This window comes from Coregonus lavaretus (assembly GCF_964263955.1).
Source record: "Coregonus lavaretus genome assembly, chromosome: 9".
NCBI classification, from domain to species: Eukaryota; Metazoa; Chordata; class Actinopteri; order Salmoniformes; family Salmonidae; genus Coregonus; species Coregonus lavaretus.
This window is the reverse complement of record NC_139996.1, coordinates 32,921,426-32,986,965: the sequence shown is the minus strand read 5'-3', so window position 1 is coordinate 32,986,965 and position 65,540 is coordinate 32,921,426. Positions and strand designations below refer to the sequence as shown.

Sequence of the window (65,540 nt, the reverse complement as noted above, 5' to 3'; positions counted from 1 at the left end):
CTGTTCTCCACTCATTACCTGTATTAACTGCACCTGTTTGAACTCGTTACCTGTATAAAAGACACCTGTCCACACACTCAATCAAACAGACTCCAACCTCTCCACAATGGCCAAGACCAGAGAGCTGTGTAAGGACATCAGGGATAAAATTGTAGACCTGCACAAGGCTGGGATGGGCTACAGGACAATAGGCAAGCAGCTTGGTGAGAAAGCAACAACTGTTGGCGCAATTATTGGAAAATGGAAGAAGTTCAAGATGACGGTCAATTACCCTCGGTCTGGGGCTCCATGCAAGATCTCACCTCGTGGGGCATCAATGATCGTGAGGAAGGTGAGGGATCAACCCAGAACTACACGGCAGGACCTGGTCAATGACCTGAAGAGAGCTGGGACCACAGTCTCAAAGAAAACCATTAGTAACACACTATGCCGTCATGGATTAAAATCCTGCAGCGCACGCAAGGTCCCCCTGCTCAAGCCAGCGCATGTCCAGGCCCATCTGAAGTTTGCCAATGACCATCTGGATGATGCAGAGGAGGAATGGGAGAAGGTCATGTGGTCTGATGAGACAAAAATAGAGCTTTTTGGTCTAAACTCCACTCGCCGTGTTTGGAGGAAGAAGAAGGATGAGTACAACCCCAAGAACACCATCCCAACCGTGAAGCATGGAGGTGGAAACATCATTCTTTGGGGATGCTTTTCTGCAAAGGGGACAGGACGACTGCACCGTATTGAGGGGAGGATGGATGGGGCCATGTACCGCGAGATCTTGGCCAACAACCTCCTTCCCTCAGTAAGAGCATTGAAGATGGGTCGTGGCTGGGTCTTCCAGCATGACAACGACCCGAAACACACAGCCAGGGCAACTAAGGAGTGGCTCCATAAGAAGCATCTCAAGGTCCTGGAGTGGCCTAGCCAGTCTCCAGACCTGAACCCAATATGAAATCTTTGGAGGGAGCTGAAAGTCCGTGTTGCCCAGCGACAGCCCCGAAACCTGAAGGATCTGGAGAAGGTCTGTATGGAGGAGTGGGCCAAAATCCCTGCTGCAGTGTGTGCAAACCTGGTCAAGACCTACAGGAAACGAATGATCTCTGTAATTGCAAACAGAGGTTTCTGTACCAAATATTAAGTTCTGCTTTTCTGATGTATCAAATACTTATGTCATGCAATAAAATGCAAATTAATTACTTAAAAATCATACAATGTGATTTTCTGGATTTTTAGATTCCGTCTCTCATAGTTGAAGTGTAGCTATGATAAAAATCACAGACCTCTTCATGCTTTGTAAGTAGGAAAACCTGCTTGTTCTCCCCACTGTATAATGATAAATAGATGTGAAATTTGTATCTCATTATGGTATATGGTGAAATCAGTATAGCCAGTTATAATTGTAATGGCTTAGCAGATAATAACAAAAGAATAACAATATTTACATGGCTCAAAGAGAAGGAATATAATATCTATTGTTTACAGGAAACTCATTCAACAATTCTAGATGAAGTTGCGTAGAAAAAGGAATGGGGGGCGAAATATACTTCTCCCATGGGCAAAGAAACTCAAAAGGGGTGATGATATTAATTAACAGTAATTTCGAATATGCAAATTGTCCGAACAGATACGCAAGGTAGATGGATTATTTTAAATATGTTATTGGACCATAAACAGATATGGCTCATTAACCTTTACAGACCAAATAATGATGATCCACACTTCTTTGACAATATATATAATAAATTATCAACCCTGCAAGCAATTCAAGACTCTGTTATTATGATGGGAGATTATAATACCGTTTTAAATAGCTCAATGGACCGTAAAGGAAATCACACTACAAACAATCACCCTCATGCTCTTAAGGAAATCGTGAATGTCATGGATACATTAGAACTAGTAGATATATGGAGGCTTAAATATCCTGATCTAGTGAGATATACATGGCGGAGACAATCAAGCTAGTCGTCTTGACTTCTTTCTTATGTCATTCTCGTTGGCACCAAAAGTTTAAAAAGTGTTGATAGGGGACAGAATGCGGTCGGACCATCATATAATTGGCATATACATTACTCTTACTGAATTTCCACGTGGGCGAGGATATTGGAAATTTAATCAAAGCCTATTGGATGATAACTTGTTTTTAACTAGGGCAGAGGAATTTATAACTGATTTTTTCTGAAATAACATAGGTACAGTAAATCCCCTTATTGTATGGGACACCTTTAAATGTGCTGTGCCTTTAGAGGCCATGCAATTCAGTACTCATCTCGAAAACAAAAGCAATTTAGGTCAAAAGAGTCCATACTAACAAAGGAAATAGAAGGTCTAACAGAACAGATAGACAGCAATAAAAACTGTAACATAGAGGCTCAGAATAAAGGAAAAACAAAAAGAAATGGAGAAACTTATTCAAGAAAGATAAAGTGTAATATATTATAAAGCAAACTGGATGGAATATGGGGAAAAATGCACCAAATGCATTTTTTATCTTCAACATAGGAATGCTACCAAAAATAATTTACTGAAACTGGTTACAAATGATGGAGTCACCCATGATTCACCAAATTATATTTTGAAGGAGGAAACAAAGTACTTTAACCATCTCCTCTAACTGAAGCTAATTGTAGAGATTTTTTTCTATTGATAATGTAAAATTAACAGCCATACAGAAAGACTCATGTGAAGGTTCTGGATGCAATTAAAGACTTTAAGTCTGGGAAAACTCCAGGGTTGGATGGCATACCAGTCGAGGTATACCAAACCTTTTTTGATATACTCAGAGGACCGTTATTAGCATGTTTTAACCACTCCTTTGTAAATGGTAGATTATCAGACACTCAAGAAGAAGGTCTGATTTCATTATTACTGAAACAGGATACAAGTGGAAAATATAAAGATCCAGTCCATTTTAAAAATTGGAGGCCCCTTACACTTCAGAATTAAAAAGGTATTGTTGGACATTATTCATTCTAATCAGACAGCTTTTTTACATGGAAGATACATTGGAGATAATATAAGGCAAGTACTGGAAACAATAGAACACTATGAAAAATCTGGGAAACCAGGCCTGCTCTTCATAGCAGACTTCGAAAAGGCATTTGATAAAGTACGACTGGGGTTTATATATAAATGCCTGGAGCATTTCAATTTTGGAGAATCTCTTATAAAATGGGTTAAAATCATGTAAAGTCACCAACCCTAGGTGTAAAATAGTAAATAGTGTTTTTTTCTCAGGAAGTTTTAAACTGTCAAGAGGAGTGAAACAAGGTTGTCCACTATCGGCATATCTATTTATTATGGCCATCGAGATGTTAGCTATTAAAATCAGATCCAACAATAATATCAAGGGATTATAAATCCAGGGCTTAAAAACAAAGGTGTCATTGTACGCTGATGATTCATGTTTTCTTTTAAATCCACAACTTCAATCCCTCCACAGCCTCATAGAGGATCTAGATACATTTTCTAACCTCTCTGGATTACAACAAATTATGATAAATGTACTATATTACGTATTGGATCACTAAAAAATACAATTTTTACATTACCATGTAGTTTACCAATAAAATGGTCTGATGGTGATGTGGATATACTCGGAATACATATCCCAAATGAAATAAATGATCTCACTCCAAAACATTTTAATAGAAGATTTGCTACCATGGAAAGGTAAATACCTGTCAATTTGTGGAAAAATCACCCTGATTAACTCTTTAGTATTATCCCAGTTTACCTATTTGCTTATGGTCTTGCCTACGCCTAGCGAACAGTTTTTTAAATTATATGAGAAAAAAATATTCCATTTTATTTGGAACGGCAAGCCAGACAAAATTAAAAGGGCCTATTTATATAATGAATATGAACACGTCTCGCACTGCAGGATTTGAGTCCCTGGCGGCGTAGTGTGTTACTGATGGTAGGCTTTGTTACTTTGGTCCCAGCTCTCTGCAGGTCATTCACTAGGTCCCCCTGTGTGGTTCTGGGATTTTTGCTCACCGTTCTTGTGATCATTTTGACCCCACGGGGTGAGATCTTGCGTGGAGCCCCAGATCGAGGGAGATTATCAGTGGTCTTGTATGTCTTCCATTTCTTAATAATTGCTCCCACAGTTGATTTCTTCAAACCAAGCTGCTTACCTATTGCAGATTCAGTCTTCCCAGCCTGGTGCAGGTCTACAATTTTGTTTCTGGTGTCCTTTGACAGCTCTTTGGTCTTGGCCATAGTGGAGTTTGGAGTGTGACTGTTTGAGGTTGTGGACAGGTGTCTTTTATACTGATAACAAGTTCAAACAGGTGCCATTAATACAGGTAACGAGTGGAGGACAGAGGAGCCTCTTAAAGAAGAAGTTACAGGTCTGTGAGAGCCAGAAATCTTGCTTGTTTGTAGGTGACCAAATACTTATTTTCCACCATAATTTGCAAATAAATTCATTAAAAATCCTACAATGTGATTTTCTGGATTTTTTATTCTCAATTTGTCTGTCATAGTTGACGTGTACCTATGATGAAAATTACAGGCCTCTCTCATCTTTTGAAGTGGGAGAACTTGCACAATTGGTGGCTGACTAAATACTTTTTTCCCCCACTGTATATATTTGCGAGAAGAAAAAAACATATGGGGGATTGGAAGTGATGCAGACAATTACATTGATGGAAGTTACAATCTATCTGCAGTATTAAAGCTGATCTACCACCCCCCCCCCCCCCAAAAAAAATTTAATAAAATAAAATAAAATAATAATAAAATGAAGAATACCTGTAAGTTCTGTGACAGAATGAAAGGGACTCAGACTCTCCACCAGTGAAGCATAAAGTGGGGAATCCCGGGAGAAGATTATGTCAATTAATCTTGAATCCTCACACATGCATGATGAATCACACTGAAAAGTTATGGAAAAGTTATGGATTTATGGATGAGTAAAAAAAAAAAAATGAAGCAATCAGATAAGCGAACTACTTTTTTATCTTCAAGGGACACAAACAGCTAAACAAGCTTATATATGATGTGGCATGCTTGGCATTTCAACCAGACAAAAAAACATTAAAAGAAGGAATGTGTACAAGCCTGTATTTCTTTGGGCAATAAATGCACCTGACTGATTGTAGGCCATCCATAAGTAGTTCTCTCTCACTACTGTCTCTATGCCCTAGTTTGCCTCCTACAAAGTATATTAGAGTCGCCCATCACAGTGAAACATTACTCACAGAGTTAAGTCTCTTTTAATTTTGATGCTTGACTCAGAAACGTCTGAATCCTCCAGTAAGACATGTGGGACCTCTACAGCAACTTGCCTTGCGCTAGATACAGTAACATATCATGCAGAAATCCTTTGAGTAAAGCCCAGAGGAATGCTAGGTAGCTAGCCAGGCTGCTCTGAGTCAGCGAGTCGGGCCTGGTTACCTGCTGAGAGGTGTGGGAGTCAGAGAGCTGAGGGAATGCAGGGCCCAGAGCGGACAGGCTGGTCTGACAACATCACTCCCCTACCCTTCTAGAGCACATATGTCAAACTCATTCCACGGAGGGCCAAGTGTCTATGGGTTTTTGCTCCCGCCTTGTACTTGATTGATGAATTAAGGTCAATAATTAGTAAGGAACTCCCCTCACCTGAAAGTAAAAATCAAAAACCCTCAAACACAAGTTAATAATCTAATTTATATATATTATCTTCGAGGAGGATGTGAAAATGTGAATAACCAGAGAGGTGGCAGTGAACAGGTAGAAATCACAACAGTGGGTGAGTGGCAGCTACTGAATACAGCAACAGGAATCACAACGATGAGACTGAGAACCGCCCTCCATTGTCTGTTTGGTAGCAGGAAATGAATAGAGGCATCTCAAAGAAACATATCTTGAATGTCATCACCTGTCCCATCCACCTGTCTATCAGCTATCACAGGGCTCTTGGTTTTTGTTAGTGCTAGTGCTTCTGATAGATAGGCTTCTCAAAACTCTCTGGAGCATTTGCCCCGTAGTTCACTGTAGTTTCCTCAAATTAGAGATGTCAGACATCACACGTAAGCTGATATCATATTACTTTGTTTTGGAAGAATATTGCATTTCAGGACACCAGTTCATTTCAGTCACTAAAGAGTGAATAACATCCTGTTAGATGATAATGTTTTTCCATGGCAGTCACAAGAAGGACAGGGGTGGGAGTATTATATCTCTTATCAACATTACTGCTCAGCAGCCTGACATGGCTGACTCACATTGCTCACATACTTAGGCAACAACCAGAGGAAATTCTGCTAAATTAATACAGATCCAGTGACTCTCTCAAGTGTGTGTCTATGAAGGTAAAACTGCAAACGTATAGAGTTTCTCTGACATGCACCCTTTCCTCTTGGGTGATGGAGGCTTTTCATGAGCAGAATCTGTTTCTCTGCAGCCTGTACCATATTAAATATAATATTTATGTTCAGGTGGGTATGTAGGCTAGCATGCATTTACAGGAAGCTTCCTCTGAGAAGAGCTCAGGAAATTGCTTGGCCCCCCTTGGCGGGCAATGAGCAGCATCCACTGAGGTTGCAAGATTATCGTCTCTCTTCATTCCTGCCTTCCTGCTCTCTCTATCATCTGAGACACTGTGGGGCCAGTGGAGGGGGTGAAGGAGGGCAGAGCTCCACACTAAATGAGTGTGCTTCTACAGATTGCGTCAGGTGAATCAAATTGATGGTTACCCTGTCAGCTTTTAGTCAGGATGTTGTCATTGTCCCAGTTTGAGCAGGTTGAACTGTGAATGAAGAGACAGATGGTACAAAATATAGAGAAGGTTTGATCACAAACATCTCCTTAATTAATTATTGCGTTAGCAATGCACAAAATGAACGAGCTAATCCTTAGTATCCTAATCTGGAAAGCTTTGAGGGATTTACATAATTTAGTAGAGGCCATGCCATACCAAACCCATGTTCCTTCATCAGAGACACACACAGTGTGGTACTGATTACACTAGGTCACAGTACTAAATCTTATTGAGTGGAGGATGGAGCTGGAGTGTTAGTGCTCAGACTGGGGAGAGAGAGAGAACGAGAGAGAGAGAGAATGAGAGAGCGAGAGAGCGAGAGAGAGAGCGAGACAAAGAAAATAACCCATGCACAGTTCAAATAGTTATTGTGTGCCATTTTTAGTAAATTAGTTCAAAGGTTCTAATACCACTAATTAAAAGTTTGAAAAGTTAATTATACAATGTTATACACCTTAGGTTTTACAGTGTTATACTGTATATGCAAATGTTTACACTATAAAAATAAGAAAACTAGCTTTCCATTTAGAATATTATTAATGTTTATCTCATTTTAAAAACTGTAAATCCTGAAATAGGTATATCTATGGATTTTAAATATTTAATCTTGTGCTGGAACATTCAATGTCTGAAGTATCTCTGCTCTTGGTCTTAAGAGCAGGATCCCAGATTTTATTAGAGAAATAGGAAATTCAGATATTATTGTTTTGCAGGAGACATGGAGTAGAGGAGATGGGTTTACTGGTTGTCCACTAGGGTACAGGGAGATGATGGTCCCATCCACCAAATTGAGAGGAGACACCCAGGGGAGACACCCAGGGGGAATGCTAATTAGGTTCAAAACACAGCTAACACACTCAATAGAACTAATCAAAACAAGATAATTCTTAATTTGTCTGAAAATCAAAAAGGAGGCTATCTCCACTGACCAAAATGTATTTGTGTGTGCTATATATATCCCCCCATCAGAATCCCCTTACTACAAGTAAGAGAGCTTCTCCATTCTAGAAGATAGAAATATCAATAATTTCCAGTCCCAAGGAAATGTTCTGATCTGTGGGGATCTTAATGCTAGGACTGGAGAATAACCAGATGCCATTAGCACACTGGGAGACAAACACATACCTACCAACATCAGCATTCCTCTGCCCTCATATCCCCCCAGGAAGAACTTTGATAAAAACAACAGAAATGGGAACCAACTACCACAGCTCTGTCGAACGCTAGGTCTGTTCATAATCAAGGGATGGCTACAAGGGGACACTTTTTAGAGATATACATACAGCTCACCTCTTGGCAGTAGTACTGTAGATTATGTAATTACAGACTTAGATCCAGTGTCTTTCAGAGCATTCACAGTCAGCCCACTAACGCCACTATCAGACCATCTATCCAACCAAAAACATAGACAACCAGACAACCAGGATCTGCGCCTTCAGTATTGGGAAACCCTAAAAGAATACAAACAGACTCAGAACAAAAAAAGAACAACACATTAGACAACAGCCTAATGAAATTGAGGAATCCATTGATTCAAAAAACGTTTGGGAACATTGGAACTGCCTAACAGTGGCGTGTATTCATGGATGCCAAGGGAAGCCAGGCTTCCCCCCAATTTTTTTTTTTTTTTTTACATACACAATTTAATTTGTCTCTCTCTCTCTGTGTTTCATAAATGTCCTTCAATTCGCAAGGGCTGAATGTATCACACCGGAGAAAGCATACGAACAAACGAAACAGCGCCCCCTCTGTCTCAGTATGTGTAGCCCATCTATCTGATGCAGTCTGGTCAAAAAGAGTATGACACTGTTGTCGCCCATAGCATTGAATGCAAAGGAAGACAGCGAGCATTTGGCCTCCCTTGATTAAAAAGTATAATATAATAGCCAATCAACGTTGAGCTAAACTGAGTGAGATCAGCTGTGAATGGTCCTGGCGGCTTCACACCAATCACATCACATCTGAAGCCAAACGTCATTGACAGAAGAAAAATGTGAATTGTTGCATCTCGTTGTGTTGTTGTCCTGTGGCTAGCTACCTAGCTAAAATTGGCCCTTTCCTAAATCAGCCGTGGATGAAGATAGGGATTTAGACTTTTTTAAACTTAATTCGCCGTACTGGCAAATCAAATCAAATCACATTTTATTTGCCACATGCGCCTAATACAACAGGTGTAGACCTTACCGTGAAATGCTTACTTACAAGCCCTTAACCAACAATGCCGTTTTAAGACACAAATTGTTAAGTAAAAAATAGATACGTAAAAAAATGACTAATAACAAATAATTAAAGAGCAGCAGTAAATTAAAATAACAATAGGGAGGCTATATACAGGAGGTACCGGTACAGAGTCAATGTGTGGGGACACCGGTTAGTCGAGGTAATTGAGGTAATATGTACATGTGGGTAGAGTTAAAGTGACTATGCATAGATAATAAACAGAGTAGCAGCACCGTAAAAGAGGGATTTCTGGGATAATGTGAGCCATGACCAGCCTTTCAAAGCACTTCATGGCTACAGACGTGAGTGTTACGGGTTGGTAGTCATTTAGGCAGGTTATCTTAGTGTTCTTGGGCACAGGAACTATGGTGGTCTGCTTGAAACATGTTGGTATTACAGACTCAGTCATGGACATGTTGAAAATGTCAGTGAAGACACTTGCCAGTTGGTCAGCGAATGCTCGGAGTACACGTCCTGGTAATCCGTCTGGACCTGCGGCCTTGTGGTAATCTGTCTGGACCTGCTTAAAAGTCTTACTCACATCGGCTACGGAGAGCGTGATAGCTGATGCTCTCATGCATGCTTCAGTGTTGCTTGCCTCGAAGCGAGCATAGAAGTGATTTAGCTCGTCTGGTAGGCTCGTGTCACTGGGCAGCTCGCGGCTGTGCTTGCCTTTGTAGTCTGTAATAGTTTGCAAGGCCTGCCACATCCGACGAATGTCGGAGCCGGTGTAGTACAATTAAATCTTAGTCCTGTATTGACTCTTTGCCTGTTTGATGGTTCGTCGGAGGGCATAGCGGGATTTCTTATAAGAGTCCGGCTCCTTGAAGCGGCAGCTCTATCCTTTAGCTCAGTGCGGATGTTGCCTGTAATCCATGGCTTCTGGTTGGGGTATGTATGTACGGTCACTGTGGGGACGACGTCATCGATGCACTTATTGATGAAGACAGTCACTGATGTGGTGTACTCCTCAATGCCATCGGAAGAATCCCGGAACATATTCCAGTCTGTGCTAGCAAAACAGTCCTGTAGCTTAGCATCTGCGTCATCTGACCACTTCCTTATTAACCGAGTCACGGGTGCCTCCTGCTTTAGCTTTTGCTTTTGCTTATAAGCAGGAATCAGGAGGATAGAATTATGGTCAGATTTGCCAAATGGAGAGCGAGGGAGAGCTTTGTACGCATCTCTGTGTGTGGAGTAAAGGTGGTCTAGAGTTTTTTTTCATCTGGTTGCAAATGTAACATGCTGGTAGAAATTAGGTAGAACGGATGTAAGTTTCCCTGCATTAAAGTCCCCGGCCACTAGGAGCGCTGCCTCTGGATGAGTCTCCGTGGCAATGATTATAACAGCAATTCTAATGCAACCATAAATTGATACATTGTGCCCCTGGCCTGAGCGTATGGAAGTTCAACATGTAGCTAGATGTAGGAGGCTAATGGTCTGGCGCATCGCTGCCCATGAAAGGAAGTTAGGCTAGCAAGCAAGCATTCTAGCCAGGTAGCCTAGGACAACAAAAACTAAAAGTGTATACTGTGTAACAGAGTCATAGAACATTTAGGCAACATGAAAGAGTAGGGTGGCATTCGCATTTCTCTACAAGTAGGGTGAGTTAACATGTTTTTTCTACTTGCACACACACACAAATACAAAAAACAGTAGCTAACATGGACAGCCACATCGTAATTAGCTTACGTTGATTGGACTAAATCGTTTTTTTGGTATCTTTTACAGTGGCTTGCGAAAGTATTCACCCCCCTTGTCATTTTTCCTATTTTGTTGCCTTACAACCTGGAATTAAAATGGATTTTGGGGGGGGGTTGTATCATTTGATTTACACAACATGCCTACCACTTTGAAGATGCAAAATATTTTTTCTTGTGAAACAAACAAGAAATAAGACAAAAAAACAGAAAACTTGAGCGTGCATAACTATTCACCCCCACAAAGTCAATACTATGTACAGTGGGGAGAACAAGTATTTGATACACTGCCGATTTTGCAGGTTTTCCTACTTACAAAGCATGTAGAGGTCTGTAATTTTTATCATAGGTACACTTCAACTGTGAGAGACGGAATCAAAAAAAAAAATCCAGAAAATGACATTGTATGATTTTTAAGTAATTAATTTGCATTTTATTGCATGACATAAGTATTTGATCACCTACCAACCAGTAAGAATTCCGGCTCTCACAGACCTGTTAGTTTTTCTTTAAGAAGCCCTCCTGTTCTCCACTCATTACCTGTATTAACTGCACCTGTTTGAACTCGTTACCTGTATAAAAGACACCTGTCCACACACTCAATCAAACAGACTCCAACCTCTCCACAATGGCCAAGACCAGAGAGCTGTGTAAGGACATCAGGGATACATTTGTAGACCTGCACAAGGCTGGGATGGGCTACAGGACAATAGGCAAGCAGCTTGGTGAGAAGGCAACAACTGTTGGTGCAATTATTAGAAAATGGAAGAAGTTCAAGATGACGGTCAATCACCCTCGGTCTTGCGCTCCATGCAAGATCTCACCTCGTGGGGCATCAATGATCATGAGGAAGGTGAGGGATCAGCCCAGAACTACACGGCAGGACCTGGTCAATGACCTGAAGAGAGCTGGGACCACAGTCTCAAAGAAAACCATTAGTAACACACTACGCCGTCATGGATAAAAATCCTGCAGCACACGCAAGGTCCCCCTGCTCAAGCCAGCGCATGTCCAGGCCCGTCTGAAGTTTGCCAATGACCATCTGGATGATCCAGAGGAGGAATGGGAGAAGGTCATGTGGTCTGATGAGACAAAAATAGAGCTTTTTGGTCTAAACTCCACTCGCCGTGTTTGGAGGAAGAAGAAGGATGAGTACAACCCCAAGAACACCATCCCAACCGTGAAGCATGGAGGTGGAAACATCATTCTTTAGGGATGCTTTTCTGCAAAGGGGACAGGACGACTGCACCGTATTGAGGGGAAGATGGATGGGGCCATGTATCGCGAGATCTTGGCCAACAACCTCCTTCCCTCAGTAAGAGCATTGAAGATGGGTCGTGGCTGGGTCTTCCAGCATGACAACGACCTGAAACGCATAGCCAGGGCAACTAAGGAGTGGCTCCGTAAGAAGCATCTCAAGGTCCTGGAGTGGCCTAGCCAGTCTCCAGACCTGAACCCAATAGAACATCTTTGGAGGGAGCTGAAAGTCCGTATTGCCCAGCGACAGCCCCGAAACCTGAAGGATCTGGAGAAGGTCTGTATGGAGGAGTGGGCCAAAATCCCTGCTGCAGTGTGTGCAAACCTGGTCAAGACCTACAGGAAACATATGATCTCTGTAATTGCAAACAAAGGTTTCTGTTCCAAATATTAAGTTCTGCTTTTCTGATGTATCAAATACTTATGTCATGCAATAAAATGCAAATTAATTACTTAAAAATCATACAATGTGATTTTCTGGATTTTTGTTTTAGATTCCGTCTCTCACAGTTGAAGTGTACCTATGATAAAAATTACAGACCTCTACATGCTTTGTAAGTAGGAAAACCTGCAAAATCGGCAGTGTATCAAATACTTGTTCTCCCCACTGTATAGACACCTTTTGCATCAATTACAGCTGCAAGTCTCTTGGGGTATGTCTCTATAAGCTTGGCACATCTAGCCACTGGGATGTTTGCCCATTCTTCAAGGCAAAACTGCTCCAGCTCCTTCAAGTTGGATGGGTTCCGCTGGTGTACAGCAATCTTTAAGTCATACCACATATTCTCAGTTGGATTGAGGTCTGGGCTCTGACTAGGCCATTCCAAGACATTTAAATGTTTCCCCTTAAACCACTCAAGTGTTGCTTTAGCAGTATGCTTAGGGTCATTGTCCTGCTGGAAGGTGAACCTCCGTCCCAGTCTCAAATCTCTGGAAGACTGAAACAGGTTTCCCTCAAGAATTTCCCTGTATTTAGCGCCATCCATCATTCCTTCAATTCTGACCAGTTTCCCAGTCCCTGCCGATGAAAAACATCCCCACAGCATGATGCTGCCACCACCATGCTTCACTGTGGAGATGGTGTTCTCGGGGTGATGAGAGGTGTTGGGTTTGCACCAGACATTGCGTTTTCCTTTATGGCCAAAAAGCTCAATTTTAGTCTTATCTGACCAGAGTACCTTCTTACATATGTTTGGGGAGTCTCCCACATGCCTTTTGGCGAACACCAAACGTGTTTGCTTATTTTTTTCTTAAAGCAATGCCTATATTCGGCCCACTCTTCCGTAAAGCCCAGCTCTGTGGAATGTACGGCTTAAAGTGGTTGTGACATCTCCTCCCGTTGCTCCCCTACGGCGCTCTGATTTGCCGGTCTACTGAGGCACCGGTCTGAGCGCCCCACCTCGGCAACACCAGAATGGAAACCCAACGCACCCTAATCACCTCCAGCGCACCTGCACCTCATCATCTCATCACCACCCCTATTTAGCCCTGGACTGTTCTGGATGATGTTGTGTGTGATTGTTAAGCTTCTTGTCGTTTTCTCTGTCTTTGTTTTTTCTCTTGCTCATTGTTAAGTAAACCTTGACCTTGTTAATTCCTGCGTCTGTGTCCTGCCTCTTCGTATACTCAGTAAGCGTCACAGAATCACACACCAAACAAAAATGGATGCAGCCGGAGTTTCCCAGTGCCTCGACCAGCACCAGCAGCAGCTTGCCCAGTTGAACGCCGCCATGCAGGAAGTGCTCCAAACTCTGCATAATTTGCCCAGCGCTCCGGTTCCACCTCAGGGAGCGGCGAGTGCCCCCAATCCACCAGTTCCTGTGCTATCACCCACTCCTGCGGGAACCCACGCCCCACCGGAGCGCTATGACGGTAAAACTACTAAACGTAGCGGCTTCCTACTACAGGTTTCCCTTTATCTGGTGCGTCAACCTGGGGCATATCCATGTGACCAAGCCAGGATAGCGCTGGTAATTTCGCTTTTAAAGGAAAGGCGCTGGATTGGGCCATGGCAGTCTAGGAAGGAGAGGAGGCAGTGGCACCTCCCTACCCCACCTTCCTTGCTAGGTTCAGGGTGGTGTTTGATCATCCCACGGAGGGAAAGGACAGGGGTGAGCATCTCCTCCATCTACAACAGAGAGAGGGGCCCGCGTCCGAGTACGCTCTGAGCTTCCGCACAGTGGCAGCATCTTCAGGCTGGAATGAGCGTGCTCTGCGCATGGCCTTCAGGAGAGGCTTACGGGAGGACATCAAGATGGAACTCGCATGTTGGGACGACGAGATAGACCTTGATACCCTCATCACCATGTCCATCCGTCTTGACGACATGTTGAGAGAGAGACGGCGTTCCCAACACCTCCCGGAGCCTCAACGCTCACCCCATCTGAGCTATGGAAGCCGCCCTGCTTCCGAGTCCTCACCCGTGGAGGTGGGCAGCACCCCCCACACCACCACGGACCACAGATCTCCTGGCAGCTCCCTATCTAGGCGGTATGACTCCCGTCACCGCTCCGTGAGTGTTACGTCAGATCCTATCACAAAACCATTGTTTTTAGTTCCCATGACGGTGACTGGTTATTCCTTCTCTTCCATTTCCACCGCAATGATAGATTCCGGATCAGCAGGGAACCTTATAGATAGGGAGCTGGTCTCTGAATGGGGGTTGCCCACCGTGCCACTGCCATCTCCGCTACACGTCACCTCACTGGACAATAAACCCCTTGGATCAGGCACCATTACGCACATCACTCTCCCCATCACCATCACCATTCCCACACTACCGGAGCACCACAAGGAGCTGTCATTCCACATCGTCACGTCACCCCTTCACCGGATCGTCTTGGGATTGCCCTGGCTCAGACTACACAACCCCACCATCAATTGGAGCACCAAGAGGATCACAGCCTGGTCCACCTCATGCCGGAAGACCTGCCTGCCGGTGGTTTGTTGTTCCATGTCAGTGGAGAGTCCGGAGTCTGCACTCCAGCCCATAATTCCATGTGAGTATGCAGATCTCTCTGATGTCTTCTCTTCATTAAAGGCTACTTGTCTCCCTCCTCACAGGCCCTGGGACTGCGCCATTGACCTGCTGGAGGGACAACACCCCCCGAAGAGTCGCATTTACCCCCTTTCCATGGCGGAGACTGAGGCCATGAAGAAGTATGTGGCGGAGACCCTGAAACAGGGGTTCATCAGACGCTCTACCTCTCCTGCCTCCGCCAGCTTCTTCTTCGTGGCCAAAAAAGACGTAGGACTAAGACCATGCATTGACTACAGGGGGCTGAACGCAGTCACCACCAAGTACCGGTACCCCCTCCCTCTGGTTCCGTCGGCCATCGAGCAGCTACGAGGGGCCCGGTACTTTACCAAGTTGGACCTGAGGAGTGCCTACAACCTGATCCGAATCCGGGAAGGAGACGAGTGGAAGACGGCATTCAGCACTACCTCAGGCCACTATGAATACTGCGTCATGCCCTACGGCCTCGCCAACGCACCATCAGTGTTCCAGTCCTTTGTCAATGACGTGTTCCAGGACATGCTGAGTAGACAGGTGGTGGTGTACATCGACGATATCCTGATCTACTCGGCTACGTTCGAGGAGCACGTCAGGGACGTCCGAGCTGTCCTACTCTGCCTCCGGGAACACAGCCTGTTGGTGAAGGGGGAGAAATGCGAATTCCACCAACAGGCCATCTCCTTCCTGGGATACCGGATCAGTCCTCAGGGGGTGTTCATGGAAGGTGTGAAGACGGACGCCGTCAGGTCATGGCCAGTTCCCACCACCATCAAGGGCCTACAGAGCTTCCTGGGCTTCGCTAATTTCTACCGGCGTTTCATCAGGTCCTTCAGCTCCGTAGCCGCCCCGCTCACCTCTCTCCTTAAGAAGCTGGCCTGGAACCCTGAGGCTGACGCTGCCTTCAAGAGGCTGAAGGAGAGGTTCACCACAGCGCCCATCCTAAAACACAGAGCTCTATCTCGTCCTTTCATCCTGGAGGTGGATGCATCGGAGGAGGGCGTGGGTGCGGTCCTCTCCCAGCGGCACGGTAAGCCAGAGAAAATGTATCCCTGTGCCTTTTTCTCTAAAGAGAGGAACTATGGAGTTGGAGACAGGGAGCTGTTGGCGGTGGTCCTCGCTCTGGAGGAATGGAGACACTGGCTGGAGGGCGCAGTCCATCCATTCCAGATTCTTACTGACCACCGGAATTTGGAGCACATACGGGCAGCGAAACGGATGAACTCTTGTCAAGCCAGGTGGGCCCAATTTCTCACTCGCTTTCAATTCATTCTGCCCAAAAATACTGGTGGCCCACCTTGGCTTCTGATGTCTCCTGCTACGTCAACTCCTGTTCCTTATGTGCCCATACGAAGACACCTCGGAACGCCCCGGCAGGCAAACTAGTTCCTCTCCCAGTGCCTCAGCGACCTTGGTCACACCTGTCCATAGACTTTGTTACCGACCTTCTACGTTCTGACGGCATCACCACAGTCATGGTGGTAGTAGATCGGTTCCCCAAATCATGCAGTTTTTTGCCACTAACTGTTCTTCCTTCTGCTCTCCAGGTCGCTGAGGTCCTGTTCCAACAGGTCTTCCAGCATTATGGACTTCCGGAGGACATCGTCTCGGACCGTGGCCCCCAATTCACCTCCCAGCGTTTTTATTTTATTTCACCTTTATTTAACCAGGTAAGCCAGTTGAGAACAAGTTCTCATTTACAACTGCGACCTGGCCAAGATAAAGCAAAGCAGTGCGATAAAAACAACAACACAGAGTTACATATGGGGTAAAACAAAACATAAAGTCAAAAATACCACAGAAAATATATATACAGTGTGTGCAAATGTAGCAAGTTATGGAGGTAAGGCAATAAATAGGCCATAGTGCAAAATAATTACAATTAGTATTAACACTGGAATGATAGATGTGCAAGAGATGATGTGCAAATAGAGATACTGGGGTGCAAATTAGCAAAATAAATAACAATATGGGGATGAGGTAGTTGAGTGGGCTAATTTCAGAAGGGCTGTGTACAGGTGCAGTGATCGGTAAGGTGCTCTGACAACTGATGCTTAAAGTTAGTGAGGGAGATAAGAGTCTCCAGCTTCAGAGATTTTTGCAGTTCGTTCCAGTCATTGGCAGAAGAGAACTGGAAGGAATGGCGGCCAAAGGAGGTGTTGGCTTTGGGGATGACCAGTGAGATATACCTGCTGGAGCGCATAACCATGGGTGGGTGTTGCTATGGTGACCAATGAGCTAAGATAAGGCGGAGATTTGCCTAGCAGTGATTTATAGATGGCCTGGAGTCAGTGGGTTTGGCGATGAATATGTAGTGAGGACCAGCCAACAAGAGCGTACAGGTCACAGTGGTGGGTCGTATATGGGGCTTTGGTGACAAAATGGATGGCACTGTGATAGACTACATCCAATTTGCTGAGTAGAGTGTTGGAGGCTATTTTGTAAATGACATCGCCGAAGTCAAGGATCGGTAGGATAGTCGGTTTTACGAGGGCATGTTTGGGTAGCACGAGTGAAGGAGGCCGATTCTAGATTTCACTTTGGATTGGAGATGCTTAATGTGAGTCTGGAGGGAGAGTTTACAGTCTAACCAGACACCTAGGTATTTGTAGTTGTCCACATACCCTAGGTCAGACCCGTCGAGAGTAGTGATTCTAGTCGGGTGGGCGGGTGCCAGCAGCGTTCGATTGAAGAGCATGCATTTAGTTTTACTAGTGTTTAAGAGCAGTTGGAGGCTATGGAAGGAGTGTTTTATGGCATTGAAGCTTGTTTGAAAGAAATGGTCCAGATTGTCTAGCCCAGATGATTTGTAGGGGTCCAGATTTTGCAGCTCTTTCAGAACATCAGCTGTCTGAATTTGTGTGAAGGAGAAGTGTGTGTGGGGGGTGGGGGGGGCATGGGCAAGTTGCAGTGGAGGGTGCAGAGCTGGTGGCCGGGGTAGTGGTAGCCAGGTGGAAAGCATGGCCAGCCATAGCAAAATTCTCGATTATTGTAGATTTATCGGTGGTGATAGTGTTTCCTAGCCTCAGTGCAGTGGGCAGCTGGGAGGAGGTGCTCTTATTCTCCATGGACTTTACAGTGTCCCAAAACTTTTTGGAGTTAGTGCTACAGGATGCAAATTTCTGTTTGAAAAAGCTAGCCTTCGCTTTCCTAACTGCTTGTGTATATTGGTTCCTAACTTCCCTGAAAAGTTGCATATCACAGGGGCTATTCGATGCTAATGCAGTACGCCACAGGATGTTTTTGTGCTGGTCAACGGTAGTCAAGTCTGAGGAGAACCATGGGCTATATATGTTCTTAGTTCTGACATTTTTGAATGGGGCATGCTTATTTAAGATTGAGAGGAAAGCACTTTTAAAGAACAACCAGGCATCCTCTACTGACGGAATGAGATCGATATCCATCCAGGATACCTGGGCCAGGTCAATTAGGAAGGACTGCTCGCTAAAGTGTTTTAGGGAGCGTTTGACAGTGATGAGGGGTGGTCGTTTGACCGCGGACCCGTTACGGACGCAGGCAATAAGGCAGTGATCGCTGAGATCCTGGTTGAAGACAGCGGAGGTGTATTTAGAGGGTAAGTTAGTCAGGATATCTATGAGGGTGCCCATGTTTACGGATTTAGGGTTGTACCTGGTAGGTTCTTTGATAATTTGTGTGAGATTGAGGGCATCTAGTTTAGATTGTAGGATGGCCGGGGTGTTAAGCATATCCCAGTTTAGGTCACCAAGCAGTACAAACTCTGAGGATAGATGGGGGGCAATCAATTCACATATGGTGTCCAGGGCACAGCTGGGGGCTGAGGGGGGTCTGTAGCAAGCGACAACAGTGAGAGATTTATTTCTGGAAAGGTGGATTTTTAGAAGTAGAAGCTCAAACTGTTTGGGCACAGACCTGGATAGTATGATAGAGCTCTGCAGGCTATCTGTACAGTAGATTGCAACTCCACCCCCTTTGGCAGTTCTATCTAGACTGAAAATGTTGTAGTTGGGGATGGACATTTCTGAATTTTTGGTGGCCTTCCTAAGCCAGGATTCAGACACTGCTAGAACATCAGGGTTGGCTGAATGTGCTAATGCAGTGAATAACTCAAACTTAGGAAGGAGGCTTCTGATGTTAATGTGCAGAAAACCAAGGCTTTTACGGTTACAGAAGTCAACAAATGATAACTCCTGGGGAGTAGGAGTGATACTGGGGGCTGCAGGGCCTGAGTTAGCCTCTACATCACCAGAGGAACAGAGGAGGACTAGAATAAGGATACGGCTAAAGGCTTTAAGAACTGGTCTTCTAGTGCGTTGGGTACAGAGAATAAAGGGGGCAGATTTCCGGGCGTTGTAGAATAGATTCAGGGCATTATGTACAGACAAGGATATGGAAGGATATGAGTACAGTGGAGGTAAACCTAAGCGTTGGGTAACAATGAAAGAGATAGCATCACTGGAGGCACCGATTGAGCCGGTTTCGGCGTGTATGGGGGGTGGAACTTAGGAGCTATTTGAGGCAGTTTGAGAATGACTTGGGGTTCTATATTGAAATTGTATAATAAGAACTAACTGGAACAGCAATAGGCAAGGCATATTGACATGGGAGAGAGGCATAAAGCAATCACAGGTGTTATTAGAGAGAGCTAAGACAACAACTGGTAATGGCGATGAAAGTTTGGGCTGAGGCTAAACAGATAAACAGGACAGGGTACCGTGTAAAGGAATAGTCCAGCAGGCATCAGCTGTGCAGCTGAGTGATCATAAGGTCCAGTGAACAGCAATATGTGAGTCCGAGAGCAGTTCGAATTGGTGCTAAAGCACAGCGAGCAGTTCAGATCCTAACTGACCTAAGACAGGGAATTTTTACTAGGATTAAATGTCAGGAATTGTGAAAAACTGAGTTTAAATGTATTTGGCTAAGGTGTATGTAAACTTCCGGCATGAACTGTATCTACAACACAAAATGTACGATACAAAGCCCTCAACTGCCAAGAGGTGACCATAGAGAAGAGTCCCCTCAGCCAGCTGGTCCTGAGGCTCAATTCACTAACCACTACCAACCCAACAAAGCCTCAGGACACTACTCAGAAAATCTGGCCCAACCAAATTATCACAAATAAAAAATAAAAGTATATCACCTATTGGAAAGAAACCACAAAAAATCTAAGTAAACTTCAATGCTATTTGGCTCTAAACAGACAGTACATAGTGGCAGACTTTCTGACCACTGTAACTGAAATAAAACTGAGGAAAACACTATGTACAGACTCAGTGAGCACAGCCTGGCCATAGAGACCGGTTGTCACAGGCAAACCTGGCTGCCCAGAGAGGACAGGCTGTGCTTATTCTGCCTCCAGGAAGAGATAGAGACAGAGCTGCATTTACTGTCAAACTGTGACAGATATTCTGACATAAGAAATACATTCTTCCCCAAAATTTTAAACAATATGAAGAATTTGAAAACCTAAATGATGAAGACAAACTTAAATACATACTTGGTGAAAAACCAACATGCTGTGTTATATCAGCCACATTTGTGGCCACCTGCCACAACCTGAGGGACAGCCAGTGAGAAGTATAGTGTGATTATTCATATTTGCCTATTCTTTATTATTTGTTGTGATTGCTGTTAATATGAGTATCGTTAGTATTGCTGAATTACAAACAGTCTAGTATATTCCTGTCTTTGACCATTGTAGCTATATGTTTACTTTGACAATGTAAGTGTTTACTTTCCATGTCAATGAAGTATACTTAATTCAATTGAGAGAGAGAGAGAGAGAGAGAGAGAGACTGTGAAACTGGATGTCATAAATCCATATGTAGAACCATATGTAGGCTCTATGCCTCCTGGTCAACACAAGTGGGCAACACCGACTGAAACATTTCAGCTGACCCCACGCACGACCCCATCCCCGCCTTCAAGCCGTGTGTCTAGCTGACGTCATTGTTATTGAGGCAGTGTAGCTCTGCCCATCGCGAGGACAACATTTCCCCATACAGATCTGATTCCTACTACAGAACCAGGACTGTTCAAGGACTGTACCTGTGCGTCTATCAGCCCCCATGGTGCTGCGAGCAAATGCGTTTACGACGTAGTGACAGACTGCCTGCTTAAACCTGTTTCGAGGAAAACCTGTGGATGGTCCTATCCGCTGGCGTTCAACGCGCTAACATGTCAAGGTACCAGAGGACCCCTTTGAAAAACACCGACAATGTGGTCGAGGTCAAGAGCAAAGTAAGTGCCTGGCTAATTAATTTCACATTCATAATGCGGTTACCGTGGAACCCAGTTTATTTGCTGATAGGCTACCGTATACACCTACGGTACTCAGGGCTAAAACAAATCAAGCCGTATAAATTGGATCTGTCCGTATTGCGCTATCCGCTCTTGAATCCCCCACGTAACTAATCATAATCCGAGCGGGAAACACTGATGTTGGTGCCCTTGTCGCCACGACTTTCTGAGCGCGAGCAGCTTGGCAAGTGTCTGACTCTTTCAATATGTAGTAGCCTTGGAGTCAATGACCGTTCGCAATGTCGCTCTCGGCTCTGAAAGCGCACTATCCGTTGCTGTTGTAATTTCTTTGATGCATTGTAGCGCGCTGCTATGGTGCAGAATAGAGCATAGCTGTATGCGGTTAATTAGAACGTCGGGCCTGGCTGATCAATTATGCATGAAACATAGTATTAGTAGCGATAAGCCATATGGCTTCTTAAGCCCACTGTCAATGAATTCACCGATTCACCATAAGTGAATAGACAACATAGGCCATAGCCTACCTTTAAAAAATATTTGACAATTGACAGTAAATTATATATGTATTATCATTATCAGCCTACACAGGGTGATTATTCGTTTATCATCATCATCATCATCATCATCATCATCATCATCAGTGTAGCATATTAAAACCAACTGAACGTCTGTCAATTATACTCTGTCAAGGTGTCTTTCTTTATTATTAAAATAATAGCGAGGACAATACTTCGAACAAACATTGTCTGTCTTGGCAACACAGATGTTTTTACAAATGTACAACTTGCAATTCCCTTTTTAGGACTGCATGTTTTCATTTAAAGACAATAATTAGCTAGTGTAAAAAGTTAAACCCATGTGTCTCCATGCACTTCTCTCGCACATAGAGCAAACATGGTAACTGTGTTTATGGAAAATGTTTAAATAGTGTTAATGACTCTGATTATTACTTTTTCAATGTTTTACTATTGTTGTTCACTACAGGTCAGAATCTTTAACAATCTAGTATGCTCAGAATGCACCATACTAGCGCGTTTGTCAAATTCTGACAATATGCTACTGATTGTGGTGTTAACTCTTAATGGGGATATCTATACAGGCATTCTCTGTGCAGTGTAATGTGCAGTGCAACTGCCTCACTGTCTGTCTCTCCTCAAAAGTGATTTTTAACAACTTGTTGACAGTGGATTCTATTCTAATACAGTTTGTATCTCAAGTATGTGCCTCAGCAGCAGCACAGCATCTTATAATGTCTTGAAGGCAATGTCTCGAAGGCAGACAGGTTCTCTCGCCTGTTCTCTCTTAATTGTCAGTCTCTTCTTCTCTCTAATAGCTATGTGTTTGGTGGGTGAGAATATATTAATTAATAATGAATAGAAAACACTCCAGCCTTTTACGGTTCTACAGGGGGCTTGCTTCTGCAAACTAGTACAGCCACTCTTGACTCAGCAAAGTTGTTCTGCACATTGGAGCCCTGGGATGGTGGGGAATAGAGTAGGATCCGCCACACTAACCTGTCCATCACTCACTCACTTGTTTTCTCACACATTTACCATAACTTTCTATATTCATACACACATACACTTATTCTCACTTGATTGCTTGCACACTTGCGATATAGGTGATATTTAGGCAGAGTGGATTTAATCATAATCAGGGGTTGGACCCAAAATAATTTTCCAATTGTTTCGTTCTGAACAGAACCATTTTATTTTTTGTTCTGTTACACTGTTTCGACCAGCAAAATACATTTCTGAACCGGTTAGAACAAAAAAAAGTAACAGTTTATATAGTTCCTTTCTGTTCCTTTTTAAACCTTAGATAATTTTTTTTACATTTAGCTCGACATTAAATGACTTCACCAATCAGTGCGGATAGAGCAGCTTGCTATGGAGTGGGGAAGCGATAGTTGTTTACACATGCATTGGACAGACTTCAGACAAGTGTAGGGTGCGAAATGTGACAGAAATGTTGCAGGTGTGGAGAGAGCGAGAGAGGGTGGAGGAGGAGGCTTGGCTTGAAGCGCTGGGCATCTTGTTATGACATGCATTATCTGAATTAGGCCTACGGAATTATACCTACGGTGGAGCGGCTTCTATGAAGGAACTTTGAATGTCTTTGAACTTCAGAGAGTTGGCTTAACGTTGGACCAAGCTAGCTAACAAGCTTGTTTGTACAGAGCGGCACCAGAATTAAAATAAAAACACGTCTTACCTTTTTGTAGTTAATAAATCCAATGTAAAACGTGATAACTATAGTATCCTTAACTAGCATTGAAAAAGTTAATCCATTCTTCTCCAATAAAAAATCTCTCTCCTTAATTTCTGAATCACGCTTGTAACGTCAGTAGGCTATGGTAGCCTATGGGAGGGGCAGGTAGCCTGGCTACACACACACGCACACACACTGGCAAAGATTTTCTGAGTGACAGAGTGAGGGCTTTGCATAGGCGCTTTGTTGTGTTTTTTGGGGGACTTGGAAAAATGCCCGGAATGTACAATAACACTCAAAATAACACTCAATTATTAACCGGTTCCCATGTTTTTAAAATAATGGTTATGTTCTGGAATAGTATAGATCACTTTTGTTCCCGGGTCTGATTCTGTTCCCCAAAAAAGTTCGTTATTTTCCGGTTTTAATTTCTGTTCCCTGAACCGGTTCCAACCCCTGATCATAATTGATGGAAGCCCTCTTGCACATACAGTAGTTTACTGTAGCCACCCAAATGGCTTATTAAGGTATGAAGAGAGCTAAGGAATTAAAGCTGCACTGCTTCACTTCGTACATTACTTGATATCATTATAAAATTCAATCTCAGAGGTGGGGAGATAAAAGCAAACAGAGAGGATGTGTAGGGACTTGTGTAAAGAAGACAGATGACCCACTGGGCACAGATGTAATTTCAATGTTTAATTTTGATTTACATTTGGTTGAGTTGTCAACTAATGTGAATTCAAAGTGAAATTAAAATAAAATGTCACCATGTCATTGGATTTAGGTTAAGAGTTGGGTGAAAAAAATACATTTCCTTACGTTGATTACTTTTTTTCAAATCCAATGAGTTTTCCACGTTGATTCAACGTCATCACATTGCATTTTTGGGTTGAAATGAAGTGGAAACAACGTTGATTCAACCAGTTTTTGCCCAGTATGGAGTGTGTGCTTTGTATCTCTGATTATCATAATGAAGATGGTGATTTCCTCTGCAGCTCTGCTCTGATATTTGTGAAGGAGACTGAAGCTCAGAGGCTGTGTTATATGAATGGGTTGAAATTGTATAATCAGTCACCCCTCCTGCCCAGTAAAGCATGCAATGTATTCTTCTTCAATGGTAGAGGAAAAGAAGAGTCGAGTAGACCCACTCATTTTCTGTGAGAGCCCACAATCACTGAGTGCATATCCCACTATTTGTTTCAGACTGTAAATACAGTTGGACACACAAACCAGTCAATCATGTTATCATAAAAACAGCCAATGGACTTAAAACCAGTGGTGCACCATACATTACTCTCCACTCCACTCCATACTGTCTAGCACTGTTTGCCCATCCTCTCTCGTCCTGCCTGCCTATTTTTCCTTTACTCTGTAATCTATCTCCTTCGTCTGCCAATCTGTCATATATTTGTCTCCCTGTCTTTGTGATTGAGGAAGTGTGTGGCACCAGACATTGATGGGATTGCACATCGTGTTAGAGGAGTGACAAAACCTGCTGTGTGTGTTTCCATGTGATAAGCACCTCAGAGATAAATTCACTGGCTGTGCAGGGCAGCAGCTCCACACAGACAAGCACAGCTCACATCTTGTGTTGTCCCCACAGCGCTCTTTATGTATCTGTGCTACACGGCTACCCCACAATGATCAACAATCCACTGTGTTATCATTGGGCTGTGCCCTGGTCCCTGCTGCATCTAATAGGATGTCTCAGAACATGACTCCAGTTGTTACATACTGGACTATGTCTACATGTCAAGTTCTGTGATGTAAAAGTAATACCTAGGTTATGTTTTGAAGACCAGAATGCATCCAAGACAATGAAAAGCGATGGTGGAATAGAGTTGAATTGTGAATGGTTGGGTTAGCAGTGAATGGCAGTGTCATGGCTGAGGCTTATTTTGGAGTCTGGATCAATTGTCTGTGGTTTGTTGTAAAATGTATGTCATGATGCACCATTCTTCATGAGTTTGATTTATTGCTTTCGTGACACGATATTCTCTGACCTTTGTTCTCCAGTTTGAGGCGGAGTACAGACGTTTCGCTTTGAAGAAGAGCGGCACCGGTGGCTTTCAGGAGTTTTACCGGCTGCTGCAGACCGTTCACCACATCCCCGGTGTGGAAGTGCTGCTGGGATACGCTGACATCCAGGGTGACCTGCTGCCAATCAACAATGATGACAACTTCTACAAAGCCCTCTCCTCAGCCAATCCACTGCTCAGGATCATCATCCAGAAGAGAGGTGAGGCTGCAGCATGGAGAGAGGGATGGGATGGGGGAGAGGAGATAATACTTATTTATAAAAGAAACCTAATTGTTAGCTTACATTGTTGGTTAAAGCTCTGCTATTGATGTTGACCTTATTGCAGTTGGAGTCCCTGTATTCTTGCTCCAAAGCCTGTTGACTGTTGTGTTGAAGTGGGCTTGTCACTGTTGATGCTTCTTTGTTATTGACACTGTTCTTGGTGTGTTTTTAAGTTTCAGTTGTAGATCATGAAAATGAACTTCGAGGTGAGCTAGCAGAAAATTATAGTGTACTGTAGTGTTTGTTCATGACTAAATACTGTGTTATGTCTTATGTTATTGTGTAATCATTAGTGATAGTGGCTCTATTGTAATGCTGTTGACAGCTGTGTTTCTTACTTTGACTGATAGTGGAGGTATGATAGTCAGTCAGTGTGGCGATGGTGATGACGTTGTTTGTATTGTGAGGGGATGAGTATCTGGGGCTCTGCTCATTGTTGCCATTCTGGCCTGCCTCTGTGGGTAGGACTGTCTGGCGCTGTGCCAGTCCTCAGGAATGCAAAGGCAGAGCGCTGAGAGGAGATGGAGCTGGGGTTGACGCTAAGGCTAAGGCTAAGGACTGGAGTTGGGGCTGGGTATAGGGGCTGGACCTGGGGTCGGAGCTGAGGCTGGGGCTGGCTCCTCTCCCTTATCTCACTCCCAGCCTTACTTACACACACACACACACACACACACACACACACACACACACACACACACACACACACACACATTATACCTCGGACGCTCCCCTCTCTTCCCCACCACAAGCTCTCTGTCCCTCTTAATCACCTCTCTCCCCTCTCTGTCTGTCTGTCTGTCTGTCTCTCTCGCGCTCTCTCTCTCTCTCTCTCTATCTCTTTATCTCCCTCTCAATTCCTCCATCCCTAATGCCCCATCACGGTCAGAGAGTTTGATCAAAACCAATTCTGTAGTGCAGTATTCCGGAAATGTACCACTAATGCTCTTAAAAGTTGCTCCCCTATTGTTTATAGTCAAGTCTTTCTATGTTCTGTTGTTTTATTGTTTTGTTTGTTTGCTTAATTCAATTGGAAATGTTAATCTGGACAGAGGAGAATGGCTGCTATTGTTCCCAGTTTTAGAATCCCATCCTGTTTGTAACCAAAAAATTTGCTTAAATTAAATTCCCATTATTATACTTCTTTGTTAGCCAAGTCCAGCTGAATTGTTTGATTGCTACAGGAAGGGGATCCATGACTCAATTAGCACTTTACATAATTATCCGTCAGGCTCACAATGTTATCCAGGTCAGTGGGGATAGATGGGTATTGGGGATTTTAGTTAACCATCTCTATTTTGTGACTAAACTTAACAAAAAGAAGAATAAATTATATTACCAAACCGAGATAAATGACAAAACACAATGGAAAAGAGCTTTGGAGTACCTTAAATGATATCATGGACAGAAACCCCAATTCATCTACATCATTCATTGAAGTTGATGGGTCATTTATAACAAAACCTTTCGATATTGCCAGTAATTTCAATGACTATTTCACTAGTAAAGTGGAAAAACTCAAAAGTTAAATGACAACATTTCTATAAAATATCTAATTATGAAAAAGAAGGATTGCTGTTTTGAATTCGTTCAAGTTAGTGTGGGAGAGGTGGAAAAACGATTGTATCCATCAATATTGATAAGCCACCAGGTATAGTCAACCTTAATGGGAAACTAATGAGAATGGTAGCAGACTGTATTGCCACCTCTATTTGCTAAATCTTTAAACAAAGCCTAAACGAGTGTGTGTCCACAGGCGTGAAAGGAAGCTAAAGTAATTCCACTGCCTAAAAATAGTAAAGCACCCTTTGCTGGCTCTAACAGCCGCCCAATCAGTTTGCTGCCTGTTCTTAGTAAACTGATGGAGAGAATTGTGTTTGACTACATACAATGCTATTTTTCAGAGAACAAGTTAACTAGTGACTTTCAGCATATACAGTGGGGGAAAAAAGTATTTAGTCAGCCACCAATTGTGCAAGTTCTCCCACTTAAAAAGATGAGAGGCCTGTAATTTTCATCATAGGTACACGTCAACTATGACAGACAAATTGTGAATTTTTTTCTCCAGAATATCACATTGTAGGATTTTTAATGAATTTATTTGCAAATTATGGTGGAAAATAAGTATTTGGTCACCTACAAACAAGCAAGATTTCTGGCTCTCACAGACCTGTAACTTCTTCTTTAAGAGGCTCCTCTGTCCTCCACTCGTTACCTGTATTAATGGCACCTGTTTGAACTTGTTATCAGTATAAAAGACACCTGTCCACAACCTCAAACAGTCACACTCCATACTCCACTATGGCCAAGACCAAAGAGCTGTCAAAGGACACCAGAAACAAAATTGTAGACCTGCACCAGGCTGGGAAGACTGAATCTGCAATAGGTAAGCAGCTTGGTTTGAAGAAATCAACTGTGGGAGCAATTATTAGGAAATGGAAGACATACAAGACCACTGAAAATCTCCCTCGATCTGGGGCTCCACGCAAGATCTCACCCCGTGGGGTCAAAATGATCACAAGAACGGTGAGCAAAAATCCCAGAACCACACGGGGGGACCTAGTGAATGACCTGCAGAGAGCTGGGACCAAAGTAACAAAGCCTACCATCAGTAACACACTACGCCGCCAGGGACTCAAATCCTGCAGTGCCAGACGTGTCCCCCTGCTTAAGCCAGTACATGTCCAGGCCCGTCTGAAGTTTGCTAGAGTGCATTTGGATGATCCAGAAGAGGATTGGGAGAATGTCATATGGTCAGATGAAACCAAAATAGAACTTTTTGGTAAAAACTCAACTCGTCGTGTTTGGAGGACAAAGAATGCTGAGTTGAATCCAAAGAACACCATACCTACTGTAAAGCATGGGGGAGGAAACATCATGCTTTGGGGCTGTTTTTCTGCAAAGGGACCAGGACGACTGATCCGTGTAAAGGAAAAAATGAATGGGGCCATGTACCGTGAGATTTTGAGTGAAAACCTCCTTCCATCAGCAAGGGCATTGAAGATGAAACGTGGCTGGGTCTTTCAGCATGACAATGATCCCAAACACACCGCCCGGGGAACGAAGGAGTGGCTTCGTAAGAAGCATTTCAAGGTCCTGGAGTGGCCTAGCCAGTCTCCAGATCTCAACCCCATAGAAAGTCTTTGGAGGGAGTTGAAAGTCTGTGTTGCCCAGCGACAGCCCCAAAACATCACTACTCTAGAGGAGATCTGCATGGAGGAATGGGCCAAAATACCAGCAACAGTGTGTGAATACCTTGTGAAGACTTACAGAAAACGTTTGACCTGTGTCATTGCCAACAAAGGGTATATAACAAAGTATTGAGAAACTTTTGTTATTGACCAAATACTTATTTTCCACCATAATTTGCAAATAAATTCATAAAAAATCCTACAATGTGATTTTGTCTGTCATAGTTGACGTGTACCTATGATGAAAATTACAGGCCTCTCTCATATTTTTAAGTGGGAGAACTTGCACAATTGGTGGCTGACTAAATACTTTTTTCCCCCACTGTATATAGAAAAGGGCACTCACCTTGTACTGCACTGACTCAGATGACTGATGATTGGTTAAAATAAATTGATAATAATATGATAGTTGGAGCTGTATTGTTAGATTTCAGTGCAGCCTTTGATATTATTGATCATAAATTGTCATTGAAGAAACTTGCTTGCTATGACTTTATGTCACCTGCCATCACATGGTTGAAGAGTTGTATTTATCCAATAGAACCCAGAGAGTGTTCTTCAATGGATGCTTCTCTAATATCAGATATGTACAGTGCGGTGTCCCTCAGGGCAGTTGCCTTGGGCCTTTACCTTTCTCAATTTTTACAAATTATTTGCCACTGATCTTACACGAAGCTGGAATGACTTGCATGCAGATCATTCCACACTCTACATGTCAGCAACCAAAGCCAGTGAGCTCACTGAAATTCTAAATAAGGAGTTGCAGTATCAGAATGGGTGATTAATAATAAACTGATCTTATATATGTTTTTTTTGACACAAAAATCAACTATACTAGTTGTTCAGGCTCTGGTATTGTCCCATCTTGATTACTGTCCGGTAATATGGTCAAGTGCAGCAAAGAAAGACCTATCAAAGCTGCAGCTGGCTCAACTGCACATACAGAACTAACATCAACAACATGCATGCCAGTCTTTCCTGGATGAGGGTTGATGAAAGATTAATTGCTTCTCTTCTAGCTTTTATGATAAATATTATTGTGATAAATTCCAGATTGTCTACATGTGTGATAGAAGGAGTCAGGCGCAGGAGAGTAATACGCATCAAAAGAGTTTATTCCGTCGATAAACAGTTGCGCAAGCATGCGACAACAACACTCAGGCACAGGGGAAAATACTACCCTGGCATCAACAAGGTAAGGGTAGCTCAACCGAGCTACACACAGCTCACAACAAACAATCACCCACACAGACAAGGAAGCAGAGGGAACACTTATACAATGACTAATTGGGGATAAGGACCAGGTGTGTGTGATTAATTAGACAAGACAAGTGGAGTGATGATAAATGGATCGGCAGCAGCTAGTTAGCCGGTGACGACGAACGCCGAAACCTGCCTGAACAAGGAGGGGAGGCAGCCTCGGCGGAAGTTGTGACAGCATAATCAAATAACATTCAGCTCAGACACCCATACATACCCCAAAAGACATGTCACCAGGGGTCTTTTCACAGTCCCTGTCCAAAACAAATTCACAGCAACACACAGTATTATTCAGAGCAATGATTGCAATCTCCAATTACTCACGCAAACAGCAAAATTACCTTTAAAAAATGGATTAAACAACATCTCTTGGAACGGCGGGGACTGTGAGAGGACACACACACAACCACATGCACACACAGACACACTCTAACATGCTGACTAGACTGGGCATGTGCGTGCGCCATTGCGCGCATGTTGATTTTGTCCATCCACACCAGACGCGACCCGGACCCGCATGTTGAAATATCAAAACAAACTCTGAACCAACTATATTAATTTGGGGACAGGTTGAAATGCATGAAACACTCATGGCCAGTTAGCTAGCTTGCTGTTGCTAGCTAATTTGTCCTGGGATATAAACAGTGGGTTGTTATTTTACCTGAAATGCACAAGGTCCTCTACTCCGACAATTAATCCACAGATAAAATGGGAAACCTAGTTAGTTTCTAGTAATCTCTCCTCCTTCAGTCTTCTTCTTCTGACTTTATATGACAGTTGGCAACCAACTTATGCTCCTAAAAACCAATGAGGAGATGGGAGAAGCGGGACTTGCAGTGTGTCAAGCTTCAAATTTAGCGCCTGGCTACGCAGACGCTCAAGCAGTTTGGATGAAATGATTGAATAACATGTATGTGTACATTTATTTTGCAACGTTCGCGCATGTAACGTGAGCGGTGTGGTCAGTATGTTACATACACATTTTTTTTGATGTATTGTTTGTATATTGTTGTATTTAAAATTTGTGTGACTGTTCTTGTGTATCAGTGTTTTGTTACTTGTCATTTTTTGTGTTTTCTGTGGACCCCAGGAAGAATAGCTGCTGCTTCTGCAAAAGCTGATAGGGATCCAAATATGTGCTCAGCTGTGTATATAGAGTTGAGAGGAGATGTGCCCTGTAGTTCAACCTCCCTCTGTGTGGTTGCTGAAGCTCTAATGGTTTACATTTACATTTTACATTTTAGTCATTTAGCAGACGCTCTTATCCAGAGCGACTTACAGGAGCAATTAGATAGTGTGCTATATGTCAGTCAGAATAGAGATAGACAGTGCAGCTTAATGCCTCTCTATCCATGGCTCTCTGAGGGAGTGACTCCTGCTGTATCAGCACCAGGCCCTGCTCTGCCTGTCATGGCTGGGGAGCACAGTGCCCTGCTGGGGCCTGAGATTAGGTCAACACGGGTGGCGATGGAACTGGGCTCAATAACACTGGATGGAGAGAGACTAGGGTGGATGTATAGAGTGACAGAGGCTGCAATAGTAGATTTAAGGGAAGCGCAATAGTAAATCCATTTGTGAGGTACAGTGAGAGGTAGGGGGTTTGGGGGGTTGGCGGCTGGGAGAGTGAAGCTCAGAGGGCGCCTTGCATTCAACACAGACCAGGAGAGCAAAGAATGCAGTTAATGAGATCTAGTCTCCCTTGTGGTCCTGGAAGAAGGCTTCAAGAGAGAAACCCAGACGTGAAGAGATGGAGATTAAAAGTGAGAAATTGAAACAGAAATAGAAAGTGAAGGACAGAAAGAGACTGCTAGAGGAAGTTCATAGTAATGTGATCTTTTTCCAATCCATCTCACTGTTTTCTACCTGTGCTCATCTACAGCATATGCAGTATACAGTGGGGAGAACAAGTATTTGATACACTGCCAATTTTGCAGGTTTTCCTACTTACAGAGCATGTAGAGGTCTGTATATTTGTATCATAGGTACACTTCAACTGTGAGAGACGGAATCTAAAACAAAAATCCAGAAAATCACATTGTATGATTTTTAAGTAATTAATTTGCATTTTATTGCATGACATAAGTATTTGATACATCAGAAAAGCAGAACTTAATATTTGGTAAAGAAACCTTTGTTTGCAATTACAGAGATCATACGTTTCCTGTAGGTCTTGACCAGGTTTGCACACACTGCAGCAGGGATTTTGGCCCACTCCTTCATACAGACCTTCTCCAGATCCTTCAGGTTTTGGGGCTGTCTCTGGGCAATACAGACTTTCAGCTCCCTCCAAAGATTTTCTATTGGGTTCAGGTCTGGAGACTGGCTAGGCCACTCCAGGACCTTGAGATGCTTCTTACGGAGCCACTCCTTAGTTGCCCTGGCTGTGTGTTTCAGGTCGTTGTCATGCTGGAAGACCCAGCCACGACCCATCTTCACTGCTCTTACTGAGGGAAGAAGGTTGTTGGCCAAGATCTCGCGATACATGGCCCCATCCATCCTCCCCTCAATACGGTGCAGTCGTCCTGTCCCCTTTGCAGAAAAGCATCCCCAAAGAATGATGTTTCCACCTCCATGCTTCACGGTTGGGATGGTGTTCTTGGGGTTGTACTCATCCTTCTTCTTCCTCCAAACACGGCGAGTGGAGTTTAGAACAAAAAGCTCTATTTTTGTCTCATCAGACCACATGACCTTCTCCCATTCATCCTCTGGATCATCCAGATGGTCATTGGCAAACTTCAGACGGGCCTGGACATGCGCTGGCTTGAGCAGGGGGACCTTGCATGCGCTGCAGGATTTTAATCCATGACGGCGTAGTGTGTTACTAATGGTTTTCTTTGAGACTGTGGTCCCAGCTCTCTTCAGGTCATTGACCAGGTCCTGCCGTGTAGTTCTGGGCTGATCCCTCACCTTCCTCATGATCATTGATACCCCACGAGGTGAGATCTTGCATGGAGCCCCAGACCGAGGGTGATTGACCGTCATCTTGAACTTCTTCCATTTTCTAATAATTGCGCCAACAGTTGTTGCCTTCTCACAAAGCTGCTTGCCTATTGTCCTGTAGCCCATCCCAGCCTTGTGCAGGTCTACAATTTTATCCCTGATGTCCTTACACAGCTCTCTGGTCTTGGCCATTGTGGAGAGGTTGGAGTCTGTTTGATTGAGTGTGTGGACAGGTGTCTTTTATACAGGTAACGAGTTCAAACAGGTGCAGTTAATACAGGTAATGAGTGGAGAACAGGAGGGCTTCTTAAAGAAAAACTAACAGGTCTGTGAGAGCCGGAATTCTTACTGGTTGGTAGGTGATCAAATACTTATGTCATGCAATAAAATGCAAATTAATTACTTAAAAATCATACAATGTGATTTTCTGGATTTTTGTTTTAGATTCCGTCTCTCACAGCTGAAGTGTACCTACAGTGGGGGAAAAAAGTATTTAGTCAGCCACCAATTGTGCAAGTTCTCCCACTTAAAAAGATGAGAGGCCTGTAATTTTCATCATAGGTACACGTCAACTATGACAGACAAAATGAGAAAAAAAATCCAGAAAATCACATTGTAGGATTTTTAATGAATTTATTTGCAAATTATGGTGGAAAAATAAGTATTTGGTCAATAACAAAAGTTTCTCAATACTTTGTTATATACCCTTTGTTGGCAATGACACAGGTCAAACGTTTTCTGTAAGTCTTCACAAGGTATTCACACACTGTTGCTGGTATTTTGGCCCATTCCTCCATGCAGATCTCCTCTAGAGCAGTGATGTTTTGGGGCTGTCGCTGGGCAACACGGACTTTCAACTCCCTCCAAAGACTTTCTATGGGGTTGAGATCTGGAGACTGGCTAGGCCACTCCAGGACCTTGAAATGCTTCTTACGAAGCCACTCCTTCGTTGCCCGGGCGGTGTGTTTGGGATCATTGTCATGCTGAAAGACCCAGCCACGTTTCATCTTCAATGCCCTTGCTGATGGAAGGAGGTTTTCACTCAAAATCTCACGATACATGGCCCCATTCATTTTTTCCTTTACACGGATCAGTCGTCCTGGTCCCTTTGCAGAAAAACAGCCCCAAAGCATGATGACTTTCTCCCAATCCTCTTCTGGATCATCCAAATGCACTCTAGCAAACTTCAGACGGGCCTGGACATGTACTGGCTTAAGCAGGGGGACACGTCTGGCACTGCAGGATTTGAGTCCCTGGCGGCGTAGTGTGTTACTGATGGTAGGCTTTGTTACTTTGGTCCCAGCTCTCTGCAGGTCATTCACTAGGTCCCCCTGTGTGGTTCTGGGATTTTTGGTCACCGTTCTTGTGATCATTTTGACCCCACGGGGTTAGATCTTGCGTGGAGCCCCAGATCGAGGGAGATTATCAGTGGTCTTGAATGTCTCCATTTCCTAATAATTGCTCACACAGTTGATTTCTTCAAACCAAGCTGCTTACCTATTGTAGATTCAGTCTTCCCAGCCTGGTGCAGGTCTACAATTTTGTTTCTGGTGTCCTTTGACAGCTCTTTGGTCTTGGCCATAGTGGAGTTTGGAGTGTGACTGTTTGAGGTTGTGGACAGGTGTCTTTTATACTGATAACAAGTTCAAACAGGTGCCATTAATACAGGTAACGAGTGGAGGACAGAGGAGCCTCTTAAAGAAGAAGTTACAGGTCTGTGAGAGCCAGAAACTAGTTCATAGCATCCGCCATGGAGCCCAGTTTCATAATATTACCATATTTCCCAGCTGCTTGCCGTAGTTTTGAAGTAATCACAAAAAAACAGGCCTTGTTTTAGGGAATTTTTCACCCTGCTAGCTCCTATTAGTTCTATTGAGCACCGTGGCACCAACTCGCCTTCCGAACGTTCTATTCCCAGCCTATTGTTCTACGTCACAATGCCTGCTTCGCTAGTGTTGGCAATGAGACCTGCCCACGTTGAAGCAATTGCTGGTAGTTAAAACGTTAACAACAACAAAAAATTACTCATGGAACTCTGAGGTCGTCCCATTGTTTCCTATAGAGGAAATATAGGTATGTCTGTCTATTTTGCCAAATATCTCGCAATGTGTATATTTTGATTTTTTCAAGTCGGACAGCATTTTAATCATGAGAATGTCCTCTTTCTAATTATGTACGTCTGGGCAGCGAGCTCGGTTGTCATCAAATGCTATCCCCAAAATACTTTTTGCCCTTGGAACGCTGAGCTCCCCCCATTGTTTTCCTATGGAGAGGCATGCCGGTCTATTTCGCCAAATATCTCGCAATGTGTATATTTTGATTTTTTTCAAGTCGGACACCATTTTAATCAGGAGAATGTCCTCTTTGTAATTATGTAAGTCTGGGCAGCGAGCTCGGTTGTCATCCATCACTAGACCAGAAATAGTCTGAAGTTTTCGTTTTTTTCCCTACTTTCTCATTACGCAGACATAAGCACAGTTGACACCATCGAGGTGCGGATGTTTACTTTCTACACAAGTAGTTTTTTTCCAGTTTCGTCCTAAGAACAGATTGCAGTGGTAAAATAAAAAGGGATACATTTTCTTGTGCCATTTAGGCGAAATGGAATTCTAAGCATTACTCCAGTGCGAAATGGAATTCTAAGCATTACTCCAGCCAGAAGAGGCTCTGCGAACGTTCGATTCAATTAATTTGCAATGGGCTCGCACTAGTGTTCCAGCTTAGCCAACGTTCTATTGCCATTTTTCTGCCTTGGGTGAATTTTGACTATTCTATTGTCCAGGCTAATATGTGTGGAAGAAAGGCCTAGTTGAATAACAAAGCCGTAGCTTGCACAGTGAATGTTTTTCTGTATTTCTGTATACAGTGCTTTGAAAAAGTATTTGCCCCCTTACACTCAAGAACTGGTTGTGCCACCTTTTAGCTGCAATGACTCCAACCAAACGCTTCCTGTAGTTGTTGATCAGATTCTCACGTACACTACCGTTCAAAAGTTTGGGGTCACTTAGAAATGTCCTTGTTTTTGAAAGAAAAGCCATTTTTTGTCCATTTCAAATAACATCAAATTGATCAGAAGTACAGTGTAGACATTGTTAATGTTGTAAATGGCTATTGTAGTGGAAATGGCTGATTTTTAATGGAATGTCTACATAGGCGTACAGAGGCCCATTATCAGCAACCATCAGTCCTGTGTTCCAGTGGCACATTGTGTTTGCTAATCCAAGTTTATAATTTTAAAAGGCTAATTGATCATTATAAAACTCTTTTGCAATTATGTTAGCACAGCTGAAAACTGTTGTGCTGATTAAAGAAGCAATAAAACTGGCCTTCTTGAGACTAGTTGAGTATCTGGAGCATCAGCAATTGTGGGTTCGATTACTGGCTCAAAATAGCCAGAAACAAATAACTTTCTTCTGAAACTCGTCAGTAAATTCTTGTTCTGAGAAATGAAGGCTATTCCATGTGTAAGGAGGCAATTCTTTTTCACACAGGGGAATTGGGTGTTGCATAACTATAGTTAAATAAATAAAATGAGTATCTTATTTATTTTTACTCAGGGTCCCTTTATCTAATATTAGGTTTTGGTTGAAGATCTGATAACATTCAGTATTAAAAATATGCAAAAATTGAGAAAATCAGAAAGGGGCAAATACTTTTTCATGGCACTGTATAAACAGGAAGCCAGCATCCGTGTATGCTCCAGGAGATCCAGCACACATGCTAATTACTAATTAGCTGAAAAAGCCTCCTTGCTTTACAGACAACGCTCTGATCATTAATTTGAATGGCTCTGGATTCAAACGCAATCAGAATCTTTGAGCTCTATTTGTTCACTCAGCGGGAGTTGTTCTGTTTTGCTGCCACCGACTGACAACAGAGCTACTTCCAGTTCTCATGGGGGGTGCTCTTTAGAGCCCTGAACAGCTGAACACCTGTCAGGCTTTAAATGGGCTAAGTATGTGGCTATAGTTCCACTTACTAACCGTATGGTAACAGGAAATATGTTTGTGCTAGTGTTTTTTTCCCTCCCTTTGAAGAGTGTAATACGTGGGTAGTGAAATCTTCATGAGTTACACCTGGAAGCAGTGGTGGAAAAAGTACCCAATTGTCATACTTGAGTAAAAGTAAAGATACTTTAATAGAAAATGACTCAAGTAAAAGTGAAAGTCACCCAGTAAAATCCTACTTGAGTAAAAGTCTAAAAGTATTTGGTTTTAAATATACTTAAGTATCAAAAGTAAAAGTATAAATAATTTAAAATTCCTTATATTAAGCAAACCAGACGGCACCATTTTCTTGTTTTTTTAATTTACGGATAGACAGGGGGACGCTCCAACACTCACAGGGAAAATGTATGGAGTAAAAAGTACATAATTTTCTTTAGGAATGTAGTGAAGTAAAAGTTGTCAAAAATATAAATAATAAAGTACAGATACCCAAAAAAACTACTTAAGTAGTATTTTCAAATATTTTTACTTAAGTACTTTACACCACTGCCTGGAAGTATACTCATTTTCTATTTAAAGGAGAATAAGAAAGCAGATTAGCCCCTGGTCTTCAATCTCAGATCTTTTTCTCTCTTTTTCTCTATTTTTCTCTTCTTTTTTTTCTCTCTCTCTCTCTCTCTCTCCTCTCTCTTTCCCTGCTCTCTCTAGCATTGGCCAATATCTGTTAGCTTTGGCTTTCTCAGAGGATATATTTTAAAAAAACATGAGGGGAACAGAAATGCACATTTCCAGAGAGGGCTTATCGATGTCAGTGACAGACGTACCCAAGCAGGGCCTGGCGCTACGTGATTACAGCTTCATATTTTCATATTTGTCATTTGTTTTCAAGTGAGAGCAAATAAGTAGCAAATCAGTAGAGCATTGCTCTTCATTCACTTTAACTGCTCTTGACTGCCATTATTCAGTCAACCACATTTCCCTCAACTCTTACTCTCTCTTCCTTCATCTCTAGAGACCATTGATCCTTGCCATACAGTACAGTACACATGGCATATTTGAATAATAATCTGAGGACTATGGACAATCAAATCAGATGGTGAGAGTCAACATGGGGTGGAGTCTCTGTCAGTGGTCATCTTAATATAAAGGTTGTAGTGATACTAACAGACCGTAAGTAGTCGTGATACTGGTCTAGGACCACGCCTCGGAAACTGGTCAATCGCTCTGACTAGCACAACTGGCCAGTCTGGCTATGGAAAGCCCAATAAGGTGCTTTCCAGTGATTTACTCTTATATAACCTGCCCCCCAGAGGCTGCTACATGACAGAGCATTGGTCTATTGACACATTACTGGCATGATGGACATATTGTGCTGGTGGAGCCATTTAACGTGTCTGACCAGATCCTCCCTCCTCCACTCTCCCTCTGTGGGACATTTATGTCACAGAGTGCTGGTCCACTGAAACATTGATGAGATTGATGGGGCTTTTAGCATGAGCTCATCTCACAGTGTGGCCATTGAGAGGCTGGCTAATGTGATTCTATAGCAGATGAGATGCAGCGCTCGCCTCCATTCTCACCCAGAATCCTAGCACAAAACACCTATGGTGTCTGTCAGCCTAGTGAGCCCACTAGCCCATCCTTGCCATTGCCATTCTCAACTAGCTAGCTACCATGTCCCTCCTCAATCTCCCGGTACAGTCATAAGAGGCCAGTAGCAAAGGTCTATGGAATTAGCTGGGCAATAGCTGGCAGTCCGAAAAGCATGGATTAGTGAAAGTAATATATTTTTTGTGGTTGCTAAATCTACTTCATTGAAGATTTATTTAAGCAGACTGCTTTACAAGCTGGGGCTTATTTGGCTAATTCACATCGGAAGAAAGACTGAGAGTACGCAGGAAAAAGGGAGATAGAGATACAAAGAGGGAAGAAAGGGTTTTATTTTCTCTGCGCACTCTCTCCAGAGAGGGCCCTGAAGACACCTCCAGGAAGATCTCCTCTAGCTAACATTGAAAGTCAACCCCCCATCTCCCATACCCGCACATGCACAAACACAACCACACACTGCTACTAAATTCAAAACAATTTGCACATTCAAACCGTTCTCCAATGTAGTCATGCAGGAGTGCTTTAGGTAGTGTATCAGAGGTGTTACTGTGGGTCGGCGTGCTGATGCAAAGCCCAATGGCTGTGCTGCTGTTTTTAGCAGAGTAGGAGAGATTCCCTTATGTTCACCCAGCACACGCTCAACTGAGGCTGCATCAGCTGCTCAATACCCCAAGGAGGCACTCTGTGTGTGTGTATGTGTTTGTTTTTGTGTGTGAGTGTACTTTGAGTATATCGTTGTGTATGTGTGTGTGTGTGTGTGTGTGTTTGTATGGGCCTAGGAATGCATTTGAGTTATGTATAGGACTGGGAGGAAGACCGAGAGCGAACGTATTTATGATGTGGCTGTAGGAGACATTCCCCCAATCCTGCTGTGTCTTTACACACTAAATTGGATGATAGCATCTCCACTGTCGTTACAGACAGAGTGAAATCAAATATTCATAGGTTTGGAGATTGGATGATAGCAGAAGTGAAAGGAATGAGAGAAAGGAATGAGGAAAGTAGGCAGAGTCTGAGTACTGCTAGGAACATGTACCTGGGCAGGGTTCTCTGTTATGTACCTGGGCAGGGTTCTCTGTTATGTGCCTGGGCAGGGTTCTCTGTTATGTGCCTGGGCAGGGTTCTCTGTTATGTGCCTGGGCAGGGTTCTCTGTTATGTGCCTGAGCTGGGTTTTGCATGTCATATCAGATCAGAAGACAAAACACCTGCACAGATCACCCACTGTTACTTAGGGCAGCCTCTGAATGTCTTCTCTAGCCAAGTCTTTCTCCATGTCTTTCAGCCTCTTAGAGTTCTGAGAGCTGCTGTGATTTCTTGTTTCTGTGAAACAGCCAGCCTGGTGCGTTGCTTGTTTGTTACATTTTTGTGTCTCTAGAGGCTGGGGAAGGAGTGGAGGCAGTGGCAGGAATGTACTGGCATGCAGCGGGTCCACTGGAGGCGTGGGAACAGGATGTTACCAACCACAGGTTGGCATGGTGGGTGGGTAGATGCCCAATGCCACTGAGGGTCAATAGGTTGTCAGCGGTGTGAATACAGGGCAGTATGACCCAGGGCTATTGACCGGTTGCCTGAGCAGTATTGACTAGTTGATATAGAGGTGCAGTTACCAAGTTCATCATAACATTAACAATGGAGCAACTGTAAACCACTTTGTAGTGTAAAAGAGTAAAATAGAGTTTTCAATTTCAAGTTTCCCACTCAGATTTACAAGATGAAATTCCTTCCTTCCACATACAGCATTACTGTTTTTGGTGTCTTATTTCAGTGGTTTGTGATCCGACCTTCAATCTAAGCGCCAGTGGTTCACTGAGCATCACATATACAGTACCAGTCAAAAGTTTGGACACACCTACTCATTCCAGGGTTTTTCTTTATTTCGACTATGTTCTACATTGACAGCTTTGCACACTCTTGGCATTCTCTCAACCAGCTTCACCTGGAATGCTTTTCCAACAGTCTTATAATAATAATAATAATAATATGTCATTTAGCAGACGCTTTTATCCAAAGCGACTTACAGTCATGTGTGCATACATTTTTACGTATGGGTGGTCCCGGGGATCGAACCCACTACCCTGGCGTTACAAGCGCCATGCTCTACCAATTGCGCTACAGAGGACCACAAGGATGAAGGAGTTCCCACATATGCTGAGCAGTTGTTGAGAGAATGCCAAGAGTGTGCAAAGCTGTCATCAAGGCAAAGGGTGGCTATTTGAAGAATCTGAAATATAAAATATATTTTAATTTGTTTAACACTTTTTTGGTTACTACATGATTCCATATGTGTTATTTCATAGTTTTGATGTCTTCACTATTATTCTACAATGTAGAAAATAGTCCAAATAAAGAAAAACCCTGGAATGAGTAGGTGTGTCCAAACTTTTGACTGGTACTGTATAGCGGGACAGTCCTTTTCAGATGTGTTTGTCTTTCCAGAGACTAGCAGTATGGATGGATAAAAACAGAGCACCCACAAATAGAAACAGAGGCTAGAGGAGGAGAGGGCCTTTGAAGGGACAGTCGTGAGTGAGCGTGCTGCCTGCTGAGTTCAGAGAGAAGGTGTGGACATTGTTTTAGGGTTTTAAGAATGCTTGCTGGTATTGGCAGCTGTCTACAGTCCATTTTTGGATTATGAATGGAATGTGTACGTATTTACACTACAGTACGCCTACCATGAGGATGACTCAGCACATACTGATGGTAACATACTGTTTTATGATCCAGCTCAGTGTTTACACAGTCACATACACATGAACAGCAGACTATAAGGGAATAGGCAGCAGGTGGTACAGAAGAGAATAATAGAATGCTGACAAAATGACAAAGGAACATGGAACTAATGAGAAGTTTCAACTGTAAACTTCTGTTTACCTGTTCCCAAACAGAGGGGGGAGAGGAAGTTCAGGTCTATTAATGATGCCGTGTTTGAGCCTGTATTGTGAAAGCTATAGCTCTCCATCCTCCAGCTTTCAGAGGTTTATAGTGTGATCAGGGTTAGTCCCGTGGGGGTGGGGAGGATATAGAGTAGAGGGGTTTATATAGAGAGCGGTGTTTGTGGTGTAGGGAGAGGGTCCCCCTCACGTGTCTGTGCCTCAGTAATAATCCGGAGATGGGATTAGAGCTGCACTCAACCTTAAAAGGGTAATCCAAGACAAGCCCCATTAGTTACGTCCCACGGATCCGTACACACATACATACACACACAGGTACGTGGCCTATTGCTGACCCGGCCTCCCGTGCAGCACGTGGTTGCTGATCTGATCTGCTGCTCCACTAACACACTATGTTGTCATCCAGTGTCTTTCGATCAGAATATAAGTGTGTTTTTGTGTGTTGATACTGTGTTGTCTGTATTAGTTTACTTAGGCTATGCTGAGGCTCCTTTGTAGATGGCAGAGGGAAGTTTAACCGAATCCCCATTCTTGTTGTTTACATGTGATGGAAACAGTGGGGTGTTGTATTGGTGACCATATGGCAGTGGGGTGTTGTATTGGTGACCATATGGACTCTATATCCACTAACCTGGCTGGGGAGGTCAGTCACACTATATGGGTAGGGCAAGTTTTTCTTTACCTTATGACCAGGGCTGTATCCACAAAGCATCTCAGAGTAGAAAATGGGTTGTAAGTGCTGAGAATAGAGACATTTTACTCCCACTCGTATGGGTCAAAATAAAAGCTGTGCATGAAGCCTCTTTAGTCATAAGAGTCCCACCTAGTCGACCGATATTTAGGAGACTTCATGAGTTTAACTAGTTAAGAGTTACCAGCAGGTGTCTTGATATAGAAAAAGGCAGCAAGACAGTGGTTTCTGCACCATAGACAGGCAATTGCTTTGGAGTTGTTGAAATAATTTTTTGATATTTCTATATTATCAACCCATAAATAATCTAGACCTAAATGCAACAGTATTTATTTCGCTTGTGACAATGATTTCACGTGAGGCCTAATTGACATGATATGCCTAGCTACTAACCACTAGGTTAATAAATAATCACGTATTATTATTTTGATTATTTCATTAACCTACATCATGTTATTTCAAGTTATCCATTTGGAGTGCAATATCCCATTGTTAAAAAAGATGCCTAAATTGGGCAATTGAACGCATCTTGGGCCTACGTTAACTTTGATTGTGTTTGGTAAAGATGATAGACCTTTCAAACGTTTTATGCAATATTATCGGCAAGTGACTTGATGCCTAGCCTACTGTGCCAAAGCAATTTAGAGTTGTTAAACGGGAGTGACGGGAGTGTGTGGATATTTTCAAAATTCCTCTTTTAACAACCATTATGTTGTATTATTCATATGCCTATCACATTATTCAAAATATCAGAATTGGTTTAAAAAAAAAGGTTATGCATGTCTGAAGCGTGCTATACATTTCATAGCTGGCGATGCCTCATCGCGATTGGTTATTCCCAATCATTTGCAACAATGTCAATGAGTGTCATCACTATCTTTCCTTTGCGGTACCTCAAACTGTCGTGATTACCAGCCGAGATAAACTTTTATGAGTTGATTTTACTCCTGGCTCAGAGTTAGTCTGAGCAGTGTCTTAACATCATCCTAAAACCTTCTCTAAGCTGGGAGGTTTCTTTTGTTTTAAAGGGGCAATCTGGAGTTGCTACATCCATTTTTAGAATGTACTCATTGATTCTTGAAAAATATAACTTATAAATGCCTCGTGAAATGTCATACCCCATCAGAACCCAAAATATAAGCTTGTTTTACTCAAATGTTTGTAAACCAAGTAAACGTAAACACTATATAGCCTCAAAACATGGTTGAAACTATAATGTTGATATCATAGATGGTCAGTCCTTGCATCCATAGCTCTGTCTATATATTTGAGTGGTTGCACATCTCCAGCGCCATCCCTCAGCTTTTTACCGAAACGGGGGCGGGGAGTTCACTTTATACGTTTTTCAACTGCTGATTGCCGCTTTAAAACAGGTTTTAACAGGATTCCTAGGAGCTTTTCTGAGATGCTTTGTGGATATGGGCACTGACCAGAAAAAAACTCTAAATAACATACTAGAGTTTTTCCTGGTTAGATCACAGGATCAAAATAACTCCTGGGTCCTATACATGATCTTTATTTGGAGAACATTTTTAAAGACAGGATCCTATCTGAACATTGATGAACAACAGAGCTCAGCTGTTGGAATGTTGCTACAGGAATAGTTTATTCTTGGAGCAGCGCTACAATGCAGCCAGTGGCCAGCCATTGTAAGGGGATCCAGGAGCTGTGGTGCCAAGGAGATGCCTCCACAGTACTGTGATCAGCTTCCTGCTGGCAGCATCAAGTGTCCATCACTCAAACCGCCTACCCTGGAGGACAGGGGCTCGCTGGTGCTGGTGCCGCCAGGCCAGGCTTCCCATTCCACTGCCTGGCCTGCTCACTCTGGAATAATTCATGTGAAAGCATGCCTGGGCCAGCATGACAGCCAGGGTAGGACAATGAGCTCAGAGTGGGACCCGTGTTCATGGTGATGATCGTTTTCATAATCTAGAATGAAGGAGACAAGAACAATGAGGGTGAGGAAGAACAACCTACTCCTCAATGACCCACCAGCACGGCTGCTGTCAGGGTAAGAGGGAGTAGTAGTGCCTATGTGTGCCCCTAAGGCAGGACTCTCCCAGTCAGATTTATGTGATGTGACTGAGCAGTTAGTAAGTCATTGGACCATTGCTCTCTGTCTGATTAGAGTGTGAAATTAGCTAACTGTTTCCTCAAAGGAACCCAGACAACTAAAATAGTGCTAAACTCAACACTACTTGTGCCAGCTGTGGTGGGTTCTCACTCAATACAGAATAGTGACAACTGGTCGTAAACAATAGAAAAAAGGCTCACGGTGCTGCAGAAAAATTAATCACATTTGTATATATGGTCAGAAATAAGTAACTAGATATCAGCAGCTTTACAACACCAGCCGCCAGCCAGTCAGTCACAGAGATCTGTTATTCTGTAATAACCTGTCATTGTGATGTATAGCTAGTCAATAAGCTGTTCCACTCTGCAATAACACAGCATTATGAAGTGCAAACTCACAGCCAATAAGCTGTTACACTGCAATAACACAGTACGGAGGTGTAACTCCACTGTCAATAAGCTATCATATTCTGCAATAGCATGTCTGTCTGAACTATAGACAAGAAGGCATTGTATCAAGATGGAGTAAAACTAAACCAGTTCAAATGCCCTTTTCACCCTATTTTATTTGAAAGAGGCAGCATAAATCTGCTTATGACTGAGCAGAGAGACCGATGTTGACTCCATACCCATAGATACTTAATACACACACACCTCTCTGTGTAGCTTTCCCTTGGAGACCAACCCCCTTCCCCAGGTCCTAAGGACAGGGACACAGTGAGTTCTCTGGGGACACCCTCCAAGGTTAGCATGGATGGCAGCACAGAGGGATCTGTCACTATAGGCTAGACAAGGGCAGGAGGCAAATTGATGGGTCTCTCTGTCTCTCTGTGTCTCTGTCTCTCTGTATCTCCCTCTCTCTCAGTCTCTCACACTCCCACTCTCTCAACCCCTCTGCTCCTTGTCCTCTGTGTGTGAGAGTCAGAGAGGGGCTTGGGGAAGTGTGGTAAAGCAGCATTTCTATAGGATCCAGTGGGAGAGGTTTGAGATGTCTAAAAGGTCTGAGAGGATCAGCAGTGTCTATGCCTGTAGGCTGCAGACGACTAGCTGTATTATAGTTATTTACAATTCAGGTAGAGTCATGAATACTATAAGCCCATCTCTCCACTGCTGGCTTCAATGTCCTCCCCTAAGGCCCAGTGCTGCTGACCCCTGCCCACCTCAGCCCTTCTTCTCAGTGTTTCAATCAAGTGACTACCTTTTCTTGATTTTCACATGCAGCAATCTCACCTTATAATACCAGCTTTGTTGCAAATAATAATTGTATTAAACTCAACATGCTCAAGAATATGTAAGATGTCAGCAGTTATTCAGAACTGAATTACCGGGGCCTCCCAAGTCTAAGGCACTGCATCACAGTGTTGCGGACGTGACCGGGAGTCCCATAGGGCGGCACACAATTGGTCCAGTGTCGTCCGGGTTAGGGGAGGGTTTGGCCGGGGGGGGCTTTACTTGGCTCATCGTGCTCTAGCGACTCCTTGTGGCGGGTCTGGCGCCTGCAAGCTGACTTCGGTCGTCAGTTGAACAGTGTTTCCTCCGACACATTGGTGCAGCTGGCTTCCGGGTTAAGCGAGCGGGTGTTAAGAAGTGCGGCTTGGCAGGTCAGGTTTCGTAGGACGCATGACTCGACCTTCGCCTCTCCCAAGCCCGTTGGGGAGTTGCAGTGATGAGACAAGATCGCAATTGGATATCACGAAGAAAAAATTGAACTGAATTGACCTCCTGTCGCTGGTTATTAACAGGTATTTACTCTCTCCTGAGCTGCAGTAACGTAATGCAGTGTATAACATGAGTCAGGTGATTAATGCAGTAGCTTACAGAGATCACATGATCTAGAGAAGCGGGTAGTTGATTAATTTGATCCAGTGATGGAAGCACAGGGGGAATATTTGGCATTCATCATCTGTGCTTGGAGATCAGAGCAGTTTGTTCTGGAATGTGTTGGAGTCTCCCACAACCCCTCACCACAGGGCGAAGATTTTCCAGTTTGTCTGTGTACAATACAGGCTCTACATACAGGTATACCTAGAAATGTGTACAGTTTATGTGTGTGTTTGTTCTTTCCTTTGTAAGACGAGTGGGAGTATAGATGGTACAGGACCTGGTGAAGGGATGGTTTCAATGGATCCTTCTTACATCGGCACTAATGCAGGCACACACACAGACACACACACTTAGACATTTACACTAGGGAGACAGTAACTCTGTAGCTAGCCACTCTGCACATTAGCCTCTGATCTCACTCACCATTAAACCACATTATAGCCCAGTTGGTCAATAATACAGCTCAGCACAGTAGAAGAGCTCATACACCACACAGACCCCTGGGCTGGCAATGCTTACACTGTGTACAAATACAACCACAGAGACACCAGGGAGAGAAGGAGAGAGTGGGAAAGAGAAGCAGATATTGACAATTAGAAAAAGGGGAAATTGGATGTTGTAGAGACGTGAGTTTGACTCCAGATGGGTTATTTCTAGTAGCAGGCATTTCCCCCTTTCCTCTATAGACAGTAGCTGGGGTCCTGCCCTCAATAATCTGTTCACTTAACCTGCATGTCTGTGTGAGTTAGCCGTTAGACCATTGTAATGAACTCTGGCATTCTCTCTGTGGGGATATTGTGCACAGTGCAGAGGAAGCATCATTCAGAAGGTACTGCAGTGCTCCCTGTACTCTTTATTTTCATTGTTTTAATTGACACCTAGATCATTGAGCAGACCCAACCCTCCTGGTCTGTAACCATGGCCCCCACCCCTCCCCTCCTCCTGGGTTCCTGGCTGTCACGCCCCCACCGTGCTCTCCGGTTGGGCTCTACCTCCAGCCTGCCTCCTCCAGCCTCTGAGTGGGTTTAATAACAGAGGCTGCTCTGCTCTCTGTGGGGGTCCAGACAGTAAGACTAATGGAGGTGGACAGGGAGGGAGGCAGGGCAGACTACAGCTCTGTGAGGACTGTGGAACACTCACAAACAGACAGACCTACACAAACAAACACTTGAGTTAAACCCACCAAGGCATACAAACATGTATATTATTAACACAAACATAAAGAGAAATGTAAACTATACCACACACACTTTTCATAACTGCCAAATGTTTATAGTATTGGCATATATACTGTATATACAGTGAAAACACTGGGTTTTCTGTCTATTCTCCATGTTGAAAGAGCTTTTCTGTTGTGAGCAGATTATTGTTTTCACTTCATAGTGTTGAGGTCAGGCTTCAAAACTAGTCTGGCCAGACTGTCACCCACTTATTATGTCTAATGCCCTCTAGTGTAGCCTGGATATACATCAAATCTCCATTTTGTCCATCCATACAACAGCCTGTGGCTTTGGTCAAATCTGTTTAATGTTGTCATCCATAAAACCTATTGGCATTGCTAGCCACTAGCTAAGTGTGCTTTTACCAGTGTTGAATGTTACTTACAATGAATGATATCAAGAGGATCATATCCACTGCATCCTCCATGATGCACATTAGTCATACAGTGGTTTCCCAAAGCTATAACCAAACAGGGTGTGGGAAAAGCTCTCTTTCTTTTGCCATGGCCTCACTAAGGAGTTGATGACTTCCTGTGTTTCACCCTCTCAGCAGGCAGTGCTCCTCATAACCACATCCAGTCCTCTCCTCTGTGTCTCTCTGCCTCTCTCTGAGAAACAGGCTCACACAGCACATCCTTCTCCGCAGTTTAAAAATAACTTAAAATATTCTCTCCTCCCCAGCAAGTGTCGCTTCACATTAGAACTGAGCCCTGAGTGGTTCCTCCCCGTGCTGCTACCTGCCAGATAGCACTAAAAACAACACATTAGTTTATTTCTGTCACACCAGAGAATGTGTCAGGTGGGTGTGATGATAGAGCTAGGCTGTCTGGTCTGTTTAATGTAAACAGTGGGGACTGAAGCGGTGATTAATCTGCCTGGTATGCAATCTGATTATGTTTCACAACCTCTGACCCCTCAATAGGGGCTGAGAGAGAGTTATGGAAATCCTCACTGTGTCCTTACAGATGCTCCGTCTCTCCATCTCTGATTGTCTGTCTCTGGGGCAGGTTCTGAAGTAATGTTCTCCTGTTCCCAGCAATCTCTGCTCTCAATCAGCGCAAGGCAAGATGTGAGAGACAGACAGACAGACAGACAGACAGGGAGATGGAGATAGAAAAGGAGGAGAAGTGAAAAAGGAGAAGTGGGGTAAGGGGCATTGGGAGTGGTAACTATGAAAACAGTGTGGAATAGAGACTCACTGATTTTGAAAATCTCAGGTCAGATTGTTGACATCATAGAAATTAGTATATAACTTCACAGGGCCTCTATGGTTGACATAACATTTTATCTTAACGAATCCCCCAGAGAAAAGCCAAAAGAAACATACAGCAGGATAAAGTGAGACCACTGCATTCTATATCAGTAGGTGTATTTATATAGTAGGGAAATGAGACTTCCTTCTTGAGTTGAAAGGTGAACTTTCTCCACCTCTTAAAGTTAGGGATTTACGGTTTACACACGGAAAGACAGATGGAGGCATTGGAAAAGATTAGAGTAGATTTAAAACCTGTGCTGTTTCCCCTCCTTTCACTCTCCAACTGACCAGATTTAACGCAGGTCTTAACCCCAGGTTAGCTGTTGACAGGAGAAGGTGACATCTTGAAGGTGACATCCCTTACTGTCTCAGAGGATACTAAAATGTATTTGATGGTCCATATTTGGAACAAACTGAGACCCTGATGCTGCCTTGTCATTTTATGTCTATGTCTGACATGGCTTTTTTCTGTGCCTCTCTCTGTCCTGTAGATGTGGATCAGCCTGTGGTCTTTGCCACCAACTCCCTGCAGAGGAGGAAAAAGGGTCTGGCAGGGTTGCGCCCGGCGCAGCAGAAGACCAAACCAGGCCTGATGATTGGCCTTCCCCAGGACTTCCGCCAGATCTCCTCCATCATCGATGTCGACATCCTGCCCGAGACACACCGGCGTGTCCGCCTGCATAAGCACGGTACCAACAAGCCCCTGGGTTTCTATATTCGGGATGGGGTGAGCATGCGGGTCACGCCTCAGGGTGTGGAGAAGGTGCCTGGTGTCTTCATCTCGCGGCTGGTGCGTGGAGGCCTGGCTGAGAGCACAGGCCTGCTGGGGGTCAACGATGAGATCCTGGAGGTCAACGGCATTGACGTGGCCGGTAAGTCTTTGGACCAGGTGACAGACATGATGGTGGCCAACAGCCACAACCTGATCGTGACGGTGAAGCCGGCCAACCAGCGCAACAACGTGGTGCCCCGGGCAAGCAAGGTCTCGGCAGGGGGGAACAGCTCCTCTGGATCCGTAGGCTCCGCCTTCTCCCATGACTCAGCCCCCAGCCCTGCCTCTCAGAGTGTCAGTCACCATAGCAACAGTAACAGCATGGCGGAGGGCGACAGCGACGAGGACGGAGACCTTATCATTGAGAGTGACAGCCTGCCACATTACCTGCCCCATCGCTGCGTGTCCAACGGTAACGGCAGCCACAGAGAGTCTCCATTGTCCTCGTCACTGGGGCAACGGCCCCTCCCTCAGAGCATGTCCCTGCCCAGCAGCAGCTCTCTGTCAGACAGCAAGGCCTCCCTGAGCTCCCTGACCACCCCTACACACAACGGCAGCCCCACCAAGACCAGCAGCAGCCAGGAGAGCATGAGAGAGGATGGGAACATCATCACACTGTAAAACCCTGACATACTGCTCGTTTTACTGATGTCTTCAGGAGACAAAACATGCACAACTGGAGAAAACCAACACATGATGAACGTTATCTGAACACAAAACAACCATTTAAATTGTTACCTCATAACAGAAAACAACTCACAATGATGAATGCAATGATGATGGTTTTACCTTAAAAGTATCTGATGTGTATTCCATGCAACTAAACGCTGTGGAACCAGCAGTCGTCATGTAACGAGCTCAGAGGACAGTATAGTGTGAATCCTGATGCCTACTTACTACAACACACATGATGATCGCTGTCACCACCATCATACTGGAAGTGCCTTACGGCTTTCCGCTCAACTCGCCTTATGTTTATCACTTTTATTTTATTATTTTACTTTCAAACAAGACCACCTCTCACTTCAATTCGAAACAGTGGCGTTGATTGTCAGTGCAAAGGTAATAATTGGCAGAAGGAGAAGCAGACAACATTTCACATTCTATCTGTCTGTCTGTGAGGGACATTAACAGACATAGCCCTTTTCTCTTGCTCATCCTGCATTCTGCAATACTTCCTCAGCATGTCCAAACAGTGTGTTCTCTTCTGTGACTATGACAATCACTGCTGATTGTGCTGTGCTGCTGGTTGTTAGCCTGCTTAGCTGACAATAGCTTTTAACAGAGAGGAAGAGGCGAAGCAAGAGATTTTACTCCGCCCAAAATCTGTCCACGAAAATAAGGCCACAAAGTGAGGAGTTTTTGTACAGAGGTGTATGAGAGAGTGTCGAATTTGGTCATCAAAAAATTAAATTGCTAGGTGAGGCTTATTTTATCGAATAGAAGTTTCGTAATGGTTAGGTTGTTACGAATGCACTGATATAAGTGGACGCACGTGGCATTTCGGCAACTTACCCAAAAACGACTTTATATCGGAGAAGTGCCTGTTGTCATAGAGATAGAGGACTCGTCATGGATATAACCTGTTTTACCATGGACATTGCCATTGAGGGCTTCCACCATTTTAAAGTAGTCAATTGGGTTGGGAGTCCTATGAGTTGGAAGCAATAAGCCAATTAAGAAAATTGACTACTTTAAAATGGAGCCTATTGTGGCACAGATACAAATATGAGTCCTATATCTATCTCTATGGTCTGTTGTTCACACGCGTATCTGCGTTCTTATTGGCTAGAATGGTCCCACCTGATCTCGCCTCCTCCCGCCTGTCCTCCATCTTTGAGGACATGTATTTTCATTGTTAGTGTTCACTCAAATATCTTGTCAATATAATAGACAATCTTTGCTTTTATTCCTCTGATCAGAAGTCTTTGTGGAAAAAAATTCACATACAGCACATCTCGAAACATACCTGTCCTCCTCTGCTCATCCCAAGGAGGAATGGAGTTACCACAACAAAAATGTCATGGTATTACTGTACACACAACACAACAAAGTCAAGTGAGGCTTTTACAATATGTGTGCTTTGATCCAAGGGTCCCCTCTGACCTTCACAGGACAGGACTAAACATTTTATTCAGCCCTCTGAACATCCCTACTACAATTCAATATGCAAAGTTATGGCATATCATAACCTTTTATAGGAAAATATGTAATGGTACTGTTAATCATCATGGTGTTAGTATAGGAAATAGGAGGGAAATGTGGTCCCCTGTCTCCCGATGTAGAGGTACATCGTATTTATTTTACTTTCAGATAGTGACAACACTGACGTGGGGAATGGGGATGCATTATAGCAGTATATCTATCCAATTGATTCTGTCTCAGAACAATCTTCAAGAGAACACCACTGTCTTTTATTTATTTACAGCCACCAAACACTTTCCTAATCTAAAACATAGTCAGGTGGTTTGACTTCGTATTCCTCTCTCATAGTCTCTGCTTCAGTGAAGTCAGTGGTTGCTTGGAGTTACAGAGGTCCCAGGATAAAACATTAGATTCTGAAGAATTTCCCTGGCAGACTTGCTATCAATTTGTAAGTCGCTCTGGATAAGAGCGTCTGCTAAATGACGAAAATGTAAATGTAAATGTATCTTGCTTTTAGAGAAGCCAATTCCATTTTCCTTCAGGACAAGGTTTCTCTCCCCTGAAAAGTTGACAGAGCGTGAACACAACAGAAATAACATGGAGTGCTGTTGCTCCAAAAGGTCATGGCCTCTCATAGAGCCAGCTGTCTACAGGCCAACTTGTGACTGCCGTGTTTTTGTGTAAAATAAGGAAATTCCTTTCATGTTTGAAAAGCCTAGAGCTCTGCACATTGGGACCTTGTTCATACAATTAACTCAATTTTTGATATCTGAACCTGAGGAGCATGGGGAGGGAAGGAGGAGAGAGTTCCTCTGAATTTTGAGGCTTAGGGTATCATCTTGCAGTGAGAGCTGTGAGGCAGACGGTCTAAAAACTCCAAGCTTATTGTTGTTGGTTCTGACCCTCACTACACCTGAACACAAGGTCTCCCTGACCCTCTGTTAGTACTGGACTGGAGGAAAACTCTGCTGGCACTCACAGCTAGCAATGCCCACAACCTCCAGGCTGGTGATGGGCTGTGTCTGTTTCTGGCTGTGTCTTTATGTCTGGAGTGAATCACAGAGACAGCAGGAACATCAGATGACCTACCACACCAGAAGGATAATATTGTGTTTTACATGGACATGATGTAGCTGTAGGTTATATCTCACTCTGGAACCACCTGGAATAACATGAGTTGATTAACTCTCCATCTTAATGTTGACTTAGATTATTTAATTGACCAATAAGACACAACAAAACCAGCAGAGCATGAGGACCTCCTGTGGCCTGGTCGTTAGTGTTTTACTAGAGCTGCAATTGTATGGGTCACTGGCACTGTTGCACCAGGTGGCAGCCAGGTAGCATGATACATTAATTAACCTGAGAATGAAGATGCTCACTTTGATAAGAGGGGAAGGGCAATTATTTATTGAAAGAGGCCATCATAAAATGCATTTTTAAAGCTTGTTCTCTTTATGAACCAAGAAACACAAGTACCTAGTCCTTGGACATCCTTGTAGAAAATACAAGAGAATCACCTGTCTTCACAGATACAGTATGGTCTTTTAATCTACTTACAGAAATCTGCACTCATATGTAACAGAAAAGCTACCACATACTGTACTGAATCATATTTTAATGTATGTAATTGTATATGTATATGTACAAATGAAAAATTATATAAACAAGGGATTTTTTTGATTCAATGGGAGATTGTTGTAAAAGAACATTTTATAAATGTGTAAAATATGGAGAGTATTTTTCTTATTCTTGTACTTTTATTTGTATATGAGAATCCTGGGGAGGACATTTCTATTTCTTTGAGTACCGGGAACCAAACAGAGGAACAAAGTGTTAATAAATAATAATAAAAAATACAATATTCAGATGTTGTTCTTTTGTGGTCACATAGGCCTAATTCACTCTGAATCCTTTACCCTTGGCCTTGCCCCACCTCTCTCTCTGTTTAAAGTTCCAGTGCAGTCAAAAACGTGATTTTCCTGTGTTTTATATACACTTTCCATGACATAGACTGACCAGGTGAATCCAGGTGAAAGCTATGATCCCTTATTGATGTCACCTGTTAAATCCACTTCAATCAGTGTAGATAAAGGGGAGGAGAACGGTTAAAGAAGGATTTGTAAGCCTTTATAGAATTGACACATTAAGTTTGTATGTGTGCCATTCAGAGGGTGAATGGGCAAGACAAAATATTGAACTGCCTTTGAATTGGGTATGGTAGTAAGTGCCAGGTGCACCGGTTTGAGTGTGTCAAGAACTGCAATGCTGCTGGGTTTTTCACACTCAACCGTTTCCTGTGTGTATCAAGAATGGTCCATCACCCAAAGGACATCCAGCCAACTTGACATAACTCTATTTGTATTTTGTATTTGTATTTATTATGGATCCCCATTAGCTGCTGCCGATGCAGCAGCTACTCTTCCTGGGGTCCAGCAAAATTAAGGCAGATAAACAAACAGATTTCACAACACATGTGTGTGCCCTCAGGCCACTACTCTACTACCACCACCACATACAGTGGGGAAAAAAAGTATTTAGTCAGCCACAGGGACGGCCTGTTCAATAGGGCGATATGGGCGACGCACTGCCAAACGGGAAAAGGAAGGGATTTTTTTTCTAATCAATTATATCACGGCAACAGTAGTTATCAGTGTTGTAATCTGATCTGACTGCCACTAAATGTCAAATCAGGCTAAAGTCGTGCTTCAAATGGCCCCGCCCGTTTTTGGGCGATTTCAGTCAGGTTGAAAATCGCCCAGAAGTCTCTCATAGCCTGTCATGTAAAATCTATTTTTTTCAAATTTCAAAGCTTTCAATACATTCTCTATGGGTGTCTGTGGGCTTGCACTTACGCGCTTTCGTCATACGTGACGTAACCATGAACGTAACTAAGCAAATAGCGGCTAGCAGCGTCTCTGTTGCGACCTGCAGTGTGGCGTTATTTTATGTTTTTAATTTGTACACTTAGTGGCGTTATTTTATGTTTTTAATTTGTACACTTAGTTTACAAACATTCTGCCAACCATGGATTTCCAGTGGTGGGTTTTGGACTGATCTTGTTGATCGTGTACATACCCGCTACGAACGGACTAAATAATGAAAACGTTGCTGGCAGCGGAATCCAATACAGCTGGGAGACTTGGCTGGATGACAGAGTCCCGGACAGAGAAGTGGAGCCGGCCGGCTTCACCCTGGTCGGAGCGGACCTCGATCTGACAGTCACAGGGAAAATCGATCCTGGTAAGAGAGCGACTCTGTACCCCCGAGCCCCGACATTGAACTGCTTTCTGTGTCACTGCGACCTTACTATCTGCCCCGTGAGTTCCCCCAATTGTTTGTTACCGTTGTGTACTGTTGATAATCACAAGTTTACTGGAGAACTGAGACCAAGTAGAGACTTTGGACAGGGTGGATATGGTATAATAAAGGCAGTTTATTCAGAGGTAAAGATATCTGGAATCGCGTGCACGGACTCGTTCGTCAAACTCTTAGGGAGCTATCTGAAGAGAGCCCCGAAAACATTGTGTGCTGACATTTTATACAATAAATGATGTAGGTTGAATCTAGTAGTTCTGATCTTCTGATTGGTCCTGATGAGTTGGGCGAGGTCCCCTCCACTGTTGCATTGGCTCTGAGTCGGGTTCTCTGTCTTCAAATGTTCAGCCTAAAGAGAGGGGATTTTTGTGTGTGTGTGTGTGTGTGTGTTTAACAGTGATGATGTGTGTGTGTGTGTGTGTGTTTAACAGTGATGATGTGTGTGTGTGTGTGTGTTATCAGTGATGATGTGTGTGTGTGTGTGTGTGTGTGTGTGTGTGTCCTCAGAGCAAGAACTCGTGAGTTGGAAGAACTGAGAGACCTATGGCGTGGGTGTTGTCCTTGGCCACCTGCTGACAAGGCTGACAAGATAGGACTCTTTTGTCCATTGTTATAGGATAGGAACAGCATTGATTGAAAACAAACGCCCAACACAAAATGGGTCATGCACAAGATTTTAGTCAGACCAAGCTATAACATTATATATTTACTACGACAGTACATTCAACCAAAAGCTAATATAACAAAGGCATCAGAGATTATTTATAATCTGTCACAGAAACTGGAATCCATCTCCCCAGATCAGTCAATAAATGCTTCTGGTATTGACTTATATGCTGCCCCTGTCTTCATGTTGTTGCTGGACATATCTTTTTTAAAATGTGTGTAGGTCACCTAAATCATCAGAAAAATTGCCCCTCCTGAGAATTTTTTCAGGAGCTGCCACTGGTCAGCCACCAATTGTGCAAGTTCTCCCACTTAAAAAGATGAGAGGCCTGTAATTTTCATCATAGGTACACGTCAACTATGACAGACAAAATGAGAAAAATTAATCCAGAAAATCACATTGTAGGATTTTTAATGAATTTATTTGCAAATTATGGTGGAAAATAAGTATTTGGTCAATAACAAAAGTTTCTCAATACTTTGTTATACAGTAATCCCTCGTTTATCGCGGGGGTTACGTTCCGAAAATGACCCGCGATAAGTGAAATCCGCGAAATAGAAAACTTTTTTTTTTTACAATTAGCAACTATTACATGTATACAAATACAGTGACTCACGTGTAGGCCGTTTCACTGCTCTTCAGACTGGGCCGCTGCATCCTGACTGCGCTCTGCAGTGTTCTCTTCTTCTGAAGCCCGCGGTGCAGGTGTGTTTGTTCGGGAGAAGAACATAGTGATAGGCAGCTGTTGTCGCTCTTTTTTCTTCTTTGCAAAAAGATCCTTGTACACCGACATGCCACCATCGATTACGTTGGAGAACTGTAATGAACGGCTCATCAAAGGGTCCCATTCCTCAGCTACTCGCTTAAGTTCAGTGGCCATTCGCACCATGGTTGCTAAGCGACCAAGCGTTAGTCCTTCCTCCTCATTGACTGCTGCTGTCGTCCTTATGTTTTTTTCCTCCTTCTTTATGTAACGAACGGAAGATTCATTGATTCCGTAATGGCGAGCAACGGCTGCATAGCTTTTACCTTCCCTTAGCATGTCCAGAAGTTTAACTTTATCTGAGATAGGTAGCATCTTCCGCCGTTTGGGCCCATCCGCAGGTGCTTTTGTCGGTCCAGGCCGTTTCGTCGACATTATGGGTTTAGGAGATGTTCGAAATTACAAGATAATTTGGCCAACTTAATGTAAATTTGCCAAGCTGTTTTATGTACGTACACATAACTGCACGAGATGACAAAATGATAGCACAATTCGTAGCATGTTTTGATACAAGAAGCGGGAGTGAGTTTTTAGCGAATCAGAATGCAGAGCACAATGCACCAAAAAAAAAAAAATGCATTATGAAAATCCGCGAAATAGCGAATCCGCGATAAGTGAACCGCGAAGTGGCGAGGGATCACTGTATACCCTTTGTTGGCAATGACACAGGTCAAACGTTTTCTGTAAGTCTTCACAAGGTTTTCACACACTGTTGCTGGTATTTTGGCCCATTCCTCCATGCAGATCTCCTCTAGAGCAATGATGTTTTGGGGCTGTCGCTGGGCAACACGGACTTTCAACTCCCTCCAAAGATTTTCTATGGGGTTGAGATCTAGAGACTGGCTAGGCCACTCCAGGACCTTGAAATGCTTCTTACGAAGCCACTCCTCCGTTGCCCGGGCGGTGTGTTTGGGATCATTGTCATGCTGAAAGACCCAGCCACGATTCATCTTCAATGCCCTTGCTGATGGAAGGAGGTTTTCACTCAAAATCTCACGATACATGGCCCCATTCATTCTTTCCTTAACACGGATCAGTCGTCCTGGTCCCTTTGCAGAAAAACAGCCCCAAAGCATGATGTTTCCACCCCCATGCTTCACAGTAGGTATGGTGTTCTTTGGATGCAACTCAGCATTCTTTGTCCTCCAAACACGACGAGTTGAGTTTTTACCAAAAAGTTCTATTTTGGTTTCATCTGACCATATGACATTCTCCCAATCCTCTTCTGGATCATCCAAATGCACTCTAGCAAACTTCAGACGGGCCTGGACATGTACTGGCTTAAGCAGGGGGACACGTCTGCCACTGCAGGATTTGAGTCCCTGGCGGCGTAGTGTGTTACTGATGGTAGGCTTTGTTACTTTGGTCCCAGCTCTCTGCAGGTCATTCACTAGGTCCCCCCGTGTGGTTCTGGGATTTTTGCTCACCGTTCTTGTGATCATTTTGACCCCACGGGGTGAGATCTTGCGTGGAGCCCCAGATCGAGGGAGATTATCAGTGGTCTTGTATGTCTTCCATTTCCTAATAATTGCTCCCACAGTTGATTTCTTCAAACCAAGCTGCTTACCTATTGCAGATTCAGTCTTCCCAGCCTGGTGCAGGTCTACAATTTTGTTTCTGGTGTCCTTTGACAGCTCTTTGGTCTTGGCCATAGTGGAGTTTGGAGTGTGACTGTTTGAGGTTGTGGACAGGTGTCTTTTATACTGATAACAAGTTCAAACAGGTGCCATTAATACAGGTAACGAGTGGAGGACAGAGGAGCCTCTTAAAGAAGAAGTTACAGGTCTGTGAGAGCCAGAAATCTTGCTTGTTTGTAGGTGACCAAATACTTATTTTCCACCATAATTTGCAAATAAATTCATAAAAAAATCCTACAATGTGATTTTCTGGAGAAAGAAAATCTCAATTTGTCTGTCATAGTTGACGTGTACCTATGATGAAAATTACAGGCCTCTCATCTTTTTAAGTGGGAGAACTTGCACAATTGGTGGCTGACTAAATACTTATTTTCCCCACTGTATATATATAACAAATGAAACAAACAAATATCCAATACAGAATGTAATAATGTTCAGAATCTAATTCAACAAACAAAACTGAAAATGACTGACTGGTGGTACTTATTCTCTCTCTGTGTGCTTGATTTTGAGTCCCATCTCATAACATTCCAAAAGCTTCTGCCCATATGGAGCAAATGTGTGTCACACCACTAGCACAGCCACTACCACCACCAAAACAAACCCCCAGCGAACTCTGAGGGTTATATACTCTAATTGTGGAGGATATAACAGTGTCCCTCTCATAGACATTTAATTTCCTGTGACATTATTTTGTTACTTTAGGATGATTATTTATTGCTGATATAGCTGCAGTTAGTGCTCACAAGGGCAAGAAGGACATTGCCATTCTCTGGTTTTGCAATCACTCATGCATAATTCTGGATGTTTATATTCATATCTCAGACACAAAAAATGTCCCAGACTGAACAATGAATGTTTGTATCTTTGTGTTAAAGAGTGTATTCAAGAATGAGAGAAGGCTATATGTCTTTTTCTCTAAGTACTCCCCTACAGCTATTCACTTTTAGGCTGCTTGAGTCATTTTTTGTTTGGGTATCTTTACTTTTACTCAAGTATGACAATTGGGTACTTTTTCCACAACTGGCACAGTATACACTTTATAGGCTACATTGTATAAACCACGACAAGATTGTAACGTTGAAGAAATCCAATCTCGTTCCAACTGTTTAGCAACGTTTATCACACATGCTTCAACATCCTCGCCTTTCTGCCTTTATGTTTCCGTGGTTACTTTCATCATTCAGTCATTGTCACTCACTGGCTGCAGAGAAAATTGATCATCCTCTCCCAAAACCAAGTAAATATGGCACCAAGAGGACATAGAATATCCTCAGTTCCTAGAGATATTTGCAAATATATTTCCATGTTTCAATTCACAGTATAACAAGAGTATAATCAACAAATGAACCTATTATCTGATTAATCCACTGCAGTGGAGTGATGGAAAGGCTGTGATGATCAACTGCAAGTTTTATGAAGATTAAATAAAAGAGCATGCAGACCTTTCCATTTTATGGAACTGAGGAATATTTTTGCTCTTTGTGGGTTCCTCTGCACCCATGGCTTTCAGAAGGTAGCAAGGTTAGTGCCTGAAACAATAGCTTAATTAGTCCCCAGAGGTCTTAACCTTGAGAAGGACTATAGTGTGTTTTTGTAAAGTGCCCATTCCCTTCATTAGCCCATTGACAACCACCACCCCACTCCTTTGTACCTCTTGTTCATTCAGAAAAAAAAGCTCACTGTCTAAACCAGTTGTGTTAGTCCTTTTTGCCTTTGATGTTGTTTTGTTATCCCTAGTTTTGCTTAGCCCTGTTGTTTATTTACCAATACCTAACATATTCAACATAATAGTAATGGTTTTACATCAATTATATCTACTGCAGTTGAAATATGCTTGCTCTGTCTTCCCAATTGTTTTACTAGTTCCATTTCTGCCCTTACGAACAAAAATGTAACTGCAGTACACTGTAGTTAGAGTGCAGTATAACTGCAGTATGCTGCAAATGTCCAAAATAACACATTTTTTTTACTGCAGTAATTTTGCAGTGTAACTGCAGTTACAGTGCAGTATAACTGCAGTTCATCTGCAATTACTGCGTCCAAAATACCACAGTCGACTGCAGTACTGCACTTTTACTGCAGTTTCAAAACTGCAATCTTTTTTTGTAAGGGTGTATTTTACCTCTAGGTGGAGACAGACCACAGTACCCCTCACCTTGAGGCTCAACCTGTATATTCTACCACACACTCTCTCATTAGTGCCACCAGCTGAAATTGTATTCCCCATGCCCTATATGAACTCGTCCATTCCCTCTGTGTGATTATTCTGATGAAGGCCTAAACATTAGTATTTTAACCTTGCTTAAATAAAATAAAAAAATGTTTATAGTGAGCGAGTGTTGCGACTTTTCCTTTGCAATGATGATTACATTTTCTGGTTGCAACTCAACTTACGTTGAATGCCCTCCTCTTCTTTCCATAATTGATATTATATGCATGTAATTTATTATATGCAGGAGGTCCAGAACAAACATCCTCATATTTCAACACCCAGACTTCTGTCAAGTCACAGAGATGATAGACATCCACAAGGAAAGGACGAGGTCCTCAGATCTTTCCAACTGTCCAGCAGGGCGTGGAGGGGCCCTTGTGTAGAGTGAGAGAGACAGCAAAGAGCACACAGGCCCCTGGACATTCTATGACAACAATTGTATGCAATTTTTATTAGATTTTTCTGGCTACTGTTTAGCACAAGACATTGTTTCAAAATTCTTTGGGATGTTTTGTTAATTTATGGTGTTTCATAAAATCTGGCCATAATAATGTTTGCTATTTTAGTGAGTTTGCATAAGTTGAACTGACCGTTTCCCAGTCAGTTTTAATGTATCCATTTATGTTCTGTGCTTCTCCCACTCGCTTTCTTATGAAATGGACAGCAAGAGACCTATACCACTACATTAACTTCAGCATTCCAGAGCCAGAATTCAGCATCCTCAAGACTCCCTCACTCCCTACTCCATTCCTCAGGATCATCTATCAGCTACCTCTGAAACTCAAGACTCCTTAATGAAAGCATCTGATAAGAACACCACAATCATAACAGGTAGGCCTACTGAACTCCAGAAGCAGATTCTAACACAGATAAGAATTACATTCTGGTCTAAGGCTCATTTAGTTGTCCAATATACTAGCCCTGGATTTAGTAGTAGAGCTGATTTACAATGCACACCTTATTTGAGGAGACAGCTGCCTAATAATGTACTGCTTATTTCAGGATCAAGATGAGTGTTGAGTGCAGCTCTCTGCAGGACAAGATCCCTAGTCTCTGCAATAATAACCTGCTTCCTCCTCTCTCCACACATCCCTCCCCTCAAGTCACTTCTGACTAACCCCCTCAACCTCTGTTTAATTTACTGTCAATTAAAATGTGTAGTGTCCTGAGTTGTTGACAAAAACTTATGTCAAGGACACTTTATTATATTTTGTAGACACGTGCTTCATCAATTATTTTTCCACATGCTCTTTAGTTTAATACTGATTTACATAGTGCTAACACTGCTGGTGTCCAGTAGGGGGCACTAGTGAGCCATTTACCACATACTATACCCCTGCATATTCTGTTGCTCAACCATGCAGGTGCAAGCCCCTTCATGTAATATAAACTCAGCAAAAAAAAAGAAACGTCCTCTCACTGTCAACTGCATTTATTTTCAGCAAACTTAACATGTGTAAATATTTGTATGAACATAACAAGATTCAACAACTGAGACATAAACTGAACAAGTTCCACAGACATGTGACTAACAAAAATGTAATGTGTCCCTGAGCAAAGGGGGGGTCAAAATCAAAAGTAACAGTCAGTATCTGGTGTGGCCACCAGCTGCATTAAGTACTGCAGTGCATCTCCTCCTCATGGACTGCACCAGATTTGCCAGTTCTTGCTGTGAGATGTTACCCCACTCTTCCACCAAGGCACCTGCAAGTTCCCTGACATTTCTGGGGGGAATGGCCCTAGCCCTCACCCTCCGATCCAACAGGTCCCAGACGTGGTCAACGGGATTGAGATCCGGGCTCTTTGCTGGCCATGGCAAAACACTGACATTCCTGTCTTGCAGGAAATTACACACAGAATTAACAGTATGGCTGGTGGCATTGTCATGCTGGAGGGTCATGTCAGGATGAGCCTGAAGGAAGGGTACCACATGAAGGAGGAGGATGTCTTCCCTGTAACGCACAGCGTTGAGATTGCCTGCAATGACAACAAGCTCAGTCCGATGATGCTGTGACACACCGCCCCAGACCATGACGGACCCTCCACCTCCAAATCGATCCCCGCTCCAGAGTACAGGCCTCGGTGTAACGCTCATTCCTTCGACGATAAACGCGAATCCGACCATCACCCCTGGTGATACAAAACCGCGACTTGTCAGTGAAGAGCACTTTTTGCCAGTCCTGTCTGGTCCAGCGACGGTGGGTTTGTGCCCATAGGCGACGTTGTTGCCGGTGATGTCTGGTGAGGACCTGCCTTACAACAGGCCTACAAGCCCTCAGTCCAGCCTCTCTCAGCCTATTGCGGACAGTCTGAGCACTGATGGAGGGATTGTGCGTTCCTGGTGTAACTCGGGCAGTTGTTGTTGCCATCCTGTACCTGTCTTGCAGGTGTGATTTTCGGATGTACCGATCCTGTGCAGGTGTTGTTACACGTGGTCTGCCACTGCGAGGATGATCAGCTGTCAGTCCTGTAGCGCTATCTTAGGCGTCTCACAGTACGGACATTGCAATTTATTGCCCTGGCCACATCTGCAGTCCTCATGCCTCCTTGCAGCATGCCTAAGGCACATTCACGCAGATGAGCAGGGACCCTGGGCATTTCTTTTGGTGTTTTTCAGAGTCAGTAGAAAGGCCTCTTTAGTGTCCCAAGTTTTCATAACTGTGACCTTAATTGCCTACCATCTGTAAGCTGTTAGTGTCTTAACGACCGTTCCACAGGTGCATTTTCATTAATTGTTTATGGTTCATTGAACAAGCATGGGAAACAGTGTTTAAACACTTTACAATGAAGATCTGTTAAGTTATTTGGATTTTTACTAATTATCTTTGAAAGACAGGGTCCTGAAAAATGACTTTTTTTGCTGAGTTTATGAGCCATGTTCTCAAATATATAGATATTTTTACTTTTCAGTCAACCTCAAGTCACCATCATTCAAAAGCAGTACATCCACCAAATAATGACAAGAGACCAAAACTATGCTTATGGATGTGTATTTTAATAAAAATAGTTCTGTCAAAATTAAACAGAATACAATATTTCTTTATCATGTTTCCAGTACATAGGTATGTTTTTTTTTATTATTATCATTATAATCTCTATTTTTTATATATATATATTGTTTTAAAGGTTCTAAAAGTTTCATGCCAAGTAGAGGGTAACTCACTTCACAATTGCTAAACTCAAAAATGAAATTAATATAATAATATAAGTAAATTGTGCACAGCTTGTTGTTTTTAATTCCTAATTCCATTGCCCTCTCCATTTGAAGCATGGATAGCTCCAATGGAAAAACATAAAACATAAATGGAGAACTGGGAGATTGTTTGCTACAGTAGGTGTAGGTGTGTCTATAAAAGTCCCAGGAGAAGCTCGACAGATTCCTACCTTTCTACACACACACACACATCCCTATACATTAGTAATTCTACTTCATAATGAATAATCTTAAAATGGAAATATACATTTTGGGTGGCTATACGAGTTTAAAAGCCATTTGCTGTTTTTGAAAGCCATCAAGAGATTTGCTATAATGTCATAAGATATAATCAAAATATATCTGCTGGCTGCTTTCAATATTGAAAGCCTATCACTGAATGTATGTTCAGAATTACTGGTAAACTCTATAGTGAAAACCCATGCGAATGGATAGCGCCACCTAAAGATTTAATTAATTGAGCAACATGAGTTAAAACAACTAAAACCTTAATCCAACATGGGTTACGGTATATATGTGTGTGTGTGTATATATATATATACACAGAGAGGGAAAAAAGTATTTGATCCCCTGCTGATTTTGTACATTTGCCCACTGACAAAGAAATGATCAGTCTATAATTTTAATGGTAGGTTTATTTGAACAGTGAGAGACAGAATTACAAAAAAACTAACAAAAAAAAACACATTTCAAAAATGTTATAAATTGATTTGCATTTTAATGAGGGAAATAAGTATTTGACCCCCTCTCAATCAGAAAGATTTCTGGCTCCCAGGTGTCTTTTATACAGGTAACGAGCTGAGATTAGGAGCACACTCTTAAAGGGAGTGCTCCTAATCTCAGTTTGTTACCTGTATAAAAAACACCTGTCCACAGAAGCAATCAATCAATCAGATTCCAAACTCTCCACCATGGCCAAGACCAAAGAGCTCTCCAAGGATGTCAGGGGCAAGATTGTAGACCTACACAAGGCTGGAATGGGCTACAAGACCATCGGCAAGCAGCTTGGTGAGAAGGTGACAACAGTTGGTGCGATTATTCGCAAATGGAAGAAACACAAAAGAACTGTCAATCTCACTCGGCCTGGGGCACCATGAAAGATCTCACCTCGTGGAGTTGCAATGATCATGAGAATGGTGAGGAATCAGCCCAGAACTACATGGGAGGATCTTGTCAATGATCTCAAGGCAGCTGGGATCATAGTCACCAAGAAAACAATTGGTAACACACTACGCCGTGAAGGACTGAAATCCTGCAGCGCCCGCAAGGTCCCCCTGCTCAAGAAAGCACATATACAGGGCCGTCTGAAGTTTGCCAATGAACATCTGAATGATTCAGAGGAGAACTGGGTGAAAGTGTTGTGGTCAGATGAGACCAAAATGGAGCTCTTTGGCATCAACTCAATTCGCCGTGTTTGGAGGAGGGGGAATGCTGCCTATGACCCCAAGAACACCATCCCCACCGTCAAACATGGAGGTGGAAACATTATGCTTTGGGGGTGTTTTTCTGCTAAGGGGACAGGACAACTTCACCGCATCAAAGGGACGATGGACGGGGCCATGTACCGTCAAATCTTGGGTGAGAACCTCCTTCCCTCAGCCAGGGCATTGAAAATGGGTCGTGGATGGGTATTCCAGCATGACAATGACCCAAAACACACGGCCAAGGCAACAAAGGAGTGGCTCAAGAAGAAGCACATTAAGGTCCTGTAGTGACCTAGCCAGTCTCCAGACCTTAATCCCATAGAAAATCTGTGGAGGGAGCTGAAGGTTCAAGTTGCCAAACATCAGCCTCGAAACCAACTACAAGAAACGTCTGACCTCTGTGATTGCCAACAAGGGTTTTGCCACCAAGTACTAAGTCATGTTTTGCAGAGGGGTCAAATACTTATTTCCCTCATTAAAATGCAAATCAATGTATAACATTTTTTACATGCGTTTTTCTCGATTTTGTTGTTGGTATTCTGTCTCTCACTGTTCAAATAAACCTACCATTAAAATTATAGACTGATCATGTCTTTGTCAGTGGGCAAACGTACAAAATCAGCAGGGGATCAAATACTTTTTTCCCCTCACTGTACATACACACACACACACACACACACACATATATGTATATGTATGCTTGAAAGATTATGTGCCCCAGTATGTCAGTCTTTCACAGGTTCGGGATAAAGTATTTTGCTTCCATCTGCAATACAATAGAGGACCCTCATATAATTAAGTG

At 43.2% G+C, this 65,540-nt stretch overlaps 1 protein-coding gene across 1 annotated transcript; it reads left to right on the top strand.

The window, feature by feature from the left end:
* Nucleotides 1-20,963: 20,963 nt before the first annotated feature.
* Nucleotides 20,964-50,030, top strand: LOC311134420 (partitioning defective 6 homolog alpha-like). Its single transcript, XM_084168098.1, has 3 exons — nt 20,964-21,148; nt 25,400-25,622; nt 49,075-50,030. The coding sequence occupies exons 1-3, from the start codon at nt 21,053-21,055 to the stop codon at nt 49,974-49,976; spliced, it is 1,221 nt and encodes a 406-aa protein (XP_084024224.1). The 5' UTR covers nt 20,964-21,052; the 3' UTR covers nt 49,977-50,030.
* Nucleotides 50,031-65,540: the final 15,510 nt, after the last annotated feature.

Coding starts and splice junctions, on each gene's coding strand:
- LOC311134420 (XM_084168098.1), top strand. CDS start 21,053: ATGGTCCTATCCGCTGGCGTTCAACGCGCTAACATGTCAAGGTACCAG. Junction 21,149..25,399: donor TGGTCGAGGTCAAGAGCAAA/GTAAGTGCCTGG, acceptor TTTGTTCTCCAG/TTTGAGGCGGAGTACAGACG. Junction 25,623..49,074: donor GATCATCATCCAGAAGAGAG/GTGAGGCTGCAG, acceptor TCTGTCCTGTAG/ATGTGGATCAGCCTGTGGTC.